General features: G+C 38.4%; 1 protein-coding gene across 1 annotated transcript; it reads right to left on the bottom strand.

Annotated features, from left to right (window-relative positions):
* Window positions 1–35,070: 35,070 nt before the first annotated feature.
* LOC149006058 (uncharacterized) lies at window positions 35,071–57,618 on the bottom strand. The gene is made up of 4 exons (XM_089168839.1): window positions 56,767–57,618; window positions 37,596–37,662; window positions 37,018–37,500; window positions 35,071–35,642 (listed from the first exon to the last, which is right to left on the bottom strand). Exons 1-4 carry the CDS (start codon window positions 57,578–57,580, stop codon window positions 35,279–35,281), a joined length of 1,728 nt encoding a protein of 575 aa, XP_089024965.1. The 5' UTR covers window positions 57,581–57,618; the 3' UTR covers window positions 35,071–35,278.
* Window positions 57,619–63,436: the final 5,818 nt, after the last annotated feature.

The following is a 63,436-nucleotide window of genomic DNA, read 5'->3' as shown; positions in this document are numbered from 1 at the left end:
GACAATCAATCTAGAACATGTCTTTATGGTATTGTGAAGTTTATTTCCCCCCATTTTAGGTTTTCTATATAGGATAGTGGGAAGGTGCTATTTATGTGAATAAGTTGGTAGTTTGAATGACATGAAATTTTAAAAGTATAATTTGTTTGGTTCATGAGGTGAAAAAGCTAGCAGTGTCTGGTGAGATGACATGTTAATTTTTTTACCCATGGTTGGTTGCTCAATTATGGGATAGTTTTTTTTGAGTTCCAATACAAATGTACTTCACATAAAGAGTTGGTATGTACAGTGGTTATTCTAATTTACCAAAAATATGTGATGATATGAAGATTTGGTATGTGACCATGCGCTAACGTTTATGCAAAGTGGGTAAAACGGAATGGTTTCGTTCCGAAGCTACTTGAAACGGAATGATTCCATTTCATCAAGCTGATCACAGGGAGGAAACAGAATGATTCCGTTCTGAAGCTACTTGAAACGGAATGATTCTGTTCAAAAAGGAACCATTCCGTTTCATAAGACTGATTACAGTGTTGAAAAGGAATGGTTTCGTTCATTAGACTGATCATAGTGTTGAAACGGACTGATCAAAAGGAACCATTCTGTTTCACTAGATTGATCACAGTGTTGAAACGGAATGGTTCTGTTCATCAGACTAATCACAGTGTTGAAACGAACTGATCAAAAGGAACCATTCTGTTTCACTAGACTGATCACAGTGTTGAAACGGAATGGTTCCGTTTAAAAAGGAACCATTTCGTTTCATCAGATTGATCACAGTGTCGAAACGGAATGGTTCCGTTCATCAGACTGATCACAGTGTTGAAACGGACTGATCAAAAGGAACCATTCCATTTGAAACGGAATTAGTCCGTTTCATCAGACTGATCACAGTGTTAAAACGGAATTAGTCCGTTTCATCAGACTGATCACAGTGTTGAAACGGAATTAGTTCGTTTAAAAAGGAACCATTCCGTTTCATTAGACTGATCACAGTGTTGAAACGGAATGGTTCCGTTAATCAGACTGATCACAGTGTTGAAACGGACTGATCAAAAGGAACCATTCCATTTGAAACGGAATTAGTCCATTTCATCAGACTGATCACAGTGTTGAAACGGAATTATTCCGTTTAAAAAGGAACCATTCCGTTTCATTAGATTGATCACAGTGTTGAAACGGAATGGTTCCGTTCATCAGACTGATCGCAGTGTTGAAACGGACTGATCAAAAGGAACCATTCTGTTTCACTAGATTGATCACAGTGTTGAAACGGAATGGTTCCGTTTAAAAAGGAACCATTTCGTTTCATCAGATTGATCACAGTGTCGAAACGGAATGGTTCCGTTCATCAGACTGATCACAGTGTTGGAACAAACTGATCAAAAGGAACCATTCCATTTGAAACAAAACTATATCGTTTCATCAGACTGATCACAGTGTTGAAACGGAACCATTCCGTTTCATTAGACTGATCACAGTGTCGAAACGGAATGGTTCCGTTCATCAGACTGATCACAGTGTTGAAACGGACTGATCAAAAGGAACCATTCCGTTTCACTAGACTGATCACAGTGTTGAAACGGAATTATTCCGTTAAAAAAAGAACCATTCCATTTCATCAGACTGATCACAGTGTCGAAACGGAATGGTTTCGTTCATCAGACTGATCACAATGTTGAAACGGACTGATCAAAAGGAACCATTCCATTTCACTAGACTGATCACAGTGTTGAAACGGAATTATTCCGTTTAAAAAAGAACCATTCCATTTCATCGATCGATTATCGGTGTTGAAACGAAATGGTTCCGTTTTAAAAGGAACCATTTCGTTTCATCGGATCGATCATAGTGTTGAAATGGAATGGTTATGCTTTAAAAAGGAACCATTCCGTTTTAGCATATTCATGACCCATTTGAACGGAATGGTTCCGTTTCATCAGACTGATTACAGTGTTAAAACGGAATGGTTCTGTTTAAAAAGGAACCATTCCGTTTTATCTAGTTTCAAATTATTTCCATTTCCTCCAAAGTGCTTTTAAAACAAAAAGACATCGCATTCGTGAATTCCCTCTTGTACGCCCATCGACAGCTTTATTAACTTGGTTTAAAGACAAGTTAAATTTAAACTGTATTTCAAACCAAGTATTTAAAATGTTCAAATATTTACGCCGATTCCACGACTTTAGTGCTTTAAGCGCCACCATATCTTTCAATAGCTTCACATGACTTGGGAATATCTTGCGGGTGAAAACGAAATGGCATAATATTGCCCCGGTGTTTGGCGGAGAAAAGGGTCAATAAAAGGAATTTATTGCGACACTTAAGAAGCGTCGCCGTAGACTATAACATTCATTCTTTTCCTGGCATTTTTATAAATGCCGTTATTAGAGTTTTTTTTTTTTTGCGGCGTTTTGGAAATGCCGTAGTAGATATAAGAGTTTAACTTTATTACCATCATCTTTAATAAATGCCATCATATGCTACTTATCCTGGTGTTTTTAGTAAACGCCGTCATATGTTACCTACGCCGGCGTTTATAATTTTTTAATTAAAAAAAAAATTGGTTCGAAAAAGCCAAATTCAATTTTACAAATAAAGATCCAAGTCCATCAATCCAAATTCAATTTTACAAATGAAGTACACTATTTAACAAGAAAGCTCTGCTTTATCCCTACTTTACAATTTTCATTTTTATACTTGCTCTCCAGTGAGCTTCTTCACCATAGATAATATCAACTCCATATCATCACTTCTCCTCCAACTTACTCCAAGTGAAGGCACTTTCTTTTCCCTCTCAATAAGACTCTGAGCACTCAAAACAAACTTGATGCCTCTTCAGCTATGCTGATGATCTGACAAATTAACAAGAACACAAAACATCAGTAGAATTGGCTGCTAATTAAGGAAGTAATGAAAAGAAAGAATATTGTATTAACTGTTGGCCATAATTAGTTACCTGCTTGTTACTTTGTAGCAGTGCATAGCAATCCAAGAAAGTTGTGTGCTTGTGCTGAAATTCTTTACTGTGATAGCAAAACCACAAAGGTTGTAGTGATACCGATCATCAATTTTGTTGTAGCATTTCTCACAAGAGTAGAACATATCCTTTATAAAGAGCCCACAGTGTTCACATTCTTTCCTTGTTGCTAATATATAGTAGAGTACAGTTACCTCGTTCATATGAAGATATCCATCGCCTTCTTCGTCCAACTCTGCGAAATGTTCAGGCTTGGGGCCTTGTTCTCCATATTAGGAAGACTATAATTCCATAACTCTAGAAGCAACTCAACCACCAAGGTTAGAATCACCTCTGACTCACAAGGAGCAAAAAAGTTTCTAAGAAAGCCTCTTGGGACTGCAGTTTCAACAAATGACAGAATATGGTTGCATTCTTGATCAGCTTCTGCAAAAACCAATTGAAAAGAAAGATTGGTCATGCAAAATCTTTAAAATCTAGGAAATTTATGAATATCAAAGCCTAAGTTGTAAACCACAAAATCTGTAAAATCAATGAATATCAAAGCGTAATTTATACCTAAGGCCTTTGCATTTAAAATGCAAGGACAAGCAGCTGGTGGTGGGGAGTTCTCATTAAGAAATGGTTCTACTCAGTTAGGATCTAACCAAACTGGGTATCCTTTAATTTTTTACCCTGTAATAAACAAAAAATGTGCTTTTGTACATTAACAACACAACTCATAAAATTACAGTTTAGTTTCATCAAACTTGAGTAGAGTATTCAATTGCTATTCTTGTGAAATACTAGAACATTCAGAGTAGCTAGTGTTGCCATCCCTTCACGAGTCCACTACAAGAACCAAAAAAAGGAGATAAGTTATATTCAAAATTGAGCAGCACATAAAGGATTTCACATATAAATCATGTATATCAGTAACGTGATTGTAGAACTATCCTGTCCAAAGTTGAGACGTCATTTGATAATTATATGGCTCGGTTATACAAAAGGAAAGTCTGAGGATGTTCCTAATCTGCAAAAAGAATTGTTAGTATCCCTCTTACCTTGGAAGCAGATGCAATATGGGGTACTACTCAAGTCAGCAAGTCCAGGCTTCATGAAAGGCTCATCCTGTTGAAAAAGCCACAAACAGTAGGGGTTGAGAAAAAAAATGACTTGGAATTTTGACATGAACAAAGAATCAAACTCATGGACATGGGAGTCGCCTCATAGACATCAAGTCCAACTCTAAACATAGGGTTCTCTTTTAGATGCTCAACCAGAGCTTCTTCATCAACCACAGGGCCCCTACTACGGTTCACAAGGATTGCTTCCTGTAAAGAATATTGTTTGTCTCTCTAAATTTATATGCTGCTCATAATCAATTAAATCTTGGGAAAAAGTAGTTTGTATAGATAACTCACCTTTTTCATTGTTGAGAGCCTCTCTTTGTTGATCAGATGATAAGTAGTTTTGTCCAACACAGGATGAAGACTTATCTGTAAAGAGCATCAACAAGACCATTTTATTAGAATTGGATTATCCGATTTTAGATTATTGGAAAAGCCCTAGCAGTGCAAGTTTAACACTATGAAAATCTAAGTTTGTAAATATATGCACACTGATTGATTATCTAATATACATATTGAATACTACTAACACTTTAGATGTCCCAGTTGAGCACCAGATATTAGACCTCACCAAATCAGCCTCACGGAGCAGCTCTTCCATTGTAGATGCTCTTTTCCAAGTGATAGGCTTTTCACCATTTTCTTTCAGAAATTTTCCATAAGCCTGAGAAGAGAAGCAAATAAGCTCCAACCAAGATATATCAGGAAACAAGTACAACTAAACTTTCATACCTGAGTTGAACCTTGTGAGCCAAGCCTATCCATTACAAGTTGAGTTAATTCAAGCTGAAGTTGACTATAATCTTTTTCCTTCTCCACTAATTTATTTTTGATGTCTTTGATCTCATTCTCCAACTTTCCAATTTTTTGCTGACTATTTTCTCTTTCCAATTGCATCTCATTGTCTTCTTGAGTGAGGTGACGACTAGTAAGTGTAACTCCTACACCTGCACCACGATCCCGCCCTGGACGTTCCTTCCCAATGACTACTCAAAAGCATTGTCTTGGGCCATCTGAGAAGTCAATCCAACGCTCAGCCCATTCTTTCCATTAAGACCTTTGCAAACCCCATCTCAACTTATTCCCAAAACCTTAATCTCACTCAGACTTAAACTAACTGTCAGAATTATCCACAATTCTAACTGGTTATCCCCCCCCCCCCCCCATAGACTCCTAACAAAAACACTCAAATTTGGTTGAGTTCTGATCAGACAAACCCAAGAATTTCTACATCATTCTCTTTCCAGAAATCTAAAACCCTAACTGTAAATTGCTGTCAAATCAATTCCATATACTTCACCCCCATTAAAACATTGTGAGACCTTCATTGTTATCCACTACACCCTCATTTGATATAAACCTTTCACTAAACCCCAGTCCAATAAAATCCTAACCCAAATATGACCAAATACTATTTTTTGGCCTAGTCAAGCCCACCTGTTCATAGCAGATCTGGTCATTAACTTCTACTGGTCCCCTACCAATCTAGAACTACATCAGGTAGCCACCCTATCTGCCTCGGTATAAGGCTTTTTAAGGTTGAGTACTCAATTAGGAGACAACAAATGATAGTAAAAGTTTTAGTTCACCTTCACACTTTAATGTGCTGTATTGGACATTCTAGATTGTGTAGCATTATAGATGTTTACCATGAGTGCAAAACATGACTTCAAAATTAAAGAAAATGAGTTTAAATGAGACAAGCAAAAAGCTTCAGAGGCTGCATATTTGATGAAATTAGAATATGAGTTACTAATCTGAATTTCAGCAGGAAAACCTTGAGTGTTTTGATGTAAGGAAGCTTCAGAGGCTGCATATTTGACGTGTTCCTGCAAGATCCAGTAATTCATAACTAGTAGAACATGATAATTCACTGGGAAAAATCAATCTTGTGCAAAACAATTGTATTTCATATTTATACTTCTAAGTCAAGGTACCATCTTTGTAGTGTCTAGAATTCAGACAACATAAATTATATTGCTTGCATCACTTGTCTAAGAAAGAAAAAGAGCTGCTCTTCACTAACTGTTGGTGTGAAAATTGTGGGAGTAATTCTTCCTGATTTCTTATATTAAATTAAAAAATAAATAAATAAATAAATAAAAACACACCACATAGAAACCCATAGACATGCATTTGAGAAAGAAAGGAGTCATCAACCATTAAAATATGAAAGTTTTCACATGCATCCAAAGAAAATTTAAATGAGCATTCACCACCACAAGATGAACTCTCATTCAATCAATGATTTTAAACTCAAAAATTCTGCCAAGCTGAGTGGAGTAGGCAAAACAATTTAGCCAAGACGAGGGTCAATTTAAAATTGTGAAGGACAAATATTGGTATAAAGTATAATAAAAACAGGAGGAAGGGGAATAGAATGTCATATAGGGGCAAATTTAAAGGGCATTCCTACAATCAGACAAATCTAAGGTGGAAATGATTTCAAAGTTGTTTGACAACAGAGTTTTGAGAAACAAACGCTTCTCTGTATGGTTGCTCCACCTAATCCCAATTTCCCACCACTTTTTCTCCAACAGATAAGGTTGGGGGTGTGGGGATAGGATGGCTTTGATCCCAGGCCTGAAAGCTTGAAGTCCACATGCTTTATCAGTGACCCTACCTAACACCTTTCATAAGTGTTTCAGCCATCTAAAAATAATTGCAACCCTCAAATCAATAGATAACTTTAGTTTTCAACATTAAATACGGATTCAAATGCTTTCAGGAAGTGGCACAAAAGCACACCATAAATTGTACTTTGATGGGAGGACCAGAAAATGGTGGTTGCCAGTTGGATCTCCATGATAAGAACTGCAGGCATTCCAACCAGAGTGGTGTAGTTCATCATGTAAGTAAGGCACAGGCAGTCCATGGATAACTTTTGAATAAGTAGGTGAGCTTGGATCTACATCCAGTGTGGCCATGTAATCAGGCTTCTCTTTTCTTGTTCCTGTTCAATAATCAATCATAATTAGAAATTGCCACATCAAAAACTTGAAACAGAAAATAACTCAAATTATTGAAACATTGAGCAGGAATAGTGACTGATAAAAGCCACACAAGAAAAATCCAATTGATTCTCACTAGAAAATACATTGCTAAACAAAATCTATGCAGATTAGATAATTAACTATTCCAACAGAGAAACACAGATATGATTAAAATTCATAAAACAGATTTACATTGTACTGGTTCAGCAGTCGCTATCCTCTTCTCTTCTTCTTCTTATGAGTGGTCTTCTCCAGCTTCCCCTGCTTCATCTGATTGTTGAGATTTCCCCTTGTTCCCCCTATCTTTTTTATCCTTCTTTCTTCTCTATTTTGTCCCCCATTAGTAACCCTAAGAGTACTTGGCGAGGTTTAAAGTATCGGTATTGAGTATCATAGAATGGTGATTTTAAGAAACAAATGTTTACTCACTACCAGCTAATCTAATGGAGGTACAGAATCACCAATATGACAAGTTGAATGAGCTCTCACAGAAAACATGCCACTTCACTGAGAGATCCAGAAGCTTTACATCTTGCAGGCCCTTCTTATGTGTATTTTCCAAAACCTGCAGCATCAAAGAAAGCTGATCCGACTCTCAATAGTTCAGATTCCTCAAGAAAGTTGACACCAGATCCCTTCAACCCCTTGGCTTCATGAGATCTGGCAAGAGCTCTGCAAGTACTATTTTGTCACAATCATGCAACAGATCCAAAGCTGTTTATTCAAAGATGGAAAAAGTGCTTCCTACCATCTCCAACAATATATCAGATTCCTTTCTAGAACCAAATTAACTTATAATTATCCTTTCTTATCAAAAAAGGGGGAAAAAAAGGAGAAAAGCTTATGATAATCCCCTTCCATGCTCCTATAACATAACCTTGACACCTAACTATCTTAAATCCCCCTAAGCCACACACCATATTCTGAACTAGCGGAATATCATCGATGTTGAAACAGGTTATTAGCCTTAATTATTACTTCCCAACAGAAATTCTTTCTGTTTCTCCTCCACCGTAAGATGTCTTTTTAAAAGCAAATACGGTACACACGAGAAAAACAAAGCTGATCATCTGCAGCCAACAAGAAGAGTTTAACTCTGAAAGTCTCATCCGATGATGTAGTTTGATGGGTGTTTGAGAGACGAAACTAGTGTCCCTTTGCAAACTAAGGCAAACAGCTTCAAATATTTGAACATGCATCATATCTATAGCCTTTGTATAAGGTTCACATGATGGAATGGCAAAGACGTAACATTACTATGAGTTTTGTACGATATCGATATACAAATGACGACTTAGAACCAAATGAAATCACACACAAGCGAGACACAAAATGAGGTCAAATATTGGTGGAAGCCCGGGGAATGCCTTGTTAAATTCTTTTTCTTCTGGATCAATCCAAAAGGAAACTGGAAGAAAAGGGTACAGTGGAGAAATAAGGAAAACCAATTCCAGCATCACTACATTCGAAGTAAGAAAGAAAAATATTTAAAGAACAAGTTTATGCAAGCAAATACTGTGTAGTTGGATCTTTCAACTTGTCCATGATTTCTTCAACGACATGATGACACGGTGTGCAACGATCTTGTTTACGTTCCGGAGAAGCAATTAACTCTTGGTCACAAAGATCCATTTTCACACAGAAGTCCTCTGGATTTATTGTGCCAAGCTCCATGAAGAAAAGTGGGGCATAATAGTCCACTAACGTGATGCACTGCCCAAAAAACAGATTAACATAAAAGACAAAATGTAAAATAGTTCCATGAAGTGACTAAATATGAACAACAAGATTAGGTTTCAGAATTTCCACATAGCATCCACAGATATCAAAAGCCCTACGTTCAAGTTTCTCTGGGGCCCTTCCCTTTAACAAGATTTTCAAAAACACTAGCAGCAAAAATAGATGCCTACTATAGCTCCTACTAAGAATACATTGAGGCAGATTATCCTTTTTATGGGCAAGAGAGATCACTATCTTGTCATGTAGTGCCTGAACCAGCATGGAGGCCAGTGAGAGTGCATGTGGGGCCATCATCTTAGATGCAATTTCTATTTCACGGGTGGCAAAGTGGTACTTTTACTTGAATTTGTGTCTGGGCATAGAAGCCACACAACAAGCAGCATACTTTTTCCCATAACATGAAATTCGCCTTACTTACCCATTCCATGTAAGGCATATTGAGGCAAGGTTAACTTAATATTGTGTAACATATTCATCATAACGAATCAATATGCATGCTCATATGTTTCTAATCATTAGAAAAAAATTCCTACGCTATTGAATCCCCCTTGTGTCTATGACAATCAGGACAAGGAGAGGGGAAAGTGAAGGTCATTTCTGAATCACTCAGACAATCTAAAGTTTTGGTTCAAGTTCTCTGTTTCCCATATTCCTACCAATAACATTGTCTATTTAAGCAATGAACTCCCCCTGTGGTATCATGCCTACCACTTGCATAGGCCATTTGAATCAGACAGGCAAACATTCAGGAATCCAAAGCAACAATTTGTCAAGATATGTAGAAGAAGCTTCAATATACAGCTAAAGAAATAAAAATAAAAATAAAAGCAGCAGCACATATAAAATAGTTTATTTCACAACAAAACCACAATGGAATGGGATTGATGGCAACCTGCTGCCTGAAGGTGGGCAACTGATGGCAGGCAAGATGAAGATCCTCAATGACCTATTGATGGGTCTTGTTTTCACTAAGATACTCTCACTGCCCGAGCGGTGAACTTCTCACACATTGCACACACTCTTTCATCTTTTACAGTAGTTGAGGAAGCTTGAATCTTGCTTTCAGGTACCTCATAACTTATCTGCTGACCTACAACATGAAGCAAATAGTCATTAACTCTTTTTTTTTTTTGCCAGATGAGTAAGTCTCTCCAGGAAGAGTGAACATGCAGATCTGATTAGAACAAGAGAATTATTACAAGATCTCAAAATCCTCAAACTTAACATGTTCAAAAATCTCTTATCCAAGTTTTTGCCAGCTTATGGAGGACCATTACCAGCACGTTTAACGATATGCATCAGTGTTAAATCTCAACTGCAACTGGAGGCACAAAATATGCATGTGAAGACAAAGTTGAAGGCATGAGGTTGGATGATATAGATGTTTATTGGGCAAGTACAGCAACCATAACAGCAAGGGAAAAAAAAAGGAATAGAGCATACAATCCCTTAAAAGACATTTGGGGTAGGAAAAGATACTTTGTTGTTACGTAGTAAAGATTTTGTGGAATTTTTCTAATACAACACAAACAGAAGTTACTGTTTGTGCAACAGTAACGTGAAATAGTAACCTAGGCGATAATTCTTCGTATTGGGTGGCCCCTAAGTCCAACTTGCAAGGAGATAAAGTAGGAACTGTTTTCATGGGAGTTTTGGAGATGGCTTAGGATTTTGTTATTTATTTATTGGGATAATTATGTAATTAGATTTTTAATTCAGGTAGAATATCTAGGATCAATTTTTTAGTTAAGTTTTTAAATTCCTAAGAGTCCTACTATGATCAGTATTTTTGCTAGTTTTAAATTACCAAGAGTCCTATTATAGTTGTTTTGTATTGAAGAATGTCTCTTTTACTATTTAAGCACTTGTAATCAGCTTATTGAGGATGGAATAAAAAAAATGAATTGAACCTTTAGCTTTGTGTGTTTGCAGCCCCTCTGTCTCTCCTCTTCTTATTTTTCTTCTTATGAGTGTTCTTCTCCCTCCTCCCCTTCTTCAAGTCTAGTTCTTCTCAGATTTCCCCTTCTTTTCCCTATCTTTTTTTAACCTTATTCTCTCTATTCTGTCCCTCATTATTTTCTCTTGATTCAATGCAAGAATAAACAAACAAGAAGACCAAAGATGATGCATGAACTTGGAAGTTGAAACCTTCTTGAACAAAAGATGAAAAACACACTAGTGAGCTTGAAGGCATACCTAAAAGATCAGAGATCATTATGGCCCTAGCATCTACCCAAGTGGAGCTGATGGCCAGTACAAGAACAAACAAAAGCCCGAATCTCACACCCATTATGCCTGCAGCGAAAATTAGTTAAAATCCAACTAGTACAATCTCATTTTGGTTAAGCCGTTTAAGCATCATGGATCCTTTTTCATTAATTTACATATTGTTAGTTCTAGCAACAAGACCATTCTAAAACTGACCAACAGACATACGACTCTATCACTGAGAGAGTATAAAGACAAAATCATGGGCATAGTTGTCAAGGTGGCAGGCAAAGTGACCATGTCAGTGGAGAGGGTCCAAGAAGCAAGAGTTTGGATGCCTTGATAACTATGATCATATGGGCACCAATAAGATTCATAATTGATCTCAATACAAATGTATAGGCTATCTGCCAAGAATTAGTTTATATCATAGAATCCAGGACAACATTTAAGTCAACAGGTATTCAGAAGACGTTCTCATCCCCAAATTCAGGAAGAATATCAAACACCGAAAACTAGCAACTTGGCAAACAGGGTATTAGGATTTGGTAACTATAGCTCATGAAAAGAACAATAAATCTTATATAGGAGTTCCAGAGCTACACCTTCGAAGATAGCAGCTATGAGAATAGAACTCTGTTTCGGAAACTCCTCTCGTTGATTGATCCAGGAAGAAGAGTTATCTATTTATAATACTTAGTCTCTCACAATCCTATCATGGTACAAAGACTAAATAACACAAGTCCAGGTCTCGTATGATTTGTTTGAATTTGAATTTACAACAAACTCTAGTCTTTATCCTTAACAGAAGCAAGAAGGGGGGAATATGGGGCTATTCCACTTCGAGATTCATACCACGAAAAAACAAATCCCAACCAAAAGCAGCCGGGCAATAGTTCAAATATGATACTGACAAGACAACAAGCCATTCTACTATACTGAAACAACATATGAATACACAAATACCACAAGAAAGCAGAGAAATAACACCAAAAACACATACCCAAAAGCTAGATTGTTCTTTTTCCCCTTTCCAGCCAAAAGGGTAGGAGATTAAGAAGAGGACTGATTCAATATCTGACCAACTTAATGGGTTCTCCAAAAAAAAAAAAGTTTAGAAGGAAAAATCCAAGATTGAGTGGTTTGTACTTCAGATTTTCAGTACACTAACAAAAAAAAATAAAACTCAAAAGGAAAGCTTTATCGATTAGGAATATCGGAGTAACGGGTAATTCAGAATTTCAATTTCTTCCCCTCACATTTCAAGTATATAATGCACTTCAACAAGGAGAGATCACAAAAATGAATAAAAGTTGCAGTCAATAGTGAAACACACCAGAACCTGATGGATGATGCTTCTAGCTCCAAAATTAGATTCGATTTCACATAAACAAAGTATTTATTGAAAGAACTAAGCAAAGATATACCTCCGCGAACGTCAACAATTTTGGTTAAAAGAGGGTATAAAATGGGTAAATTTGAAAAAGTGTAGGACAATTTCTCTTCGATAAGTTCCAAGTTTGAATAGTTTCATCTCTGTAATCAACAGAAGAATTGCGTCATAAACTCAAGCTTGAGAAGCAGGAACCCTAAAATCGAATTTGAGGTTCTAACCGTTTCTTGCACCAACAACTCCTGAGAGTCCCTTTCATATTTCATCCAAATCGATTTTGAAAAACTTCAAACTGTAAATGATTTGAACAAAATTTAGGGGCTCAAACTGAGGGAGAATCGTGAGAGAACGAAGAAGAAGAGAGGATGAAGAAATAGATTCAAACCTGATGTTTTTGGGTCTTTTGTTACAAAACCCGAAAATTGCGCGATTCTGATCGAAAACCCAAATTTGAAAACGTATATATTGTTTTCATCACACAAGACTATTTGTTTCAAGAACCACGAAGTAAGAACTGCAACGGCTATGGTTGAAGAACCGAAGAGGGATTTGAGGGTTTCTTCTTTCTTCTGCTTCAAGATCCTCCTTCGATTGAAAACCTGAGACTGAATCTTGGTATTCCTGCTTCAACCTATAACTCTTCTGCTACGATCAAAACTGGGAAGCTTTTAGGTTTGCTTCTTCTTCTTCTTCAAGAACGTTGGAACGAAGCTTCATCTTCTTCTTCTCCTCTCCTCTGGGATGCTGCTCAAGCTTCGTCGTCTTCGTCTTCTCCTCTGAGAGTAAAATCGATGGATTTGGGGCTTTTGATTTTGAAATGAACTAGTTTATGTTGTCCCGCTTTTGATGAAATTTTGAAAAAGTATTTGTGATTTTCAAATCGTATATACGAATACAATTGTATGTATGTTGTGTTTTTAAAATGTATTAACCATTTGGTATGGAATACCAATACTTCACTTACCCAATATCACTCGAACCGCCCAACTCGGACCGCCTGATACCATATGGACCAAACCGTCAGCATAAACCAGGTAATAAAGGTGGGTTTTGAATTTTTTAATGGAATAATGAATCCAGTCGTCCTATTAGATCGGACGGCTGGCTTGACGGTCCTGCGCATTAATTGCGCAGGACCTCAGCAAAATTGATTAAAAACACCTAATCCAGGTTGTTATCCAGTTCGGTCGTGCTGTCTTTTTGATAGATTTACCCCTGCATACTAAATTGATCGCCAACTTCTTCACTACATGTCAAAATCCTGCAATTAAAGATGTATTGGAAAGAGGACTCAAAGACCTACGTTTCTCATGTTTAGGAGAAAACCTGCATCTGACCAAAAAATGGTTGAATCAGCCGATGAAGTCAGTAATATGCACGAAATCCGACCGGTCAACTCGGTTTCGAGTTGTACCATACAAGGTGGCCCAATGCTTCGAATTGTACATGTGCTATTGTAAATAGGTTAAGTTCTAGCTTGTTTGGTGTTGTTCGGGTAAAATGGTGATTCGTAAAGGGAGGCATCCAGTTTAACATGACAGGAACAAAACCAACATATTTGTGAGTATTAAAACTCAATTTATGTTATGCACAATTTTACTGTATTACTTTTTTAAATATCATGGCTTAATTGATGTATTTATGTATTTTGCTACATGATGAGACATACAGTTTATACTTTATTGACTAATAAACTAATTCAGCATATGGTTATTATATGCATGATCAATGTGGATACATGCATGAGTTTTACAATTTTTGCTATGATTAAATGAGAAGTTTAATAAATGCAAGACTGAAATAGAATAAAAGATATGGTGCTGAGGTGCACTGCCCTTCTAAGTCCTCTTAGTTAGGCTTTATAGCCAAAGTTAAAGTGGAAATATTGGGTCTAAGCACTACAAGAAAAAGTAAAATTAGTGACGTTTAATTAGTGGCGGTTTATGGTAAACCGCCACTAGTAATGTATATTTAGTGGGAGGAAGTGGGAGGAAGAGATGTGGGTGAAAGATCCAGGGGTTTAGTGGCAGTTTTATAAAACCGTCGGTAAGTATTAAAATATTAGTGGCGTTTTTCTTATTAACGCCACTAATGATCAAGATATTAGTGGCGTTTTTAATGTTACTGCCAGTGAATATCAAGATATTAGTGGCGTTTTCAGTGTTACCACCACTGAATATCAAGATAGCAGCGGTTTTATCAGAACCGCTGCAAATAACCCTAGATTTCCTCATCTCCTTTTACCACCGGCTTTTCCCTCCTTCCTCCCGCCCAGCCCGGCCCCAATTTTTCACTATTTTTAGTTTCGATTTTCATTTTCAGCAGTAGTTGTGAAGTAGGATTCTCGGGTTCTTGCATCGCCAGCCTCTCCCATCATTTCGCTTGCAACGAAGCTCATCCTCAGGTACAGTGTGCAACTTAGCCTCCTCATTTTCTTCCTCCCAAGACGAATTCATCCTGTAATGTGCTTCGCAGATATTTTGTGGCCCTAATCTCGGCTTCCTCTGACGCCCTCTGCCTTACATCTTACCGCATTGCACCTCATCCCCTTCCGATTCTACAAGCTCAACCAAAGCAGTGTGAGTTTGGAGCTTTCATCTGTCCCTCTGCTTCGTCTTCTTCTTCTTCTACTTCTACTATTGTTGGTGTCGTTGAGATAGTTGTAGGTAAAGATTTGTTTTCCGTTATAGTTCAGTCTCCTGGTGAAAATGTAAATTTAATGTCTCTTACACTTTCATCATTTGTGGTTATGCTAGATTTCTAAGGTCAGGCCAACTACTGATTTATTCCGATTCAGTTGACACCAGTATCAGCGGAGACAATACACCAACAACAGTGAAAGCGAGGTTATTAGATTTCAAAGGAAACCTGACTAGAACCTTACAAGTAACTTTCCTCCCTAGCTACTTGTAGCTATCTGTGATAAATTGCTTAGTGGAGATGCTTTTGATCCATTAAGAGTGAGTTTGAGCTATCATTGTGGTTTTTTCATTGTTAGATTAGTCTGTCATCCTTGAATGTTTACTCTGGTTTGGCTTGTGTGCATCGTGGAGCTAGGTAGTAACGAATACCATTGTTTGGATTCTCTAATGTTATTTGCCTGTAGTTTATTAATTGATTGAGCATTGGATTGGAAAATCATTTTGTGGTGGGTTTGGCTCCACTTGGATTGTGTTTTTGCTCATAAACATAAACTTGTTTATGGAATGCAGAATAAGATTTTGCAATTCCTCGTTGCTTGTCGTTGTGATTTGTTTTGGTAACTGCAAAAACCTTTTTGTTTTTTTCAATCTAAAATAACCCATAGGCAGAATTTCATAAATAAAGTTGAATAAAATGAAAATCCAATTGGTCAAAAGGAAATAGTTTTTCCTTTGACTTTAACTAGTATATTCATTGGACTAGAAATGTATCAGGAAAAGAACATTGAACTGGAGTACTGAATATGCAATAGATATCCCTGGTTACAGCTCTCACATCCAATTATTTCACCATCTTTGGTTCAAGAACTTTTGTCTTCTAATTCTTTTCTTTGTTTTAATCTTTTCACCTTATACATTAAGTATCCATCAACCTTATCAACATTATATACTACTACTACTACTAGCAGCCACTACTTGCAGTGGTTACTCTGTATATGATGAAGAGAAGCTTGCCAGAACAGAGGGATATGGTGAAGATGAAGTTAATTTAATTACCTTTTTCTGATCTGATCTGATCTGATCTGCTCTAGCTTCTCCTACCCTTTTCTCTTTCACCTGTTTCTTAAAGTCAATTATAAGAAAATCACATTGGGTTGAGTCATCCTTGACATCTAAGGTTTATTTTCTATTCAAGCAATGACTACTGGCTAGCTAGTTGCCACCCCGACAACATGAGCAGAGAAAACATTTTATTGGAACTGTAGTTTTCTACTTATTCTTCACTTCCATGTGCATTCACTATGTCATAGATTCCAAAAACTGCCTCTTTTCATAAACTAATACAGATAGATCGATCCAGCCCAACCCACCCAACATCAGGTTCACGAAATTTATCAACTGAGCATTCCTTTGCCTTTCTACAAATCTTCTTACCCTTCTCTTTTCTTTTCTTTTTTCCCGTAGAAGTAAGTCTTCTTACCCATCGCCCAACAAGTCCCACAAGTCATAGCCCGGGACTTATACAGAATTCCACCAATTATTTAGCAGACCATATGACCATATTTCATAATAAAATCTTCCTCAGCAAAATACAGCTCTGTTCGTTACAATATATCCACAAAAAATCATTTTGAACTCAATAAGCTCATCAACAGTAAATTATTTATCACATGACCAGTGCAATAGATGCTTCACTCTGTATTCAGACTTGTAAATGCTTTTTTAGTTAATAAAAACATCATATGATTCTTATTAGAGATTGGGTAAATATATCACATAAGGCCCTTCCTGCATAAAACCCAAGCTACTGAACTCATATTATAGATACCATTTGCTGTGAACTACTTCAAATGCAGGAAATGGAATTCATGATTAAGAGTATTCTTCAAATGCAGAGGATGGGAATGAATTTGACAGCAATTCATATAATCAATTGTGCTTTAGGTGGAGTTAAGTCCCTTTCTGCTACATAGTTTTCTAGATTAGTTATACCATCAGAAATCAAGGGGAAAGCATTAGACACAAATTTCATCATCCTTTGCTGCGCTTTGCTGCATTTTGAAGCTTGTCCATGAGTGAATGTGCTACTGATTTGTAACCTTCCTCCTGAGCTTTAATTCATTTGAGTCAAGAAACAATCAGGATTCATTAGTGAATAAAGGAAAGATCGAAAGAAACAAAATGAAAAAGGAAGTGTGATATATGTTTAGTTAGTATTCTCTCCCAACCTCTGTAAATGGCTATACCAGTGGGCACCATCTTTCTCTTCTTCAAACGCAATGAACTGTCCACAACATAATAAAAAAAAAAAAATGGTGTTCATCCTCTAAAACAACTTAATTAAGAGCTCTTAATTAAGTTTGGAACAGGCTGCCAAAATCCAGAACACTAATAAAAGGAAAAACAGAGAGTTTTTTAGTCCTTCAGTCAGACTCACTCAAAATCTTGTTTAAATCAAACCTCATTTGTTCTCTTTGTAATGATCCAAGAAAACTGATTCCATATGAGCAGATTTCATTTGGGTCTAACAGTGGCAGTTACTTGGACGGTCTCTACTTTCACCATCATCTCATGTATCTCTGATAGCAGCCCCAATCCAAGAGTTCTTTCAATTATTCCTTGCTGTTAAATTAGTATCATCCCGTTTCCCGTTCATTTTCCATGTCATTGTTTTGCTGACGTTTCAAGGTGGACATTTCTACATTCCTAGCATTGGTTTAACATTCAAATTTGTTATTGTTCTTGTTCTATGCGTTTCGATTTGAAGTTATTGATTTTCTTTTTCATAATTATTTGCCTATTATGTTGTAATTGAATGTCTAATGATAATTTAATGTTATACATCTACAGGTTTTTCTTTGTTAGTGTTTCATTTTGTGACTTTTAATGGATCCAGTGGATTCTGCTCCTTCTTCAAGCACTTTAACTCTAAGTGAGGATGCTTTTGATATGCTTATAATTTTTTATTTATTTGAATTATGTGCCTTTGATTTGTTTCTCATATATTGGAATTCAATTGTAGGGAAACGTCATAAGAGGGGTCCAAATGTGTCTTTGAAGACGCAAATGATGGATCCGAAGGAAATAATGCATATCATGGTTAATATATATGGACAAGGGGATGATGGCTATGTAGCAGAGTTCATTACTTACCTAGGGACACATGTAAGAAATGGTTTGAACCTCCCCTATAACTATGACGATTGGAGGAAAGTACCCATTCACTACAAGGAAGCATTATGGAATAAAATCCAAGTAAAATGATTAACAATCTTACTTACATTAGTATTTACAACTAAGATGTTTCTTTTTTGATAAATAATTATTTTTTCTTGCAGAAGAATTATCAAGTTGATGCTTTGGGTAAGAATTGGGTATTTGTCAAAATGGGGCTACAATGGAAGGCCTTTAAAAGGGAACTAAGAAAAGAGTTTTATGATGATGTTGGTAGTATTAATGAGGCAATCAATAATTGTCCAGCGGTGGTTCCATTAGATCAATGGAAATAACTTATAGACATATGGAATAGTGAAAAGAACTCGGTAAGAAGTCATTTATTTGTGAACATACATTTTATAAGTAAGAGTCAATGTTATACAATGTTAATCTTTTAATTGTTTTGTTATTATTCAGAAGATGCGTCATGTTAATACTGACATCAGAAAGCTCCAAAAGATGACTCATACTTGTGGTCAAAGAAGCTATGCACAACGATTTCGCATGAAGGCACGTTTCTGAAATGTCACTCTATTTAAATTGTTGTGAACATGTATGCAAACTATTAGTTAACATTTTTATCTTTGTTTATTAATTTATTTATTTATTTTTGGATTTCTTTAGAAAAATGAGCATCCTGAAGGTTTGAACCCTACAAGGATAGAGATGTTTTTCGAAACACATACAAGGAAGAATCAAACTCCTGTTGATCCTACTTCAGATGAAATAATGGTATGCATTTATGTATAAGATTAATGTCTGCATGAATGATATGATATGATATTGGAGTCTTTAGTGGGCTAACTTGCCCACTTGGTTGAGAAATGTTTAATGATCAAAGAGCGATAAATGAAGAGTTGACTAATTTGCCTGAAGAGAATCGAAACGACGTTCCAGTCCTCGAAAGTATCTTCACCACTCATTTGGGACCAGATACCCATGGTCGGGTACGTTTGTTAGGAGCGGGAGTAAGTCCAAAAGATTTAGGTCTAACAAAAACTCAACAAAACAAGGAGTTGGATGGTAGACTTGCAGAGTTGACTAAAGCTCCAACAAGTTGAACAAGAAAGAGAAGAGGAAAAGAGACAAAGAGAAGAAGAAAGGAAATTAAATGCTCAAAAATATGATGCATTGCAAGAGAAAGTGGAGTTATTAGCAAAATTGTTATTGGCCAAGAATCCTGTATTAAGTAATGATAAACCATTATGTTTCATTTTACCTACGTATAATTTAGCTAAGAACTAAGCAGACATAATTCATTTGAAAATTAACTTTTATTTTTATGTTGTAATTGACCAACAGCTAATCAAGTTAAATAGGAGTGTAGGTTGCACATAAGTACTCACAGTTCTTGTTTGGTAAGACATTATTCATCATTACTTTTTGTGTTTATCTAACTTGTATAAATTAATTTATTAGTTGCTTTATTTTACTAATTGATGCATTTTCATTATAGAGAATAGGTCTCTCGGTCATAATTTTTGGTGTTGGCATTGCCACACACTCTATCTTCCATATTAACAATTATTGGATGAGTTACTTTTCATGTGGTTTGTATTTTTAAAAGAATTATTGTTCTTGTGGATCTTTTTGGATAGAGAGACAGTAAAGAAGTGGCAATAAGAAGTGTTGGATGTTGAGTAGAGTGGATGGGAGTTGGTTGGTTGGTTAAGACAAAGGGTTGAGGAAGTCACTTATAATATTGATGCAGCTGAGATTCTTTTAGAAATGAAGATGAAGAGAGAAGTTGAGAGAGCTAAGTTGAAGAGGTTTGATGAAGAGATCCAAAGATATCTTACCATTTCAAGTATTTTTAGCAGGAAAGCTTATAAGTTGAAGTGGCTGGAGGTAAGTTGTGATTTATAGCACACACATATATTCGAATGAGGGATTATAATTAGCATTTAGATGAAACTTATATACATTAGTACTGTTCTAAGTTTAAACTTTCTTGGTTTAGTACGGTTATGATGACCTAACGACCTCCTTAATTATACTAGGAAATGCCATTGGTAAGTCTCACTTCTACATTTTGTTCGATCTTTGAGCTTGTGTAATTGTGTTGTGTGGTTGTTGGGAATTGTTATCGTTGCTTTCATGTGAATCCCTGCTGTGAAATGAATCTTTTTTCTCTGAAACCGAAGTGCATTTGATCTGCCAGTGGTAAAGATCTGATTTTTATGAGTTTCTCAACTGTTGATTCTGATGAATGTTGTAGGGTTTTATGGACTGGAATTGGACTGAAGGGCTGTTTCCTTGAGGGTTTTTCGTACTACTTCAGTGCTTGAATTTTGTTGATATATATATTGAGGTTATGGAAGGATTTAAGTCGATGGATTTGCTACACTTTCTCTTGGAATTGCATATTTGAGGTGCTTCCTACTTTTATAGTTTTTGGGTCTTTCATAATGCTTTGTGAATGGACAACTTAGTCAGTAACCTTAAACACCTATATGCTTTGTGAATTTTGTTTATATCATATAACTTGACTTTCATGGGAACAAAAAAGAAATAAAAGGAGAGCTACCTTGAGATTATCTTCTCAATTCTGTGTATATTGCAGGTGATGAGGTTGTACCTTCTTTAGAATTCCTAATGATAGTCACGGATGCCCAGAGTCCACTTCGTGGAGTGACAACTTGTGGGTCTCTGCTGCAGCGCTGCAGCAGTTGCAAGCAATCCATCTTAAACTTTTGTACCTTGCAAATTTTCTTTCAACTGGATTTGCCTTACATTTAGCATCCTTTGGTTTTCTTTGGACATGTAGCAATGCGTATGAAACTGAAGAAATCACAAATTGTTATTTTGTTTGCATTGCAACAAATATGGGAAGATATGTGTAGAGATTGCTGGGAATTTGAAACTTAATGAGCAGGGTGGGGCTCTTGCAGTTGATGAAGTTGACCTGTCCTTGAAGAAGTTTGATGAATTTAATGCTCAACTCCAAGAACTTCAGAAAGAAAAGGTAGATGTTTTTCCCTTTTCAGCGATTCATCAGTTCAAAATCCAAAGTGGTTAGTAATTTATTTGATCGAATGACGAATTCTGCATTTACAATATCCACAGTAGATACTTTTGATGGTAGTCACAAGCCTAATGCTAGCATAGTTTAGGTTCGATCTAAAGGTTGCATGAATCATGTCTAAAGATTTATAAAGTTCAGAGCCTCCGTGTAGTTCGAATAGATCTAATATTGCAATTCTCTGTGGTGTGCAGAATAACTTTAGTTTTGATAGGCAAGTGGGTACTCTTAATGCGATGAACACTTATGCTATTCAACGTGTTGATGTCCATCGTCCACACGAAGTTGGGGGCATTCCTGTCTCGAACCAGACTCTCTCTATTTCCATGGGCAACCCTTTCTTCAAGACTCATGGTGCTACTACCACAAGCCAAAACTTGGTTCCTACTACTTTGAAGCAACAACCGGTTGGAGGGCTTCCTGTTTCAACCTCACATTCTGTGATTCCCGCTTCTGGTTCAATTGATCCAAGGTAATAACTTATTTCTTGTTTGTTAATTTCTTATCTCAGATTACCTTCCACTTTGAATGCTAAACTGAGTCAACTAATTCTGTAGGAATATCTCAAAACCCGGGCATATATGTAGGCTCGGGCATATACTAATTTTGTAATATATATGTAGGCTCGGGCGGGCGATCATGTGTTTGGTTGGAAATGTAGCTTCCATGAGCATCAACCAAAGGGCTTCAGAAGTTTCAGCACCAACATCAAAGCCAATGTTGTTTGACAGTGTTCATGGCAATCAGTCTACTCCAACTGCGCCTTGCTCTGGCCTTCCAAGCCCAATCTCTGTTACTTCCTATTCTAGTAGTGCTCAATCAGGTAGTGGGTCTAGCAACAATGATGAAGCGATGACAACAAAATCCAAAGAAACTTTGATACCCCCCAGCAGCAGCAGCCAACCTGGGGCTTTAGTGGTGGTCACTCCTATAGCATCTTCTGCTACAACTCTCATGCCAGCAGGCAGGTTCAATATAGCTTTCTTGGGCAAATTTTGTACTTTAGTTGCAACTTGCATTAGGTAATGTACTCTGTGGATACTGTCTACTTATCCTAACAAACTGATTGAATCAAAATTTTGGTTTTGCAGCTGTGCCACAAGCTTGCAAAGCATCATTGGCCCGATTTCTAGAGAAGCGCAAGGAAAGGTAATTTTATCTTTTACCATGGTTTATATCTTATCTCATCTTTCCCAGAAACAAATATGTAGGTGTTTTGATATTTAGACATAAAGTAATTGAAAAGTTTTAGAATTATAATAAGGATGGATTAGGACACTTAGTGTTTTTTATGGTTGGATGGTTTAGAGGCACACTTAGTGTAGGATATGATGTGGAGGTGCTGAGTTGAGATTTGAATGGATTCTACTGGTGAATTTGGGCTGCTGTAAGGTTTTGGTGAACTAACATTTCAAAAAAGGAAAACAATAAAAGGGAGGGTAGTTTTAGGGATTTGGAGGTTTTGAAGTAGAAATTTGGATTGCTTACAATCGAATATGAACTTGAACATAGTGTTATTCAAACTAATGAAGAGTTTGGTTGATTGAGGACCCTCTAGGCTTCCCATCGTCAAGGTGATGACTAGACAACACCAATCCGATTAAACTGAATTCTCAATTGAGCGTAGATGACTAGAGCAAAAAGGTGATGCCGTTGCTGCCATCCATTACTTTCTAATCCAAATAGCTAGTAGATAGAGATACATGCTTAGCAGTCATTGATGTTATATGAGTTATGACTTGTAACCAACAGGGTTATTTTCTGATATTAAAGTGTAATCAAAGTGTTGGTTGATTGTATTGTTGGACACTTGCTTGCTCCATAAAGTTGGACAATGCTCCATTGGTATTTTGCATTTGGTTAACAGAAGATGGATCTCAATAGACTTGACATTGTTGGTTTTGATTTTTCTTTTACATTTTCTCCTAGAGTTTTTATATTAATAACTCATGACATGTAAGTCAACTGTGGCCCAAATAAGGATAACAAGGTTTTGTTTGTTGTTTTGAGTAAATTGGAGCTTTGAAAGCTTCTTGAGGAAGTTAGCTTTGAAAGCTTCTTGAGGAAGTTAGCTTTGAAAGCTTCTAATGTCATTGTGCCAGGATGAACAGAGGATACCTGGAATGTCTTTCTATCCCTAAGCTTCTAATATTTTTCTTTCTTGCCTAATTCTGAACTTCCTAATTGTCTCTCTCATGATTAACTTGAATCAAGGTGTAATTTTACTTTCACCTATCAACTTTGATTATTTAAATATACCTCCCCAATTTTCCGAACTAGTTGTTTTCTAATTGTCTCTTTTGTGCATTTCAGTACTTCTCATGAGGACACTTCAGGATTGAAAGTGTAGAATTTGATCTTGCATGAGTTGATTTCAGAGATGCTAGTGGAAGAGAGTTCCATTGGAGGATTTGGAGCTTGATTTGACAACTATTTTGAGGCAGGAATTTGATGTATTGAATATTGATGCATTGGTTATTAAACTCTTCATTTAACTTTTTTTTATTTGGTTCTTGAATTTTGTATAGTTGTACACAAGTTGATTTGATTAATATGTATTTGGTATTATTTTTCTTAAACTTTGTTCTCTAAATATTTTTTAGTTTTCTTGAATTTTCTTTCTGTTTATGTATTTGTATTGTCATACAGGAATAAATGCCAAAACAGGGAGAAATTTTTTAAAAAAATATTAACCTATTTGGTGGCGGTAAATAGAAAACCGCCAATATTTGGGAAGCAATTTATCAACCGCCGGCATATTCATGTTATTAGTGGCGGTTTTATAAAACCGCCACTAATTGCAAGTTACACGCGTTACCCAAAACTGCCGGTATTAAATGGCTGCGGTGCATTCCACGGCGGATTTGTGGCGGTTTAAAAAACCGCCACGAAACAAATAGTGGCGGTTTTTTGCCACTTTTAGAGGCGGAAAAAACCGCCACGAAAACCGATTTTTTTTTTTGTAGTGAAGTCAATGATAATAGACAATGAGGTATACGTGGCCTGCCCATAGAATGAAACCAATTTGGTGGTGAAGTGGAGGCAACTTCAGTGGTATTGCCACTTCAATGGTTTAGCAAGATGTACATCCTCTATGGATCATAGCTTTATGACTGTAAATGAAAGAGAGAGAAAAGAGAATATTTAAAAGAACTTTGATTATTTTAATTTGAGAAATGTTTTTTAGAATACATGTTTTGAGATTTGATGTTCTTATCATAACGCATGCAATAACTACCATCTGAAAAGGGACAAAGGTATTTTATTTTGAAAACTATCCATGTTATATTTTTGGTATGTAGTATGGTTGTTTTATAAAATTTATTGAGCCATTTTAGCTCATACCTTATTACCATGTACAAACAGACAGTCAAAGGACAAGGGTAAAGGCATAACGATCCAAGAGTAGGATTGAGAGCCTGAGGTCTCTCTTTTGATTATACTAGCTATTTCAGTTTGTAAAGGACAATTATATTAAATATCTTAAGGATTTGTATAAGATAGTAAATGTTCAGTTCAGTAAATATCGTCACGTATTTCAGTTTGTATAAGGACAATTATATTAAATATCGTCATGTATTTCTATTGGCAATGTTGTGGCCTTCTTCAGGCCTTCCTTGTCTTTTAGATATGCCACGTAGCATTGTCGAGAGATTTTTTGGTCAGAGGAAACTTGACCGATTCCCATACTAGTTGGGAATTTTATCTTCAGGTGCTTCGTCGAAACTACAGCACCTAATTTTGTTAAAGACGGCCTGCCAAGAATGACATTTTAAGCCGAAAGTTCCCGAACCACCAGGAAGTTCACCCAAATTGTAGCTTCTTTGGGGAATCTTTGGGGAAGTTTCCAACTGACAAATCTAGTTGTACTGGTCCTTCATCTATAGCCGACGACCCGACAAAACCATAAAGATGTGTGGATGACGGCTACATTAGATCCTCCTCGGTTATAAGCTTTTGATATGCTTCATAAGACAAAAGGTCTGGAGCAGATCCTGTGTCAACTGGCATTCTGTGTAATTCTCGGCGGGCAATCTCTACCTTGATGACTATGGCGTCATCATGAGGCATACATACACCTCTCTCATCTTCCTCATTCAAGGTGATCGAACCCTCACCATTCGGTCTTTTTTTCTTCTGCGTTTCTCCAGTTCCAATGAACTTAGATTTGGCCTTCAGCTTTCGGAGTGACTCAGGCTCGGATCCCCCGAATATCGTCAATATTGGTGATCGGGAGGCATCGATCACTTCCTTGCCCTTCTTAGACTTAGGAGCTTCAGTTCGCCGCTCCCGACTTACCAAACGCTCCCTTTTCTCACCAGTTGCTTGCGACTCTACCTATCTCCCCTTGATGAAACTGGAGAGGTGACCTTGAGATATCAACCTCTCGATATCGGCCTTCAGATGTCTGCAATCATTGGTATAGTGACCGTAATCCTTATGAAAACGGCAATACCTCTCCATATTTCGCTCCCCAGGCTTTGCTGGGACCTTGGGTGGCATTTTAGGATATTTTTTCCTTTTATGACATTTAAGATCTCTGACCGAGGAGTGTTCAAGGGTGTATACTCGCCTTGATCAGGAGACCTTTGTCGCCACGCCATACGAGGCCTTCCAACTCAATCTCGAGCATGCTGTTTGGGCTTTTGCTTTTTCTCGGGAGCTTTTTGCTCTCTTGTAGAGGCCTTCGTGTCTCCCTGCCGCGCATCCAGAATTTCTGTTATCTCCGCCTGCTTCTAACACCTTTGCACCAATTCAGCAAAGGTGGTAGGCATATCTTGGAGTAATATCTCCAAGAGTCTCCGATTGGTGAGTCCAGTGAACAAAGCAGTTTTAGCTACCTGTTCATCTAAATTCTCGATTTCCATTGTGACCCTGTTGAATCTTTTCAGGTATTCCCGAATCGTTCGCTTTTCCCTTGCCTAATAGTACACAAGGTTTCCTCGGTCTTCTTGATCTGAATTCCGCTTTGGAATTGACCGATGAATTTTGGCGCCAACTCCTCAAAATCTGTGATTCTTCCTGAGGGCGAATTTGAGAACCATTTTTGTGCAGCTCTGGTCAAAGATGAACCGAACACCCTGCAAAGGATCTCATCTGAGTTACCAGCCACAGCCATAGTTTGCTGATAGTAACTGATGTGAGCTATTGGATCTCTCGAACCGTCGAACGAAGAAAAAGTAGGTAACCGGAAATTTTGAGGAAATTGATATACGACTATTGCTTCAGCAAACGGGGCCTTCCTAATGACCGAATATATATCATCGGTTATTTTTCCTCTGGACAGTTGCTTAAGCCTCTGATTAAATTAGCCAGCTCTTGGCCAATACGAACCGATTGTCCACCGGTGATACGAGCATTGTCTCAAACCGTACGCCTGGAGGTTGGTGAATGAGTTCGCACTCCAACACCCAACCTTGTCGTTGAATGAGTTGTGCTTTTTGCGGTCGTATAACTCAATTATCTCTTCTGGGGAGTTCCCCAGTTCTTCTTGATTCTCCGCCTTGCCTCCAGGCGTCTTCCCAGAAATTCTAGCCAACATTCTGGCCTTCTGGTAACCTACCCTCCTTGGGGAATGTTCTCGTGGAAGCGAGGTAAATATTTCTTCGCCTTCTCTTACACACCTTCTCGCTTCTCGCTGATCAAGAGCCTGTGGCGCCACCACTTGCCTAACCAACGCACGAAGCGTCTGGTTCATCTCCAAGAATTGGAGCTGCATTTGATCCAACTGTTGTTGGAGAGGATTGGGAGGATGCTTGTTGATCATTACCCCCGTCCTCCATCTTCTTGTACTTCATGAGCTCGACTTCCTTCAGGGATATCATTCGGATTGTTCCCACCAAGAAGTTGAACTTCAACGTCCTGCTGAGCCGCATCAGCCAGTGCTGCTAACCTAGTAACCATGACTTTCTGAAGCGTTCCCCACAGATGGCGCCAAATGATGCGTCCAAAATCTGGTCAGCCCTTAGATCACTGAAGAATGACTTGCAAAACAATCATCAGATGTGGCTCTACCGTGGGGGTCGGGAGTCCACCTCCGAAGGCTAAGTCAGTTGATGAACTGATCACAAAGGCTCTGCTTGAGTACAGAGCAGAAGTATGAATACGAATATTGGGAATACGATTCAGTTACCTTTCTTGTACGTAGGTCATGTCTTATATAGTGTTTACCTTCTAACCTCCTTCATTGGATTTATTCGAGCCTTTTTTGGGTGACCGTTCGATCTTAACGATTAGATCCGTTGGTGATAGATCCGTTCATTGGTGGGGTAGTGGATAACTTCCCTTATTAACACGATCGTTTACTTCCTTAAGTGCCATTAACCGTCTCCTTAATGGAGCCGTTCACTCTGAGAATTACGAATTCGGGCGTGCTTGTTGACTGAGTCAGGTTTCTTCCTCAGCAAGCTATCTTCAAACCCGGCCCGCTCAGATGCCGGTCTGTCAGTTTCTTCCTGACCGGGGTCGAGGGTCGAACCACAGGCGGACCCGGTTTGACTATGATTTTCTCCGTATCAGATAGTAAATGTTCAGTTCAGTAGTTGATGAGGATTTATAGTACGGATGATTGTATTTATTGATAAACGTAAGTGGATTATGTTACTACCATCAGATGATCTATTTTATATATTTATTTACTCTCTTTTGATAAATTATTGTTTCCGCTGTCTTACCATGATATTGACTAAATTAATAGGAAGGAATGGCTAAAAATAAGTAATTGCTATGTCATCGAGTAGGGTTTAGGTGTCATGGGCTCCACCTGGCCATAGTAAATGAGGGCGTGACAACAATCTTGCAATGTTAATGATTAGATTGAGGAAATTTCTAGCAAACATTCTCTGTTTTCAGAGATCCAGCCATGGACTGGTCCAAACATTTGGTAAACTTAGTATGTGGTTCGGCTAGATCAGTTCTTCTTTCAATGCTAGGTCATCCTTGTCTAAGAAAGGGATTTTTTTTTTTTTTTTTGATGAAGAAATGGAAAGGGGTATTTGATAAATCTATTTTGTAAATATTTCCTTTGGACCCACAATATAAAAATTAGTTTTTGAGCTCTAGAGACCTTCACCTTTAGGAATATTTTATCTAGTTTTTTTCCCCCTGGCAAAACATATCTTTTCTCATTTGTTCATCCTTCAAGTTAAACCGTGCTAACAAATGCCTACAACCAATGTTTCTATTTTGCAAGAACAAAAGAATACCTAAAGTTATTTTCCGAGACTGTTACCAAATGCACCAATAATTTTTCCTCTTTTATCATTTATTTAATTTTATCAAAACTTTATACAGTTACAGTATCGGCTAATATCATGAACAAATTGATTGTTAATAAAAGGTCAAACGCCTTCTCATAGCCCTCAAATCGCGACACTTGATGTTTTAGAAATCCAATGATTATGATTGCAAAGGGAGAAGATGTGAGAGAAATTGTATTTTCTTTATTGATTTGATTCAGTACAAAAAGTTTATTTATAGAGTATACATCAACCACATACATTGTTCACGTGTCACTCTAAACTCTATGAGCTAACATCCCCCCTCAAACTAGGCCGACCCATGATGCCAAGTTTGAAACATAGCCCATGAAATTCCTCTTGGGACAATGGTTTAGTAAACAAATCAGCGAGCTGTTGTGAAGAGGAAACATATCGAGTGACAAGAAGACCCAAAGCCACTTTCTCCCTTACAAAATGATAGTCTAATTCGATATGTTTCGTTCGAGCATGAAAAACAGGATTAATAGTCATGTGTAACGCTCCAATATTATCACAAAACAGTGTAGGCGGTGCATGTTGAGGGACACCAATGTCACGAAGAAGAAAACCCAACCATGTTAATTCAGATGTGGTAGTAGCCAATGCCCGATATTCTACCTCGGTGCTAGAGCGAGACACTGTCGGTTGTTCCTTGGCACTCCAAGAAATAAGATTCGAACCAAGAAAAGTACAATAACCCATTGCGGAGCGACAAGTGAGAGGACAACCTCCCCAATCGGCATCCGAAAAACCATACAACTGTAGGGAACTATGGTGATAAATACAAAGACCTTGATCCATTGAACCTTTAACATACCGCAAAATACGTTTCACCAAGGAAAAATCAGCAATGGATAGAGTATACATAAATTGACAAACATGATGTACGGCATAAGAAATGTCCGGTCTAGTCATTGTCAAATACTGAAGACCTCCAACAATACTCCAATATAGAGTAACGTCATGAAAAAGCTCCGAAGAAGTACTAGAGTGACGAGAAATCATAGGTGTCGTCATAGGCTTACAATCCTCCATATGAGCTTGCCGTAGTAAATCAAATGCATATTTGGATTGAGAAAGAAACAAGCCGAATGGGGTATGTAAAACCTCAATGCCAAGAAAATACTATAGATCACCAAGATCCTTCATGGCAAAAGGAGTTCTCAAAGTAGAAATAAATGATTGCATAAAACAATGTCATTACCAGTAAGAACTATGTCATCAACATAGAGAAGTAGAAGAATCTTCCCATTAGCCCGATAAACAAATAAGGATGTGTCGACCGTACTACATGCAAAGCCAAACTCAAGAAGGAATGTACTAAAATGATCATACCAAGCCCGTGAGGCTTGCTTCAGACCATAAAGTGACCGCTGCAGCTTGCATACATATTTAGGATGAGTTTGGTCAACAAAACCCAGTGGTTGTGACATATAACCGGTATACTCAAAAATCCATGTAGAAATGCGTTTTTAACATCAAGTTGGCGAAGATTCCACCCCAAAACCGTGGCAATGCTTAATACTAAGCGTATTGTACCAGGTTTCACAACTGGACTGAAAGTCTCTACAAAATCAACACCCTCTTGTTGTGTAAATCCACGAGCAACAAGGCGTGCTTTCAATCTATCTAAAGACCCATCCGCCTTAAGCTTGCTTTTGAATATCCATTTGCATGTTACAATATTCATATTGGACATTTTAGGCACCAAAGTCCAAGTCTTATTCTCTTCTAAGGCACTCATTTCATCTTTCATGGCAGCATACCAACCAGGATGTTGAAGTGCTGCTTTGACGGATTTGGGTTCATCTGGGATATGATGGGCAGCAAGAAGAGCATATTTAGGATTAGGCTTTCGAACACCAATCTTAGCACGTGTTTGCATAGGATGAACTGAGCCCATAGTAGTAAAATCTCTAGAAATAAATCCATCATTTAGAACAGAATGATCAACATCAATATGCCCAGTTAGAGGATCTGGAATAGTAGATGGGCTATTTAAAACAGCTATAGGCCCAACAGTTGTACTATCCAGATTTTCTAAATTCTGGGCTGCACCAGCTATATTAATAACAGAGCCCATGTCATCATTTGGACCGACAGTTGTACTATCCAAATGTGCTACATTCTGGGCTTCACCAGCTATATTAATAACAGAGCTCACGGCATCATTTGTACAAACAGTAGTAGAACATGGCCCAGAAAAAGAATTCTCAACCAAATTTTGATTAACAGCTGAAGGTGGTGAGACTACATCATTAGGAAGCTGTGGGTGCTGAGTAGAAACAACTGAATGATCAGAAAACCATGGAAGAAGTCTAGAATTTTGAGTTGGAGAAAGTGTAGAACACTGTGATTCGCCTTTAGACAACAATCCCTTAGGACAATATGAAACCCATCCTTTAAAACGACTCACATCAGAAATCACAGAAGCATTCATGGAAGGAACACCAGATCAAAAAGGAAACACTAATTCCTCAAAGATCATATCTCTGGAAATGCATACCCGACCAGAAGCAACATGTAAACACCTGTATCCCTTATAAGTATCACTGTAACCCATAAACACACATGCCAATGACCAAGGTTGAAGCTTATAAACTGAAACATCGCGCAAACAAGGGAAACAAAGAGATCCAAACACACGTAAAATAGAATACTCAGGTGTTTGTCGAAACAACTTTTGAAGAGGGTTATCCATATGTAGCACACGAGAAGGCAGCCTATTGATTAAGAAAACTGTAGCATTAAAGCTCTCAACCCAATACTTCAAATAAACCTCAGCATGAAACAACATTGCTAAACCAAGCTCAACTATATGTCAGTGCTTTCACTCAACAACACCATTTTGAGCAGGAGTATGAGGACATGAAATATGATGTATAATACCACAATCCAATAAATGAGTCTTAAAAGCTGCCAAAGAAAATTCACCACCACCATCTGACTGAAAAATTTTAATCTTCCTACTAAATTGACGTTCCACCATATTTTGGAATCGCAAGAAGCAACCAAAAAATTCAGATTTCCGTCGCAAAGGAAAAATCCAAGAAAATCTTGAAAAATCATCAACAAAGAGTGCATAATACTTGTATTTCTGAACACTGATTACAGGAGCTTTGCCCCAAAGAGCACAGTGTATCCGATCAAGAGGAGTAAGAGACCTAGTAAAGGAAGAAACAAATGGTAACCGGCTGCTTTTACTCAACTGACAGCTAGAACAAAGATGCTTACTCTTACAAGAAACAGAAATACAACCAGCAGACTGTAAAAACTGTGTAATCCTTGAATATGGGTGTCCTAATCTTTGATGCCACACATCCTCAGATGCAGAAACACTCCGAGTAGAAAACAAAGCCATGCTAACTGGTTCAGAATCAATCACATAAAGCCCCTTTCGCTTACTCCCCGAGACCAAGATCCTCTGAGATTGAGCATCCTTGATAAGAACACCATGTTTATCAAACTCAAAAGAGCAATTCAGATCATCAGACAATTGAGACACTGAGAGAAGATTACATTGAATATCGGGGACTACTAACACATTTCGAAGAGGCAAAACAGAGGACCCAGAATTAGATATAAGATTGCAAGTAGTTGTATGAGTAATAGCTAACTGATCTCCATTACCAACCATCAAAATAGACGAATCAAGAACAGGTTTAATATCAGTAAGCTTACCTGACCCATCAATTACATGAGAAGTAGCTCCACTATCAGGAATCCAAGAAGAAAAAGAAGAGTCCTCAGATTGAATTGCAGTCAGAGCTTTGGGCACATCATCACTCTGGTAGCTGTGATTGAAACGACCCCAGCATTTCAACGCTTCATGCCCCAATTTTCTACATATCTGACAACGAACAACTTTCTTTGAAACCATCAAACCTTCAAAATTATTTTCTTTTCCACCAACTATAGATTTAGCGTTAGACAAAAACCCACGACCTTGAGAGGTAAAATGGTTTCCTCGACCAGAACCCCGAATACCATAGCCACGACCCCGACGGGCTCCCCTCTTAACATAAAATGCAACATTCGGATTCAAAAGACCAGAATCATCACATTTACACCGTAGCTCATGACTTTGCAAAAGTGGAATCAATGCAGAGTAAGAAGGAACAGGAGGTTTTAACATTGTTGTGGAGAAATTTTCATACTCACTTCCAAGATTTGTAAGAAGAATAAAGACTTTCCTTTGATCAGGAACGGGCTTGTTGATGGAAGCCAACTGATCACAAATAGATTTAAATTGGATAAAAAATTCTTGCAGAGAAGCACCTTCCCTCTTTTTGAGAAAATGAAGGCGAGATACAAGTTCGAACTCACGCGCCTCCGAATCTTGAGAAGGCATCAACAAGCGTACGCTATAACGCCGCGGCAGTCTTGGCACCAACAGCCAGTCCAAGAATAGCATCAAATAGAGTTCCAGTTATCCACGCTTTAACCAGATGCTCCGTTCGGACCCAAGCCTTGTAATTAGGGTTCACAGATTCTTGACCATCAACAGGTTTAATGAAACGATCTGGAACAGGACAACTAGAATCAATGAAATCAATCAAATCTTGACCCTCAATGAGAGCAAGAATTTGTGTTTCCCAGAGAAGAAAATTCTCTGAACTCAAACAAATTGAAACGAAATTAGCAACATTCAACGAAGAAGGATATGGAAAACTCATTGTTCCAGAAACTGAATCGGCACTCATACTTTCAGAAACTATAATGAAGCAGAAACTGAAGAAAGGCAGAAGCAACCCAGGAAATTTACAAGATTTCGGTGAAACCAAGAACAGAGGAAAGTTCAAGAAAAGAGAAAGTTCAAGAACAGAGGAAAATTCAAAGAAAACATCAAATACACCGAACTAGGTGCAAGGTTCGACATGTCGACCCGTGTCGCCGTGTCGGACCCTGGCGATACGGCGACTCGGGCGACATGTTGCCAAAAGTCGCCCGATTTTTGGTTGGGGTTCGATGAAAAATCGAACCCCTGTTTCGAAGGGTATTTCAGGTCATTTTGACCTGAAATTTGACATGTAGCCTAATTTGAGGGCAATAAACACATAGGAAGTGTTATTTTGACCTAAAACATCACCTAAACTAATGTTCTTAATCGACCCATGTCCTACTGTACGCGGACGAAAGCCTGAAACTAAAAATCTAAAAATTTATAAAAACCAAATATATGGTAAGATTTGTTCTTAGTCTCAAGAAGATTCGAATTCTTAACCTTAAATTATGAGACAGTAGTCTTTACCAATTAAACCAACCCCTCGGGTAAGTTGAACTGGTAGAATTGGATTACAACTTTAGTACATAAAATCCTCGTATTTATTGAGGGGAAGACGTACATCAAATGTAGTCGAATCAAATTACAATTTACAACTCGGTGTGACAACTCGAAACGAGTTGGATCAAATATAAAGTCAGTGTGCTAACTCAGAAACCCACATGCACGACTAATGGCTTAGTCATGGCAAACCACGTGTGCTACTGGGCTCTCATTAGATGGCCACGTACGTACCCAATTCCACCTCGACTTTGGCCATATAACTCTACCAGCGCTCAAATCTTCTTGTTTCTTTGCTGCATCAGAATTCAGAAACGAAGATTCTTCTTCTAATTAACAGTGCAGATATGGGTCAAGGCGAGGAAGTGAAGACCAGAGACGAACCACAAGTTGACATTCTGGTCTTTCTCTCTCTCTCACTCTCCTGTTTTAGTTCTAATGGCTTCTTTCATTTCCTCTTTCTCTTTGATAGTAAACGGTTATGATTCTAGTTTAAGAATGTTAATATGGCGCCGGATTGGATTTGGGTGTGTTGCAGGAAAGAGGATAAATATTCTTCTTTTACAGGCCAAGGTGGATAAAGAAGAGGCTCACAGTGCCGACGATGTACAGAGGTTGTACCGTGTACGTTGTTCTTCGGCCGAAATCCGGCGAAAGAGCGGTGGAAGAGAAGTCGGCGATATATCGACCGTTGGCGATAGATCGCCGACAAATTCACACTTCGGTGTCGCTGGGGGTGTTGTGTCGCCCCCAGCGACACCTCGACAAATCTCCTCATGTCGGCGATATGTAGCCGCCGACATGAGGAACCATGACTAGAAGAAGTCAGAACTGGGTAAAGTTGATACCACGTGAGAAAATTGTATTTTTTTTATTGATTTGATTCAGTACAGAAGGTTTATTTATAGAGTATATATCAACCACATACACCGTACACGTTCACTGTACACTCTTTGAGCTAACAGAAGAGGCTATAACCATTGAATTTCTAAAGCATTACATGTCGTGATTTAAAGGCCATGTAAAGAAATCTGTGCAACAGCAAACAAAATTTCCAATTAAGTAGCCAATGGAGGAGTAGTAGGATGGTTAGGAACCTGCTTCCAGTGGAGAGGTTATGGGTTCAACTCCTACCGGCGGCATATGTAATATCCCTATTCCTATATATAAAAAACGCCTTTGTACAAAAAAAAAATACAAAAAAATTCCAAGTAAATAGGCATCTACTCAACCCTAATTAAATTATTTAAAAATCAAAGCAGCAGGTTTCTTGAACACAGTAAATAAATACCATAAAGCACACCATGGTCACTGTCCTCTACCAAAATAATAATAAAATAAGAAAAAGGTCACTGCCCACCTTTGAGACGACTTATAATTGCAGTTCATATCGTAGTCCTTCTCCACATTATTCAGATACGTAAAATTGTACTTAGTTCTTTGGACGAATGACAACACACTTGATAACTAGCCCACTCTTCCACTGACCTTCAACTTCAAAGAGGGAGAATTGTATTTCTCCACATTTTCCTGCACATTTCTTGAACTCCCCAACTTTGAGCTTCACCCATTGCCCCTTAGGCTTGTGGTTAATGCATTCTTTACGTTCATGTACTTTTCCATCAGGAAGTACGAGTTGGAGAGTAATAGGAACTCCCCACCCATATGCATGACCTTTCAGCATTACAACAAGAGCCACCTCATATGTGATTCCTGGAGAGAGCTTTGATATGTCGATTTTTCCTTTCGCTTCAAGCCAGCACACATTTAATAGTTCGGCTACCATTAGAGTGTTCCTGTGGACACACCACACATTAGAAATAGATCAACAAACTTGTTAAGTTAAGAATTGGCTGAATATATATATATATATATATATATATGAATGAATGGGAGATAGACTTTTTCCATAAGGAAAATAGCCTACCTAAAATAGAGGATTACAATAAATGAGAGATCTACCGGAGTAGAAAATAATACTTAAATACTTATAATAGAAGATCACGATAAGAAATCTACCTAAATTAGAAGATTACAACAGGTAAACTGTCAAAAATAAAAAATATACACAGCATTATTGTAATATTTGAAATAGATACATACAAATACATGATGTATATATATCTTGCATTTTTGGTAGTTTACCTATTATATTATAATATTTACCAAGAACTCAACTCAGAAATCCGGGATTGACAGGAGTAGGAGGCGTCATTAGTAATGAACATGCTCAAGCGGCGAAAAACTCTTGAAGATTCATGGAAATAGAACAAATTTTGAAGCTGAATCTGAAACGCTGGTAGGTGGGCTAGAAATAGCTAAAGAGATGCAACTACACAAATTATGGGTGAAATGTGACTCAGCTACAGTGGTTACTTGATGCAGAGTGACTGACCTTCTTGGTTTATTTTACAGCGTTGTGGGGTTATAAGACTACCTTCAGTGAATTGGATGGAAGATAGCACATTGCCAACGGGAAGCCAATCCAATAGCTGATTGACATAGAATGAATAGAGTTGGAAAGGGATGCAACAGGTTGCCCTAGATTCTGATTCCTATAACTGAAAGTCTTGGTGCTAAGTAATATGCTACGCCCCTAGGGTCGGACCTCTTCTTGTAACGTGTACTTTCTTTATTCACTTTTAATGAAATTGAACTTCTAACGGAAAAAAAAAATGGCAACTAATTGAATTAGATACCCTTAAAACCCAGGTGGTGGGAAGGCTCTACTGAATACAACAATTCTCCCAATAACTTGGAGCATGGCTTCTAGGTTTGATGCCCAATGGCATCGTTCAACACAAAAGCCCAAGATTTATGGCGGAAAGATCTTTATAGGCTGACAACCTATACTGCTGAGGTATTTGACTTATTCCCAACTTATGTAGGACATCATTGGTTTTGATCTAACGGTGCAGTTGGCAAAATGAGTCTTGTAGAATCTAGTGTTGTCTAGAAATACTTGCAGGAATCAATGGTCAGGGTATTTTGAGTTCCAAATTCGCTTGATATTCAGGTTTAATGCTTAAACCGTAACCCTAACTTATATTACTACCAAGCTGATGTGAGATTAAAACTCACATTCACGGTCATTGAGAACAGTGGCTGCATCAGAATGACAAAGAATTAATTTGATCACTAGATGAGTTAGAAAAATGCTTGTAAGATTACCTTGTTTCATTCAAACAGTACCAGCGCCAGTATCGCTGGTCATCACCCCAAATGATTGAAAGATCCTTTGAGGTCACTGTAAAGTAGTTCTGACCTGGTTTCTCAGTATTGCAGTTGCTCTTTGGTCGTATAATGGCACCCTTGATAACAAGCCCACTCTTCCAGTGCCTTCCCTTGGTTTCAAGAAGGGAGAACTGCATGTCTCCATCCATGTTTTGACATGTCCAGAACTCCCCTACAGGAACTTCAAACCATTGATTTCTGGGTTTGGAAAGCAAAAGCTCTTCATGTTCCTGCTTCTTTCCATCAGGAAGTGTGAGTTCAAAGTTCACTGGAGTTTCCCATCCATAAGAATAACTTTTCAACATCATCACGAATGCAACTTCGTACATGATTCCTGGTGAGAGATTTGATGTGTCAAGCTTTCCACGCACCTCAAGCCAACAGACGTCTATGAGTTCAGCTAAGTCAACGCGCACAATGCTGTGAATCAAAATCAAGATAGAACAGAATGCTTAGCCCAAATATTATAATCAATGCTAACAAAATGCAGGAGATGGTAACTATTGTTAAAGAACCTTGTTTCTTCCAAAGAATCCCATTTCCAGTAACGCTCCTCTTCAGCCCAAGTGATTGAAAGATCTCCTGCAAACAACATGAAGCAATCACAGACTTATTTTGGATCAATCCAATAGTGCATCAAATTGTTGAAGAATTTTAATAAATTTAACACCAAACGAAACTGGACTAGACAAGCAGATCAACGACAATGGGTTTGAATAATGCGCGCTTATACTTCGTTTTCGGTGTAAGAAAATTCCTCAGGACAGACCCTCAAACAGCTTCTCAGTTATGGGGAAGCTTCGAACCTGGGCCCCTGCACAGCAATATCGCATACATTGTGTTGCTTCAATGGATCAAGAACATCCTTTTTCAACAAGCCAGATCCTATTGTAAGTCTTTTGGTTTTGCAGTATCCATGTCTTAAGGTATTTATTACATGCAAGATGAACACTATTGTTTCGCTATCATGTCAAGATTCTTCAGTGATGTTAGGGAGTAAACACTATTGAATTTATGGCCGACATGTCCTTTGCTTGGTGTGCATGGTGCTGCTCCTTAGTCCTTTATAACTATTGTTGATGGTAATCCTAGTGTTGATGATGTTAATGGTCTTTTCACCATACCTGGGCTTTGTTTCACGTCACTCACGACTGCTGGCCCAATATCTAATGATGCTGACAATATTTTGAATTTTGTTATGCCCAAGCCCACTTGGCCTTTAAATTGTAATGATAATGTACTGGTTGATTCCAACTCGGGTTTCCTCTCAACGATGCATTCTAGGTGGAAAAAAAATCCTCTGCTGTGCACATCTCTCTGTTGTGCACCACCACATGGAATATGCTAAAAAAAGGGCTAAGATTAAAAATCTGATTTTAAGTGAAGGGAACCCAGTTTTGAGACCCATTTGCTAAATATCCACCCATTTTTAAAAGCCCATTAACTTTATTCTTGTTCTCCTTCCCTGAGACATTTTTTTCTTAGGAGAATTGACTGCAGTGAGGGATTTCAGAAGATTCATCCCATCTGCAACTTGTGATTTGGGGCTTTTCTTGTTCTAGGTCGAAATTGGTTATTCGTCTGCTAGATCTTCCATCAATTTCCAAGCGTTGATGACTCTTGAATGTTCTATTTCCTTCTTCTGAAATTTTGGGGACTCAAAACAAGGAGGAGACATTGTTACCTGTTTAATAGTTTCCTCCATGGATTCTTGATCGAGACATGCAACCCTTTTCACACCTTCCTTCAAACCAATCTTTGTTTCTAACGTTGCACCTTGAGAATCTTTCTTACATCACCAAACCCAGCACCTTGTAATGACTCTGATAAGCTGCTTAGTCTGAAGTTTCTGCTGCGACTTGATGTAGTCTTTGCCTCACCAGTTTCATTTTTCTCTCCAGACTCTGAAAGTGCATCTCCATTCCCGGAGATGGGAATGCCAGCAATGCCGGCTGGCTCATCAAGACTAGTTCTGAAACCACTAACAGACCTCGATCTAGACATACCCATGTAAATAAAAATCCACATCTCACCTTTATCTTCTGGAAATCCCTCACCGCAGTCAATTCTCCTAAGAAAAAACGTGTCTCAGGGAAGGAGAACAAGAATAAAGTTAATGGGATTTTAAAAATGGGTGGGAAGCAGAAATGGAGGAAAGATTTCTGAAAGAGTAATAGCAGGGAAGAAGAAAAGTGGAGGAAAGGGAAGTCCTCGTAGGGTTTGAAGTGTAACTTTTAGAAATCAGCAAGTATAAGCTAACGGGTTTTTAAAAATGGGTGGGTATTTAGTAAATGGATCACAAAATTCGGCTCCCTTCACTTAAAATCAAAATTTTAATCTTAGCCCTTTGTTTAGCAAATTCTATGTGGTGTGCTGTGGTGGTGCACTGCTGTGCACAGCAGAGGATTTTTTCTATTCTAGGTTGACTGGTTCGGCTTTTTTTTTCTTTTTCTTGTTGACCAAGGTGATGCCAGTCATCGTGATTGGTTCGACTATTCTTTTTTTCTCATTCTTCTGAACCTACATGATTTCTTTTTTTATTTTAATTGTTTTTATAACTTTCGGTGAGAGTGGGGATGTTTTAATTGGTCCTCTTGGGATTCTTCACCTTTTAACTGCTGATGTTTCTTGACAAAAAAAAAAAAAAAAACCTACTGGTGTTTACATTTTTTTCTGTGGTCATTACCAAACCAGTAGTAACAATCAGAGGCCCACAGACCCAAGAGTGGGGGAAGGTGTGGTAAGGGCAGAGATTTGAACTCATGACCTCCTAGTGGGCCTATTGATGTTTTATCTCCAACTACAACATCTAGAGGTACCCATGCTTCTACTAAATTAACCATCCCTTCCATCCTACCTATTCAATAGTACTAAATCTATGGATGGAACCATGGAACTTAGTTCCATTTCGCCAGAGGGCGAAATAAAAAATGGAGCGAAACCGACATTTCAACCTTTCGCCGGAAAATCGACGATTTTCCGGCGAAACTATATCTTCATCCTTCCAGATCGTTGCCGGAGAAGAAGAAGAAGAATGAAAGAGAGAAAGAAAAAGAAACAGCAGTGGCAATGTTGTCGGAGAAGAAGAAGAAAGAAAGAGAGAAAGAAAAACAAACAGCAGCGGCAAGCCGGAGAAGAAGAAGAAAGAAAGAAATAGAAGTGAGAACAGCGAATCCAGCGATATCGCCGGCCATGGTGTCGGCGAAATGTCGCTGAGATTTCGCCATTTCGCCGCCCGGCGAACCGGTCGAAACGAACGAGAAATTGTTCCATGGATGGAACTATAGTTCCCTGGGTTCCAAAATGTTTCATGATCACTAAACATCCTTTACATTTGACTCTCTATTATTGGACCTACTGATTTCGAGCATATTTGTTTACTCTCAAGCATCTAAGCATGCAGTGTGGCCCCAAGCTATGGATAGCGAGTCAATGCATTCTCGCCAATAATACATAGTGTTCACTCCTCCACCGTCTGATAGGCATCTAATTCATTCACAATGGCTTTATTGCATAAACAACAATATGATGGAACAATAGAGCATTATAAAGCTCAATTGATTGCAAAGGGATATCCCTAGGAGTCCGGCCTAAATTATGATAGATTTTAGCCCAGTAGTGAAGCCTACAACTATTCGCATTTTACTTGCTAAGTCAGTTTCAGCCCAATGGCCCTTTTGGTAGCTTGATGCAAATAATGCTTTTCTTAGTGACATACTAGTTGAGGATGTCTATATTCAGCAGCCACCTAGATAATAGATCCCCATTATCCTTCTCACGTAGGCAAGTTTTAGCATTCATTATATGGGATTAAACATGCCCTAGGGTTGGTTTCATTGCTTGAGTTCCTATTTGATGGAGCTTGGTTTTCCAGGGTCTATGATGTTGCCCAAGCAGAGCTACTTGAATGATAGGAGCAGAGAATGACTAGCACACATCCTAAGTGGTCATAACCACGAGCAACATTTTCTATTCTATAGTTGATAGGTCGCTTAATTGCATTAATATTATATCAAATCATTTGTATTTTAATGAGACTAATTGGTTTTTTATTTAGATTTTTATTATATGGACAGATTAGAGAGTTTGGATGTCAAGTCTAAAAAAAGAGTGGTTTAAAACTGCAACTCCACATTTTTAAATCAAATCAAAGAACTATGCCCAAATTAAGATGTTGGATTTGATTATATCTAAAGCTAGAGATTTGATTTTGTCCAAATCTAGAGGATTTTTATAAAATGTCTCAATTCAACAAACAAAGATTTCGTTCCCTCTTGCGATCGGACATCAAGGAACAAGCTAAATGGAAATTGACTAAATTAGAAACCATTGCATTGGCAAGGAGGAAAAATGGAAACAAGCAAATGGGCAAGGAGGAAGAAAGGAAACAACTGAATTGGAAAGAATTGCATCGCTAAAGAGAACAATGGAAATGACAAAATTAGAAAGGATGCAGAATTGGCAGGAAATCTCTATAATAAGGATGATATTTCTAGATATTAAACATCACACGCCACAACAAGAGGAAGCCACAGTTCTGAATAAAAAAGGGCACAATGTTTTCTTTTTTTTCATTTATTTATTATTCTTTCCCATGTCTAGAGAATTTTATCTTTATATCAAGATTAATAGAAATTTGATTTTCGACAATTGTAAGACTCCACGTAATTAGTTTTCTTTGATTCTCGGGTTTTTATACATTTTCCATGTTTATTTTGTTATTGGATTAATACGTAGACAAGGGGCCTATTGTTTGATGATTAATTCAATACTTAGTCAACTAGAATAGTCATTTATTATTCTAATATAAGTGACAAATAGCATCCTCGAATGGGTAATCAATGCCCTAGAGAGTTTGTTATGAGTATGCTCATAGTTTAAATAAACAAAGTTTTTCCGGATTTATTGGCTAGGGATTGAGTCTTTAACATTTGATACGATTAATAGACATGACTCAAACGATAGATCCAAAGGTTATGTTTATTGATTAGGGAAATAACTCAAAGGACAGATCTAAAGGTTATTGAGAAAGTAGGGAAAGATTGGCTGTTAGAGGACTAATCCACAATGACCATAACCAATCTACCTGAAATTAAAGTTTTTTGTCTTTAAGTCAATGATCAATTGATGGAATCAATATTGAAATTAATTATTATTGAAAGTTTTGTTATTCTTATTTTCTTGTTAACTATTGCATCCATTTTGTTTTTATTTTTATTTTTTTATATTCATTATATAGTTTCTCGATTCAAACCCCCCCCTGCCCAAATTTTTATCAAGGAATAAATTTTCACCAATCTTGTGGATTTGACCCTAGTCACTGCTATTACAAATTCAATTGAGAGAAGGATTATCTTTGGTGGATTCGACACCCATTAAATTTTGACATTGTTGTCGGGGACTAGTTCTTCTAGATTTATTCATTTTTCTGTTGTGTAGTGGTTTGGGAAAAATGGTGTATCTTTTTAATATAGATCATATTTACTTGATTCAAAAGCCAATACTTCAAAAACTTACAGGTCTACAACTTTTGAGTTTCCTCAGATAAAGACTGGAATAGGATTGAAATGAGGATGAAAGTGAGAAGATATGAGTGCACATATTTGGGGTTTGGTAGGAAATAATGGGGATGAGTCAAACTTCAATGGTTGCTCTTTTGGGCCTCTAATGAAAGCTCTAAAAAAAGGGAATCAAGTCTTCTAGACTGATTGATGATACTTAGGAATGCTCCTATCCTTCAAGGAAGATTTGAAAACTTTTTAAGGTTTTCAAGGGGTGAACAAACGTCCAAAAGAATTGCTTGTAGGCAATGTATCATTCAATCTCTTGTATCTTCCATTTACCAAATAAGATAGATTTTTTATAAGCTAAGTAAACGAAAATGTATTTAATTACTACGAAATCTCAAATATTGATTACAATGGGGTTTCAATGGTTAAGATTGACATAAGACTTAGAGCTATCTTAGAAATTAGAAATATAATAAATAATAAATACTTTCAATAACTAGTGTTGTTCCAAAGTTTTTGAAGCAAACTCCAATGAAGTAGTTTTATTCTATTGCTCCTTGATACAAGCTCCAACGTAAGCTTTAATGTCTGGAGAATAAAAAAGTCGAAATGGAACATTTGAATTAGTTCTTGGGAAGAAATTGTACTTGAACGAGAACTAGAAGAGGCTAGACTTGGACGGAGCTTGAATATGAGTTGGTCTCCTTACTTGAGTGGGGTTGTCATGTTGGGCTTCAATGCGGGCTGCATCAGTCTTAAGACGGATTCATCCTATTTGATCCCTCCTACTCTGTCAACAAGTTGTGATCAGTTTTTAGCTTGGCCATTGAGGCCCATTGGACCGCCTTAAAGAGATTGTTACGCAACTTGAAAGGGACTATTCTCCAAGGTTTACTTCTTACTCCTTCATCTTCATGTTCTCCCAAGGCTTATACGAACACCGTTTGGGCCTGGAATGCCAATGATCACAAGTCTCAAGGAGGCTATCTTATTTTTCTTCGGGGTAATTCTCTTGGCAATCACGCAAACAAACCATAATTGCTAGATCAAGCATGGGAGGTGAATATCGGGCTCTTGCCTTGGCTACGACTGAGTTGACTTTGGATTTAGGCACTTCTCTGTGAGTTGGAACTTTCTTCATCATCTCCTCCTTTTATGTGGTGTGATAATATAGAAGCTATGTACTTATCCACCAAATGTGTGTTTCATGCACACAGGGACCGCATTGAGGTGGATTTTCACTACTGTATGAGGCAAGGCTGCTAAAGGGGGCTTGTTAGTTCATTATGTTTTCTCTACTGATCAACTTGGGTGTTAGAGAGTAACTATATGTATATTATTCTAAGTGTATTGTGACATCTATCGTTTAGTGCATCTCTTTTGTTATAAAAATAAACTCGAATCTCACATTGAGGTTAGATGGGTCATTCCTCGAATTCCACTCTCACAAGTGATGATGCATTATCTAAAACCTTGCCACTTTGTCCTCCATCTAATTCTGTGATAACGGGGATCTGACCCTTCCACTGCAGTTTAATAGAGAGAAATGTAGCATAGATAATGGTTGCTCCAATAAGCCCAAGAACATCCTATCTAAGATGCCTCATAGATTCTTTATTTTTTCAGATTTCCTTATTTCCATGCCTTAAGGTACTTATAGCATGTTATAGTAGAAGATTATCCTAATATAATATTGAATATTAGTGCTGTAACATCAACTATGATTTATAGTAAAAGATCGATCCTCCTATAATGTTTTGAAGTTGTTCCGCTCGAATGTTAAGATTCTTAGTGTTGATTGGGAATTCAAAAATGGTGCTGCTTTGTTCTGGATTCTTTAAGTTATAGGAGAACTCATGGCCTACTTTACTTTCTTATACCTTGCTTGTATTTACTCAAAAGAAAAAACTTTTATCAGTTCCAATCAATCACTCCATCTCTCTTGATAATTTAAAATAATCAAAATTATCCTCTGCCCCTATAATTCTTTTTCTTCCATGCAATATCCTCCCCCATCCCACCAGGGATTTTGCATATGGTTTGAATTGGTCTGATTAAAGTAGTTCCAATCTTAACCATGCCCATAGTCTCCTCCGCAACCCCTTCAATCATGCTCTTGCTGACATAAAGAGCCACCCTCAACTCCAAAGAGGAGAACTTTCATTAAAAGTCCATGATCAAATGGGTTGAGCTAGGAGGCTCGAACACCTCTTTCTTCCACCTCTCTCAAAGCTCACCATAATTACAACTTTATTCCAACCCTCCTCTCGAGTTTGACTCTCTGATATTGTTCCCATAAAGAATGAGGTAGTCTCCTCCTTCACTTCCCTACTTGCCCCTTCTCCCCGATCCCTCCTAATCTTATCAATAAATTTGTCACCCCCTCTCATCCTGAAACCCTCTATGCCAGCCATCCCTTCTAATCCTGTGATTCTCTTTGCCATCAACTTCTGCAAGCTGAATCAAGTACTATTTCCGTCCGATGGTTTTAGTATGGGATTTCTTGAGGAAGACCTCATGAATGCAGTCGCAACTTCTTTAGAGCAGAAGCGGGCTCCACTCAAGATGGGATCACCTGACATGTGGGTGCAAAACCTAAGGTTTTACCATCCAAGACCATTGATGATCAATTTTAGACTAACTGAACTCTCCAGGAGGATGAAAGAAAAATGACCGACCCATCCCCCCATCTTCCATTGCTCTAGACCCTGCTCCTCCCTCCCATCTCCCTGGTCTTCCCTCTTCTCTGCTTCCTTTCTTCCCTACCATGCCGGTCTTCCTCTTCGATTGATCCCCACCTCCCTGGTGGATGGTTGAAAGTCTCTACTTTTTGTCATGCGGAAGTGTTAGACAACGAACCTTCCTGTTGGAGCAGCTGCCTAGTTGGTCGCTTCCTAGGCTCCAAACCCCCTTTCCCTATTGTTAAACTTCACCTGAGAAGCAATGAATACTTGTTGGATCGGTTGAGATTTTTCATTTGGACAGTGGTTTCTTCTTATTTAGGTTTACTGGTGAGGAAGACAAATGCAAAGCTCTTGAAGGAGGTCCATGCTCGGTAGGGAAGAAATTGTTGGTAATACTCCATGTAATTTTCAATTCCATAATTGATAAGGGAAAGATTCTAACATAGATTCGCTTTCCCAAAGATGAAGTATATGTAACGGAAGTAAATTTGGATCCACGTTCTCGTTCCACCACCAAAGCTCTACCGGGGTGATTCCACAATCACTAGGAAAGTGAATTCTTTCCACAACCCAAATGTGGTGTGGAAAAAAAAGGATAGATGAGTGATCTAATGAGGTTTCCTTCCTGCGTTTCTTGGAGAAAGGGAGAGAGAGATGGAAGCCGCCGTTTTCTGAAAAAGCTCTCGTACGAATGAATCACTCACAATTATGCGGTGGTTACCAAAATATATAACCCTATTTTGTAACCGCTCTAATAGGGATTTTTCAAATTTGCCCTTGGGCATTTAATTTATCAATTATATTAATAAATTTCCAACAGTTAATCCCTCAATGTGTCCCAGACACACATTCAATCTTTCTGCTTTGTATCCTAGATACATAGACCTCTTGTGTCCCAGACACACATGTATATCCTAGATATACATTTATATTGATCTCTTCGCTATGTATCTCAGATACATAGACCATCTGTGTCTCAGACACTGACATCCACAAGTCATATTGGCAAAATGGGTTGTGCGACCGGTGATATACCTGCACGCGTGAGCCCCAAACTAGAAACCTTCCCAGAAGGCCAGAATGGCACATCACTCAAAGAAACAAATCAAATAAGCATTAGTATAACACAGTGTCCTAGGTTTATTCAAACTCACCAAACTAAAGGTATCTCGATCCTCTTGAGAGATCACCTTCTTGTCCTAAAATGTTCACTACTGTAATACATACAGTTGGCGCCAGCAAACACTTTTAGGGTGCAGTTGAATCAAACCTTTCCTTTCACCCAGGACCATCACTACACTTAGGATTGACTCCTTTCCCAGTAGTGCCCCTTTAGGTCGAATCTATCATGACCATAGGTAATACCCCAAAGTAGCCACATCAACCCTTCATTTCATAATGTCGTCGAAAGTCACTAAGAACACTAATGGACCATAAAGTCCAAGACTCACACAATGAGAAGAGCAGGGATCCATCATCTCATTTCCAATGATCGCTAAGCACACATAGTATGATATACGTACTATGGTGGAGCATTCTATATATAATAGAATGTAGGGATAATTACTGTTGCCCCTTTGTACTCTAACTTTATTACTACTTTATCCCCTCTACTTTTTAAAATTGCTAATCCAACCTTTAACTTTGACTAAAATTACTAATGCCCCATTCCGTTAAGCTAAGTTAGTTTACTGATAATGTGGCATCTATATATGTTTTCAAAAACCCAAAAACAACCCTACAATTGTCTCTTTACTTATTTACTCTTTTGCAAGCTATAATACTATCCTTAATTAACTATGGAGAAAAATTAACTTTAAATTAATTTTTCTTTTCTAAAAAGAAACTACTGAATAAAGAAAAGACTTGATTTTTCTTCTCTAAAAAGAATTCTCCGAATAAAGGAAATATGTGATTAAATAAAACTTAAAATAGAAACTAAAATATTATGAACTATCAAATGTAATTCAAAATTGAAAATTGAAAATCTCCTAATATATGCTAACCATTGTACAAAGTGTGTGGTCCCACCAGAGCCAAAATTTATTGTAAAATATAAGATTTTAAGGATATAATTGACATTCAATATAGTTTCTAAAAATGAGGGTAATGTCACATTTTTTAACTTATTAATTTTAATAAAGGACAAAATAGACATTACATATTTGATGTTTACAACCACTTAACACCGTTAGAAGTGAGGGGGGCAACAGTAATTTCATAAAGAAAGATCTTTGATTAGTAATAAAACCAGAGTACAAGGGGGCAATAGTAATTATCCCTAGAATGTATGTCCATCTCAACATCATACAGGTCTTAGTCTAGTCGTAACCTCTTGCGCCTAACCCGAGTTTCTTTATTGTCACCACCCTAGCACCACATAAAGTACTCGCACCTGGCTCCTAATGGCAACATGAATAGTGGGAACATTCATGTCGATTCTCTTCACAATAGAGAAATTCATCTTGATTCCAAATCAAGGCGACATCATGATTATGAATTGACCTACTCAAAGTCATTCACAATCCGTCTCATCTTTGCTTGCCTCCAAGGTGCCAGAGGCGAATGCTCGTGTGAGTGAGCCATTCTCTTGCCTATTGACATATCTTGTTTTATGCTAGAAGTAACACAATCACACAAAAAGTGAATAAAATAAATGCTGGAATGAACTCATATTACTCAATAATAAGAAAGTCTCAGTCCAAAAGTAAGTCACAATCTACGCAAGCCCAAGGATTTTACATGATAAATAAAAACATCCTTGGCTATAGGTTTGGTAAGAGGGTCAGCTACCATCTGACTAGTAGATATGTGCTTAAGTACAACTTTCTTCCTTGATATAGTGTCTCTAACAAAGTAATATCTCAACTGTATATGTTTGGTCTTCCCATGATACTTGGGGTCCTTGACATAGCTAAGAGCTGTCGTACTATCACAGTAGACAAGGGCAACCTCTTTGGATGTCATAACAATTCCAGTCGAAGGAATCTCCTCAACCAAACAGCCTCTGGAACCGCAGCTGAGCATGCCACATACTCTGTTTTCATGGTCGAGAGGGATATTCAAGTCTGCTTCTTGCTACACCACGAAATGGCCCTGCCATTTAGCAAGAAAGCATATCCAGAGGTTGATTTGTGCTCATCAATGTCTCTAGCCCAGTCGGCATCACTATAGCCAACTAACCGCAAATCCGATCCTTCGTAACACAGCATGTAGTTACTCATTCCTCTGAGATATCTCAATATCCTCTTGATTGCTTTCCAGTGCTCTATGCCTTGGTTTGATTGTTACCGACTAACCAAACCCACTGCATAACAAATATCCGGCCTAATACACATCATAGCGTACATAAGGCTACCCACTGCACTGGAAATGGAACTCTTTCCATCTTGGTTTTCTCCTCTGGAGTCTTAGGACCCATATCAAGGCTCAAATGCAAACCCTTCTCCACTAGAGTATCAATTGGTTTGCAATTGTGCATTTGGTATCTCGTCAAGACATTGTCAATATAGGTCTTCTGAGATAAACCCAATAATCTCTTTTGTTTATTTCTGACAATCTTGACACCAAGCACATAGCTTGCTTCACCCATGTCTTTCATATCAAATACGGAGGACAACCATTTCTTTATGGCTAGCATGGTTTCCAATAGCTCCTTGCTATTGCTAGCCATAAGTATGTCATCTACGTACAGTATCAAAATGACATAATTACCATCAGATCTCTTGGTGTAAACACAGTGGTCTTCGTCAAGCATGAAAAACCCATTTTTCATCATAGCTTGGTGGAAGCGCACATTCCACTGTCTAAATGCTTGCTTTAAGCCATATATGGACTTCTTAAACTTGCACACTTTGCGCTCAAGTCCATTAGCTTCAAAGCCTTGAGGTTGATCCATATAGATCTCTTCCTCAAGTTCTCCATTGAGAAAAGCAGTTTTTACATCCATTTGATAAAGCTCCAAGTCCAACTGAGCAACAATGGCTAGTATGAGGTGGATTGAGGCAAACCTAACTACAAGGGAAAAGGTTTCCTCATAATCAACACCTTCTTGTTGGGTGTAGCCCTTAGCCACTAAACGAGCCTTGAATCTCTCAATAGATCCATCTGCCTTTCTCTTGATCTTGAGAACCCACTTGTTCCCAATTACCTTTCGGCTTGGCGGCAAGTCAACCAAGTCCCAAACATGATTAACTTTCATCGAATCCAACTCTTCCTCTATTGCTTTCAACCATTCCTTTGAGCTTGACCCCACAAGAGCTTCCTGCACGCTTTTCGGTTCATGCTCATCAAATGAAGTCATCTCATAGTCCATCTCTTCAAGAGTTACCATGTAGGCTTCTCCTCTATGTCGAAATGTCGACGAGAAACTAGCCCGCGCCCACTACGGCACAAGTGCATGTTAGATTGCTCACCCTCTGAGGTAGCTATCACATCTGCACTCCCACTCCCACTAGGATCTTCTGGATGAACCCCATGTTCATTATCCAGAATCTGAATCCCTGGAGTGACAAGACCACTATCTTGTATTTCAAAGAATTTCGATGATTCTTTGTTAACTCCTGAAAGAGATGGAAAATGATTCTCCAAGAATGTTGCATCCCTAGACTTAAGTTTCGTTCTCCTCTCACTCTCATCTAGTCCAATGAAGATATGGCCCTTTGAGGGTTCAGAATATCTCACAAAGATACACTTTCTTCCTCTGGGTCCAAGCTTTCCATATTGGTGAGAAGTAGAGTGAACATATGCTGCACATCCCCATGCGCGCAAGTAACTCAAATCTGGCTTCCTTCCGGTCCACAACTCATATGGTGTGGAAGGAACCGATTTGGTTGGAACTCTGTTGAGGATATAGGCCACAGTCAGCAAAGCATCTCCCCAATAAGAAATGGCTAGATTTGCCTGCGCCATCATGTATCTCACCATGTCTAGCAAGGTTCTATTCCTCCTCTCAGCAACTCCATTTTGCTGTGGAATCCCTAGAATAGTAAGTTGTCTAGATATCCCCTTTTCATCACACAACCCTTTGAACATATCGGAGAGATACTCTCTACCTCTATCCGTTCTAAGAGTTTTAATCCTTTTATCTAACTAATTCTCAACTAAGCTCATGAATTTCTTAAAACATTCTAGAGCTTCGGACTTATGAGAAATTTGATAAATGTGACCATACTGTGTATAGTCATCTATGAATGTGATGAAATAAACCTGTCCTTTTCTAGTATGCACATTCATGGGTCCACACACATCTGAATGGATAAGTTCTAAAGGAAGAGAGGCTCTCAAAGCCTTTTTAAATGGTTTTCTAGTTGCTTTTCCTGCTAGACATGACTCACAGGTTGGCAAATTAGATAGTGAACCTTGGCCTAAGAGACCTTCTCTTGCCAACCTGTTCATCCTATCTGCCAATATGTCTTAGTCTAGCATGCCACAAATTAGAATCAATACACACAGTATCTTGGAAAACAAAAGCACTACTAGAATTAAATGAATAATCAATTGTATCTGATACAATGAAACCATTCTGAAGAAAACCATAACCATAAACTGTATCACCTAGATACAAAACCAAAGAATTGTTTTCAAATACAACTCTAAAACCATGTCTCATAAACCACTCTTGTTTCTGTTCCCACCTCTGTTACTTTGCCTGGACGGATGAGGTTGAGCTCTCTCCTTCTTGCGCTTGAAGCTTGCACCCTTACTAGTGCTTGCTTCAGTAGCAAGTACTTCAGTGTGAGAAGCATCAGCCAACATCCGATCCTCCTCTAGCTCAAGGTGCTTGGCAGCTTGATCAAAAGTCTTGACATTATCAGCATGAGTCAAGAAGATCTTCATATGCTCCCAAGTCTTCGGCAGTGACCTGATGACTGTAGAGACTTGCTCCTCATCAGTCTTTTGGCGCCCACATGCGCTCAACTCACTAATCATATTAGACATGATGGTTATATGCTATCTCATGGTGTGACCTTGGCGTATTTTATAACCGTCAAAGGTGAGTCCGAGTTGGCGGCCTCTTGTGGTGGAAGTCCCCCCTTACTGGAACTTCACAGCCTCCCACAAAGACTTTGCAGTCCTATGCTACTCAAAACGAAGCATCAGGTCATCCCCATGGAGCTCAGGATTGTAATCCTAGCTACCCGGTCTTTCCTCTTCCAAGCATTGTATGTCTTAAGGTCCCTACAATACTGTGCAATGGTACCTTCCTCAGGTGGGGACATGGTCTAGTTTATGGTTTCCAGCATGTTCTGTTCTTCTAGGAGATATTGCACCTTTCGGTGCCAGAGGTCATAATTCCTCTCATTCAGTTTATCTCATTTCGCGAAGTCAGCAACAATGCTCTTGGTAGCAGCCATTTATTCTAGAGACATTATATACTAGGATGAGTTCAACTATTCTAGCATAAAACACAACACAAGCAACAACAAATCACACTAGCATAGTCAACCTATGGGATAAGCACTTAAACCAAAAGAGATGCTAAGAAACATTCAATCAAATTCTCATGCAAACCCACATAGACTTATATACTAGTTTCATTATGTGCTAGAAACATGATTAATAGACCCATAATTAAAAACAGTTTAATTAAAATAAAACATGCAATCATGTTAATGCTATGAGGTGGTTCACACAGAACACTTCTACCTCATTAGCTCCCACTAGGCCCTCACTGCCCAAACATCACACAGATTGTCGGGCCATTGGTATCCAGTAAGTTAGAAACACATTATGAATTGGACGGACCAATATATAAAAAAAAAAAACTATCTCCCAGACGGACTGCTATCTGCCCAGACGGTCGTCTTCCCTCCTTTTATGCCCAGACGGTCGTCTGTCTGCCTTTTATGCCCAGACGGATGATCGTTTGGGTCACTATGATCAAACATATCAATAGACGGACGTCCATCTGGTCCACAATGACAAAAAATGGGTCTTTTTCAATTTTTTTCTTAAACGAAATTTTTTTTCAAAAACGGAAAAGCACGTTTTTTCTCCCAAAAAATCAACAAAAAACACATGAAAAAATCCAACAATAAATATTAAACAAAAATAATTATCATGGATTATCAATTCATGCAAAACTTCATTAGGGAAATTCACAAGGATCCTTCCACTCGGATCTGAATCCAAAACATAAGGGTTTCTAAAAAACCCTATCAATTTCCCATGAGTTTCATATTAAATTCTGGATTCTCCGTGGGTTTCCATAAATCCTTGATCCTCCCATTGGATCCATACAATGAAATTAAACAATGTGGAGGAACAAAGAACCGTGGGAACCAGTGGCTCTGATGCCAATGTTGTTAATACTCCATGTAATTTTCAATTCTATAATTGATAAGGGAAAGATCTTTACCTAGATTTGCTTTCCCAAATATGAAGTATATGCAGCGGAAGTAAATCTGAATCCACGTTCTTGTTCCACCACCAAAGCTCTACCGGGATGATTCCACAATCACTAGGAAAGGGAATTATTTCCACAATCCAAATGCGGTGTAGAAAAAAAAGGATGGATGAGTATTCTAAAGCAAAGGAAGGAAACCTCCAATGAGTTTCTCCTTCTTGTGTTTCTTGGAGAAAGAGGGAGGGAGGAAGATGGAAGCTGCCGTTTTCTGGAAAAGCTCTCGTACGAATGAATCACTCACAACTATGCGGTGGTTACCAAAATATATAACCCTATTTTATAACCGCCCTAATAGTGATTTTCCACATTTACCCTTCGGTATTTCATTTATTAATTATATTAACCTACTAGTTGGTCACTTCCTAGCTCCAAACCCCCTTTCCCTATTGTTAAACTTCACCTGAGAAGCAATGGATACTTGTTGGATCGGTTGAGATTTTTCATTTGGACAGTGGTTTCTTCTTATTTAGGTTTACTGGTGAGGAATACAAATGCAAAGCTCTTGAAGGAGGTCCATGCTCTGTAGGGAAGAAACTAATGGCACCGCCACCTTCTTGTGAATAGGGAGGATTTCTCCTCTCTCTCTCTCCCTTTGCATCTCCTTTCCCGGTATTCCTCTCCACTTTTGGTTTGCTGCAGGCCTAAGCATAGTTCGCTCTGCTACTGGAAATCCCCTCTACAACTATGTTACAATCATAAAAAAATGACATACTCTGCTTTACCTATACATACATTGAGCCATCTGTAGAGTCCCCTCTACCTTCGTCAATCACATCTTTAGGAAATGGCACTGGGTGAGCTCACCAATCTTCTATTGCGCTAATCACTTGACTTATTCTTCACTCATCTAGGTAACTTTAGTTGATTCGTGCAACTTGCAAGTGCAAACATGTATGGCCGAGAGAAACTCGAGGCTTTCCGTCAATAGAACAAGGCCAAAAGGCATCTTGAATTGACAACACCAGAACTTCCGTAGCCAATCCCCGGCCGTCAACCCAAGGTTGAAGAAATCTCCCCGAAAGCCTACCAAAACAGCTCTTGCCTTGAAATTTGGCGTTTACAACAGCTGGTACCTTGGGAATCTACCTGGACTAATCAAGCCCCTATTGTTAATTGACCTTCTAATCTAACTTTATCTATGAACTAGAATGTTTAACTGAGACTAGATTAATTGTTATGGGGCAACTGAATTTGGTAGGGCAAACGAATCAAGAAAGGGATGTTTTGGCTTGTACACAATGGGAAATGTGCAGTGAAGTGTGATGGAACTTTGGTTTATATCAGCACTTGTATCTCTTGATCATAGCTCAATATCAAGGTCTTCAATGTGCAATTGTGACCATGCATACTACAACCTCGAGGGGTGGCTTTGTTGATAAAAACCAACAACTCTAAGTAGAAGATCAGAATTTGAATCCTCTTGGGGTTAGGGGCATAGTCCTACCTATTATGTAATATGCGCATCTCTAATATATAAAAAATCACCTATTACTTTATAAAAATAAAAAATAAAAAATAAAAAGAGAGAGGAAAAGAAAAGAAAAGGAAAAATCTCCTTTGTCATACGCATGAAGTGGTTATCTTTAATGATTGGGAGAACCTCCTTCTTGTCCCTGTTAAACCATGGCCACATAAGCTGGTGTCGTCCTACTTTCCATTTTAAAATGACTAAGTCTAGGGCTGTCCTTTTGTACTAACTCTATGATTGTTATGTATTTTGAGTCTCAATGTGCTAGTAAGGAGACTACTCCTCCAATAGTATGTGATGATCTAGATGTTGGGGAGGGAGTTAGTCCCCCTATAGGCTTAACCCCCTAAGGTTTGATTCAAGTCATTTTTAGTCTAAAGAAAATAATACTTTGCATTTGCCTCCCTTGTAATATCTAAAAATGTCAATTAAGGACAAATCATCACTTTGTGATGAAAATACCCTTACATTCTGTCACGGCTAAGATTACGCCACATATACAACAAAAATCAATGGCTATAAACATATGGGGGTTTAAGTGCAAACATTAATTTTTCTAATTTACATAAAGGGGCTTCTAGTCTTAAAAATTTATTTTTCAAATCCACATAGACGACCTTCATTCTGCGCCCCAAGTTTCCCTCTCTGTCTCTACTGTCTTTCTAGATTTTTCCTAAGAGAAACAAATTTAAGGGGAAAAGGATCTTAAAGGGTTTCTTTATATTATCTCACTGACGAGAGGATCTAATGTTGCTTGCAATGTAGGAATGGAACCACCGAAACCACTCCAATTTTAGAGATTGAACAGAAACACCATCTAACATTTTTAGAAGTTAAAACGTAGAAGCCATTCTTGTCTTTTTATGAGCTTTACAAGTAAAATAGCCAGAATAGAGTTGAAAGATTTGAGAAGTAGAGCAATGGAGGAGAGACCTGACATACGATGTCTTTGCCTTGAATCTGTCTGTTCCTTCTAGAAAAGCTTCACTAGATGATTACCAATAAGGGCAGAGGGTCTCGTAGTGAAGATCAACGAGACTTTCGGATTGTGAGAAGAAGAAACTACAACAAAACCGTACACGACAAAAGTGTACTCAAGAAGGAGCAAGTGGAATCTAATAGATAAAGCAATGGGGAGGAAATTTTGGGAAATGTGGAAGCGGGACAGGACCTTAGGGTTCACCACAAATAGTTCGAAGTTTGCGCATCTAAAAGCAGAGAAATCTCAGTTTTTTTTTTTTTTTTAACAGAAATTTTCATTTCTAAAAATCCAAATAATTCAAGACGAAACAGGAAAAAGAAAAAGGATTTCGCAGAGAGAAAATAAAATTTGTAAGACAGGAGAGAGAGAGAAACTTGGGGCAATCTCTGAGGGAGAATGAAAGGTCGACTCTGTGGGTTTGAAAACGTAAATTTGAAAAATTAGAAGATCTCATGATGTAAATTGAAAAATTAATTTGAAAACGTAAATTTGAAAAATTAGAAGATCTCATGATGTAAATTGAAAAATTAATATTCACACTTAAACTTCACATGTTCATTCACAGCCATTGATTTTTTTTTTTGTATATGTGGTGCAATCTTAACGGTAAAAGGATGTAAGGATATTTTGATCATAAAAGTGATAATTTGTCTTTAATTGACCTTTTTGGATACCATATGGGAGGAAAATGCAAAGGATTGTTTCATTAAAATGACTTAAATCAAACCTCAAGTCCAAATAAAACGTTTTATAAGAATTCTGGTCTTCTCGGACTCATAGGCTGCTATAAATACTATTGGGCTGCATTTTGTTTGTTGGAATAAAGGTGGGGTGGGAAAATTCTTGAAAAAACAAAATTTTCTTTAAAATCCTAAAAGTGTAGTTTGTTTGGTTGTTTGGGGGGTGGGAGAAATATAGACAAATTTCTTTAATTTAAAGAAACTTGTCTAGTGAGGAGGCAAACCAACTTTCCCACCTCAAGCCTTTTCAAAACCCCACAAAATGTGTGGGACTTTGTAGAAAAGTGTAGAAAAGTTAAAAGTGGGATCCACAATTAACACTTTTTCACAAAATCCCTTCATGTCCTTCTCCCTCATCCCACTACACATGGTGCCTACATGTTATTTTACCCACTCCACCTTTGCAAACAAATGTAGCCTTATGGGTTCGTTGAAGCCATATTGGGGAATCTTGGGTTTGAAAGAAAGTTTCCATAGTTACTACTATCTTTGCAGGGTTAGGAGACTAATAGATGTGCTGATTTTCTCGCTAATTTACTTCACACTAAGCATGAAACAGTGCTGGATCTGTGCAACTTAGCAGATTGCCTCCCTCTATTTGTTCATGAGGAACGACTGAGCCGGCGGTTTTCCCGCATGTAATCTTTCTTTTTTCCTGTTAATTTAAATTAAAGTCTCCCAAAGAAAAAAAGGGACAATAAGTAGGGTTTGATGCCCATACCCATTACCACTTCAAGTGAGAACTTGTCCTAAGCTGGTGCAAATTTTGATTCATTTCTAAAAGAGTCATTCCTTTTTTCGAGTCATTCCATAGTCGGTATATCCTATACCTTATATTATTTTAGCATATGCAAATTTCAAAGGTAAGAGAGCCTTGAGGATATGCTGTCGTACCTTTAATTTCTATGTCATCGCCAAGCATGGTAGCTAACAGGGACTCCCGTCCACGTCCTGCAGGAGCGTATAGTTGAAGCACGGTTGCATCATCTTTCAACATTTCCACCCCAATTGACACCCCAATCTCTTGCTCGTAGAATTTGCGAATAGCTTCCTGCAAAGAGTAGATCTGATTCCTCTGCCAAGTGTTCCGGAAAGGAACCTCGGAACCCTTATCAACAATCTCCTTTGCTTTCTGTAGCTTCCCAACCAAAATCTCCAGCTCCTTCATCTTGCCACTGTTCGACACCAAATCAGGTATCTTAAAATCCTCAAACTCAGGAACCACTGATTCCAAAGTACGCTGAAGCAGTTCCAGATCTTCCCTGTCCGCCTTGATTTTCATTTTTAATACAAGCAGCAGGTCTTCAGCTGCTGCACGGAAGGTGATTCCGTTCGCCATATCTTGTTTCATTTGTTCGTGTTCGGCGAACTCGGCAATATCATTCTTCAAAAGGATGACCTTGCTTAAGTAACGATTCTTCAGAGCTGTGCTATGCCAACTCTGGAACCCGTAGCAATTCTTAACGTCCTGTTTTCCGTCCCGCAATTTCTTAATGAAGTCCTTGAGCTCCGCTTGCTTACGACCGCATAGCCTCAAATTTGCCAAGACAGGTTTTGTTGATTTGAGAATTTCTTGGAGCTGTTCAAGTTCTTCCCGAAAAGTCTGGGGCTTATCCTTCATGTCTAGTAGTGCAATCAAAAGCTCTTGAGCGGTAGGATACAGCTCTTTAGCTATGTCACTCAAGCCTGCATTCTTTGCATTCGCCATGATTCTCTACTTCCCAGCCGCACTAGTTCCTGCTCAGGAATTTTAATCTAGTTACGATACTCTTTTCCCTTAGAGGGATTCACCCCTTATATGCTATCAGAGAAATTAACCATTGACTGACTTTTCTCCCAATTGATTTATTTTATTATGGTAACGATCAAATATCAGACAAACGACGAAATTTCCTCAGGAGACATTGACTGACTTTCGTCCCTGCATGTGGATTTATTTTAATACGGTAATGATCAAGATCAGATGACGAAATTTCCTCAGGATACATCGACACTTACGTCACAGTACATCTTTGAGTGTTAGAGGAAATTATCGTATTGACTGACTTTCCTCCCAGTTCATTTATTTTAATATGATAATGATCAAGACCAGACAACGACGAAATTTCCTCAAGAGACATTGACTGACTTTCATCCCTGTGGATTTATTTTAATACGGTAATGATAAATATCAGAAAATGAAGAAATTTCCTCAGGATACATTGACTGACTTACGTCCCAGTACATCTTCATCTTTTAGTGTCATAGAAAATTAACTATATGGACCAACTTTGGTCCCCATAATTTATTTTAGAGTTTTATTTCATGCCAATAAGTGGGGTTGAATTCTTGATTCTCTCTTTATATGTAAAAAACTACACGGTCCTTGCAAGGCATAACTCAATATTCTAAGTAATCTTTCTTGATAGTCAAGCTTTTTGACCGTCAAGTGAGGGTTAGAAAAGACGAATATATCCTCCTGTGCACATAAAGACAAAAATACGCCTCTCTATAGTGGGGTTGAATTCTTGATTCTCTTTTTATATGTAAAAAACTACACGGTCCTTGCAAGGCATAACTCAATATTCTAAGTAATCTTTCTTGATAGTCAAGCTTTTTGACCGTCAAGTGAGGGTTAGAAAAGACGAATATATCCTCCTGTGCACATAAAGACAAAAATGCGCCTCTCTATAGGCTGCATTTGTTTGTTGGAATAAATGTGGAGTGGGAAAAAAGGGTGGGAAAATTCTTGGAAAGAGTGTATATTTCTTACTTTTCCCTTAAATCCCAAAATGGTAGATTGTTTGGTTGCTTGGGGTGGGAAAGTGGGAGACAAGTTTCCTGAATCAAGGAAACTTGTTTGCTGATGTGGCAGCCCAACTTTCCCACCCCATGCCATTTTAAAACCCCACATATTTGGTGGGACTTTGTGAAAAAGTTGAGAAAAGTAAAAAGTGGGACCCATCTCTATCATTTTTCCATAAAACCCTTTCATTTCCTTTCCTTCTCCCTTACCTCACTACACATGGGACCCACATATTTTTTTCCCACCCCTTTTTTCCCACCCCACCTTTGCAAACAACCGCAGCCTTATACTTCGAACCCAACTATTCAAATTGCATCATCATGGGGCTCTTGGATTCCATTCGTCTCCTCCTCAATAAATGTAATTTCCTTTGTTCTTTTTGCCTGCTTAACCATTAACTGAGATTTGACTAAGTTGACAAGGCGAGCATGAGCCTCATACTCCAATATGGAGTTCCTTTCTACATTTCCAAGTATAGTCAGCACTGGAGTTTTTCTTCGTGATGCTGCTAGTCCACTCCGAGTTTCTATCTGACCATTTGTTCGTACGTCTGTCTTGGTTTCTTCTTCTTTCTCCCATCTCTGTTGATTCTCTCTTGGAGGCGGGTCTATATTTTGTTGTTGATCTCCGTTTCTTCATTGAACATACTGATTTAGATGCCCTTGACTGATCAGATACTCAATCTAATTCTTCAAGATTCTACAACCATCAGTGTCGTGACCATGAACCTGGTAATATCAATAGTTCTTGTTTGAATTTCTATCCTCTGCTCTTCCTATCATTGGTCCTAGTCACCTTAGAAACTGTTTGCAAAATAAAAATAGTCGCAAGCACACGGTATCGTCTAGCTAACGGGTCGATCTCAGGGAGATATGCCACTTAGAATTTAACCTCTTAATGATAATGTGAGAGTGCAACGATTCAAATTTGTTAATTAATTAATTAAACTAAATGAGCAGTCATAATCCATACATCTAATGCAATCGAATTGAGACTAAAGATAATACAACTATAACCAACACATAAATAAAAGGCATAAAAAAATACAGAAAGGAAATAACAAAACAATAAAAGGAAAATGGAAACCTTAACCAAAGAGAGGCACGACTGTAGGTGTAATATCCAGCCCTATTCTAACCTTGACCCTGACCCGGATCCACTGTTGTATTCAGGTCCGAGGACCCAAAGCGGTGGAAGAAGAGATTTATGGACCATTCTGATTGATGATCATGATTCGGAGACCGAGCCCATGGACATTGATAATGATACCCCTTGCTTAAATGCATTGTCAGTGTTTAAGGAAAGTCTGCGCATCGGAGAAGATTAATATGGTTGATGTACCAAATGACCTCCTGTACACAATCCGAAGGTATTCCCCGAAACTAGACTTCTTGATTGAATTGTGGAAGAAAACCTCACTCAATTTGATCTTCTATAGCCTTTCAAATCCCTACTTTTCTGCTGAAATCATCTTGGTCGATCATTTTGGTCGATACCATCGACCAAAAGCATCGACCAAAATGTCCCAGTCTGCCAAGTTAATGATTCCATGGAATATTCCTTTTCTATTTAATATGACCTCGAGCCTTGAGCCTTTGCAATCATTTTTCTCACCTGGGAACGTGGGGAGAGCTTCCCAAAGCAGCTCCTTGGTTAGTGTGAAGGGCATCTCATCAAAGACACTTAGTTTATCATTGATTCTTGCCTTCATCTTCTACACTAAGGTAAGACTCTTCATTCCACTCTCTACCCTACCATTTTCTACTCCTTTCTATTGTCATCTTGCTGATGGGACATTTGGAATGGTGCTGCAACCTTGCAACCACCACTCCAAGTGCCTACTCATGCTCAATCAATGATTCCCTTAGCCATTCATTGATGCTAATGCTTATATCTCATGCCTAGCATATGTATTCCATGCTTTACCTATTACCATCATACCATTTGATATCAAACTGAGCTATAAAGTGTGTTATGTTCATGTTTAACATTGCCATATGATTCCAATCGAATTTCTATTAGTTCCTCTAGCTATTGCATGCTATTCCTCATCAATGCAATCAATTCCAACTCATGCTATGATGTTTATCACTTGAACTTGATAGCTCAAATTGGGGCTTTTTAATTAGACCATTGGATTGGGTTAATTCCTTGATTTATAGTGTCCTACTACTGTTGTTAAGTATGCCTCCAAGTTCTAGATTGATCCGAACACCGGAAGACTCATTTCGGACCAAAATCCCCAAAATCCACTATTCTGCCCGAGGACTATTTTGGTCGATCATTTTGGTCGATACCATCGACCAAAACCATCGACCAAAGTTGTTCGTTGACAAACAACCTTGGTCGTTTTGACTCGAATGACATCCGATCTTCCCGACTCCTTTTCTAACTTATTATTGATGTTTGTTTAGGGCCTTAACACTTCTATTGGACTATTCTTGGTATTCTCAATTCATCATCAACTCATCCAAGGTAAGGATGGTTATATCCATAAACATATAAGTCACCAAATATTGAACTATGCTTTATTCAAAGAATGAAGTCCCTAAATTCTTTCAATCATTATGATACTGATACATATGTGTTGGAACAGTAATATTTAAATCTTTATACAATTGTTGTGTTACTCTATCATTTTGATTTGCTTATGTTTATAATGATTCGTTTCAATATCATGATTTGAGTACTATTATGAATATGCAATGGATGCATGAGAAATGATGAGATCTGATGTGTGATTGCTTACGTATGACTTGGGATTGGAGGGTGTTCTACTGACACTTCTGTCCTTGGGCATCGGAAGGAATAGTATGTGATATTCTCCGATGGTGCCTATCAACACTCTCCCGAGTTATTGGATGACATACATAGGAGTGTCTAGTGGTGTGGCTAGGTTCATCCTTGTCGTGTCAGACCCGAATCGGAAGGGCATTGAGACCGAACAACCCGTGGTAGTGTATGGTTGGATGGGCAATCTAGGCCGGTAGCCAATCCAGTAGGGGACATAAACCATGCTACGGATACCTGAAAGGGGCCATTTATTGGTAGGGTTGCATGTGGATAGACTTGGGCTCACGGGCGCTCAAGACCGGTAACCAATCCTTGAGAGGACGTGAGAGCTTCCCGTTTACTATATGTGGATGACCAATAGGGTTGATGAGTCCGAAATCCGGGATTTCGCTGACTCTAGTGTGAAGGATACCGGAAAGGATCGCCGGGGGCGAGGAATGGACGTATCTGAATCTGACTTGACCGACTGAGTAGATGACTTGCATTGGGCTAGGCTTTACTGTGACATGCGCCAATACTTGACCAAATGGTGATGTGAGAGAGCGGTGACCGATTCCCCTTACCATGGTTTTTGATGACCTTACCGATCTTCCCCGGGCATTCCCAAGATATGGAAATGGGAGAGTGACCGACGACCCGGGAGAAGTACGGTGCTATGACTTAAAGCATGTCTACCTTAGAGACCAGCATTCATAGAGTTAGGCTCATATCTCGCATCATATGTTCCATATCACATTGCATTATTATATGTTCGAATGTGTATGATTTCTAATTATGGAATAACTTCCTTGCCGAGTTCTTCGAACTCATTCCTTTTGTGCAAATGTTTTAGATTACATTCCAGTGTACCGAAGATTACGATGGCACCTCCTATGAGGCGGACTATGATTCCACATACTACCCTCCGGGTAGTGGCGTCGGTGAGGATTCGTATATTGGAGCCGAGGAGGATTATTATTCGCACCGGGGTTAGCCCCACGGTTGTGTGGGAGCGGCAGCTGGGTTTACTTCATCCGTCTTGTTGAGGAGACTACTATTAGTATAGAAGAAACCCTAGCATAGTGCCCCATTCCCCTGGTGTATTTGTGGAACCATTGGTCTTGTAACTAACTTATCTTTGAGTTTATCTTTTGACACTTAGACATGTATTTGACGTTATCACACTTCTTTTCCGCTGTTCTGAGAGAGTGGTTATCATACCTTCTCTTACCCTTATGATTATGCTTTAATGTTATTGCCTTCCGCACTCTGATTTATTTAGTCTTATCTTATTCATGATATTTAGTATTAACTGTTTTTACCATTGATTATTACTGTTCATGATTGTGTTACCGTGTATGTGGGAGGCATGGACCTTAGATCATTGATCCTTGGACTGTGGATCACATCCCGGGTATTCCAAATGGGGTACCGGCTGGGTGGATGTGACATGATTGGTATCGAGCCCAAGATCAAGTGGAACCCTGACCACAGAAACGGTGACGGAACATTCCGAGTCACAGATCTGGAAGTGACTCAAGTGCTCCTAGAAGTGAATAATAGATAACCTGGACTAGAAACCAAAATGTGGAAACATAACTTGACTCATGAATAAGACACAATAATATAGACAAAACAACTGAACTTCATTGATTTCATAGGGAAATTTTTACAAGTTTGAAAAAGGGAAATACATCCATAATGACATAAAAGAAAATTCCTAGTGATGTCTATGTAGGTGAACGACTCCTGCGATCTGTCTGATCCCTCCTAGATCTGAACTCCTCTTCCAGTTGTGCCAACCTCTCACTGAGGGTGCACATGTGTAACTCCATCCTCTCCTGCCGAGCCTCGATCCTCTCAAGAATAGAGTAAATCGACGACTGATGGGAAGCCACATCTGGAGCCTCAGAAGTCGTGTGTGATGGGCCTCCGACCTCAGTAAGTCGTGGAGCGGGAACCTCCTCATGCCTCGGAGCATCATCATGACCCCGATCATCATGACCC

This window comes from Hakea prostrata, chromosome 9, assembly GCF_041222555.1.
Source record: "Hakea prostrata isolate BN-2017 chromosome 9, UWA_Hpros_2, whole genome shotgun sequence".
Classification (NCBI taxonomy): domain Eukaryota; kingdom Viridiplantae; phylum Streptophyta; class Magnoliopsida; order Proteales; family Proteaceae; genus Hakea; species Hakea prostrata.
Note: the sequence above shows the minus strand (reverse complement) of the source record. Positions and strands in the feature narration are given on the sequence as shown.

Bases quoted from the DNA above. Each gene is read 5' to 3' on its own strand.
- LOC149006058 (XM_089168839.1), bottom strand. From the start codon at position 57,580: ATGGCGAATGCAAAGAATGCAGGCTTGAGTGACATAGCTAAAGAGCTG. The intron at 37,663-56,766 runs GTACGACAGCAT...TGTTGTTTGCAG, and splicing joins CGATGACATAGAAATTAAAG to GAGATCTTTCAATCACTTGG. The intron at 37,501-37,595 runs GTTCTTTAACAA...TTTGATTCACAG, and splicing joins GATTCTTTGGAAGAAACAAG to CATTGTGCGCGTTGACTTAG.